At 43.4% G+C, this 64,663-nt stretch overlaps 1 protein-coding gene across 1 annotated transcript; it reads left to right on the plus strand.

Moving 5' to 3' along the window:
* Nucleotides 1–10,367: 10,367 nt before the first annotated feature.
* LOC120980617 (cathepsin E-A-like) lies at nucleotides 10,368–54,931 on the plus strand. Its single transcript, XM_040409813.1, has 10 exons — nucleotides 10,368–10,451; nucleotides 11,104–11,281; nucleotides 35,706–35,823; nucleotides 43,129–43,247; nucleotides 44,491–44,690; nucleotides 44,771–44,893; nucleotides 47,790–47,934; nucleotides 48,555–48,653; nucleotides 48,736–49,269; nucleotides 54,920–54,931. The coding sequence occupies exons 1-9, from the start codon at nucleotides 10,396–10,398 to the stop codon at nucleotides 48,946–48,948; spliced, it is 1,251 nt and encodes a 416-aa protein (XP_040265747.1). The 5' UTR covers nucleotides 10,368–10,395; the 3' UTR covers nucleotides 48,949–49,269; nucleotides 54,920–54,931.
* The last annotated feature ends 9,732 nt before the right edge of the window (nucleotides 54,932–64,663 follow it).

A 64,663-nucleotide genomic window follows, 5' to 3' on the forward strand; every position in this document is an offset into this window, starting at 1 on the left:
TGATGAGAGGCACTGGGGGCTGATGAGAGGCACTGTGGGCGGATGGAGAGGTGCTGGAGGCTGGTGAGAGGCACTGGGGGTTGATGGAGAGGCACTGGGGGCTGATGGGGCTGGGGCTGTTAGCTGAGGTCTGATTAACATTGGGGGTCTGGTTGGTGGTCTGACCTGAGGTGTAATGTTTTTTTTCGGAGCAGCTTGGAGAAAAAAGGCCTCACAGTCTCCCACACTCCTTCTGCCCGGCCAAGCCTGTTAGCACCCCTTAGGCGAAGCCAGCCAGCACCCCTGAGGCCAAGCCTGTCAGCACCCCTGAGTCTTCAGAACTGTAAGTAAATTATATATAAGGGGAGCTTATAATATGAAAAAGAGATGAATTATCTCAGAGCGGCTCTTCACCCACACGTGTATCAGCACTAGATATATACCCCTTACTCTCCCTAATACCCAAACTACACAAGATACATATCCCTACCTTCTGTCTAATACACATACACACCCCACGATATGTACTTTCACCTTCTTGTGTTATAGACCCCTGTACAATTTAATAATCTTCTTTAATACACAGACATTTAGATTCATACATTTCCTACACTGGCACAAATGCTTTGCCAGTGACCAACTATCTGTGCTCAGTCCTACGCGTAACCGTCGCAAGTGCATGAGGAGCTGCGGATGTGGCGGCGGGGTCCGAGAGGTATGTGGGGGTGGGAGATCCGGTAAGGGGTGGGCCCATAAATTTTTTTTGCTATGGGGCCCAGTCATTTCTAGCTACGCCCGTGGATAGGATATACAGGTTGCATCGGAGTCCCTCTTCCTTGTAATTTTTGGCAGCACTTGCACTTTATATACAAGTAAATATACAGGAAAGAATGTTTCCTATCAATTTTTCCTCTAAAATCGATTTTTTTCCTTCGGTTTGGTGCGTATTATTGTCAGTCTGTAAAAGTGGCGTACTATTCAGACAACATCGTTCCCAGCAGCGACCTGCGAGTCCAAGATACATCCAGACATCCACCCCATGCTGTTACAGAACCCTTTCGGTGGTGTTTCCATCAATTTCTGACCTTTTCCTATGAACCAAGCATCCTCCCCTCTTCAGAGCAGGGGGTACCTGGTTGAATGCTCGAGTTCTCCCATTGACTTACATTATACTATTGTGGCGAAACCAACCTCGCCACTGGGTTTTGGAGAGGCCTGTTTACCAGCCTCTTGCCCTACGACTATGGCCCCGGGACATATTACCCTTTAAGAACAGTGTAACAGAACTATGCCGCATGTCTGGACTGTTAATAGGACCGAACGCGGTCAGCGGTGTATACTAAAGATTCTGTGGAACTAAAATCGGATGTGCAAATACACGAACACCGCTGACCCTTACCTTCTTCCATACGGAACTTTCAGCTCCAGAGACTAGGTCCCGTTCGAAGATGGGACTTAGTAGTTTTTCTGCATGAAATTGACCGACCGCACAGCCCAAATCTATGGAACTGTTTTGGGCAGGAAATTGTGCTTGTGGTCGGTCATAAAGGACTTCTACTTAACTTTTGATCCGCTGGAGGGATTTGTGTGATTTTTGGAAGTGGTTATATTTGATGTATGCTTTGAGTTTAAATATGTAATTTTTATGGAGATGGAATGTATGGTTTTAAAGTTATAGAGTATGTTTAAAAACTGTATTTTTACTGTCTGTGATAGTTATGTTAATCCATAATTATATCACAGACAGAAGGGAGGATTTTGTGTGTTTGGGTGGGGCTTCCTGTCCTGTTGTTCCACATGTGTATTGGCGATTTCCCTTTGTCCTGAGAGATAATTGGATTACTCCCCGGTTGTCTCCAGGACAGAGAGGAGGAAACCATGATGCATTGTGGGGATGTGTTGTGTCTGTATCCTGAATTGCTACATATCTGTCCTGTGTCGCAGTCTCCCTTCTGGTCCCCTAGGGGCGTGAACGATTGGTTGCTGTACTTACATTGTATGTGTTGTAATATATTGATTGGTTGTATTTCAAAACCCTGTGGGCAGTACTATGTTTTTGGTTTGTGAATAAAAGAGGCTGTACGTGAAGTACAGTCAGTTCCTGTTTTATACCTTCATGAAGTCTTGGCTCATGTTTGGCTCATGGGATAACTACACTCTTAGGGATTGCTATATCATAATACTCCCCTGAGTATATGCTCTTGTAAGAGCTTGCTCCTGGTTCCTGTCTCTGGATTTAGGAGAGGTTCACCCACTGGAGCCTGGAGCCTTGTCGTAGGTCCAGGGTGGGTAGGAGACGGCGAGACCTCCACCAAGCTTTGGCGGTTCGTGGGGTCTGCAGTGCTGACGGTGTCGAGTGGAGTGCTTGGAGTCCTCTGGAAGCACTAGGAGCATCTATCGACGGAGGTACCCGGTCGGGGTGCTAGGCGTTCCGTTACAACTATTATCCTGATGTGTTCGGCCCGAGCCCCCGAGCACTACGGTGCTCGATCAACACTAGTTTTTTATTTTTTACTATTTTTACCAAGGATTTTTTTACTATTTTCAAGGATTTTTGAAAGAAAAAATCATATTTGTGCATCACTATCTTCTGAAAGCCATATTTATTTTTATTTTCTGATGATGGTCTTGCGTAAAGGCTTGTTTTTTGCTAGGTGAGGCGGTTTTCATTGATACTATTTTGGGGTAGATTCAACTTTTTGATCACTTGATTTTTGATTTTTAGTTGGCGAGGTGACCAAAAAATTGCTGTTAAGGTGCCGTTAGGTTAGATCATGTGATTTTTTTTTATAGAGCCGGTCGTTACGGATGCAGTAATGTGCAGTATGTCTAATAATATTTTTTCTTTAACTATGAATGGCTTGATGAGGAGAAAGGGGCATTTTGTTTATGATTTATTTATTTTTTTACTTTCATAAAACCCTTTTTTTTGTCCCAGTAGAGGATTTCAGCCTTTGAGAATCTGAACCCTTCTACAATACATTCCAATATATAGTGTATTGTAATGCCTTATGGCTGTTAGTATGACATTGTAACTGTCAGTATTACCTTTGCCTATGAAACACTAAAGGCCCCGAGGCCTTTGTAAACAGGATACATGGGGGGAGCCCCCTTCCACTATAAATCTCTTTGATGTGGCAGTCAGCATTGATTGTGGCATCTAAGGGGTTTATCCGCCAGCATCAGAGTTTTTACCAATGCCTGTGGTTACAATAGGGACCTGGTTGTCAGTAAAAGCTTTGACCCTGCCGCTGATCGGGCTCCTGTGCTTGCCCGATCAGTGTGCCGTATTGTTACAGTATGTGTCGGGAACTCCCTTCACAATCTGGGGTACATGTACAGCGCTCATTGGGAAACCATACCTTAATGCAAACATCTTTCACAAGGCCTCATAACACGTTATAGAGACACATCAACCTGGAAAAGGCTACAAAAGCATAGCTTGAGTGTACGGTACATCAATCCACCATTAGACAAAATATGTACCGATTGAGGAAATTCAGGACTGTTGCTACTGTCCTAAGAGTGTGCACCCTGTGCACCCATGAAGAGCACAATATTAAATCCTGAAGGAGGTGAGAAAGAACCGAAGAGTAACAGCAAAAGACCTTTAGAAGACTCTACAAACTGCAAAATCCTCTGTTAATGTTTTCCCCTATTAGAAAAACACTAAAGCGGCCTTCTTGCTGGATGGTATCCGCACACTATGTTTACTACATGTTAGACTTGTTTTAGTTTTGATTGCTTTCTTCATTCTGTGTCTGGTCAATTTTCATTTGGCTTTGACGACTTGTCAATCACTTTCTTGTGAGTTTCTTACCTGTTCTTTTATTGGTTTGAGTATTTTTTATATTTAATAAGAGACTGTAGGCCAGAAATATCATAGCCTGGCACCATATGCCAGTCTATGATAACCAAGTGCGCTACTGGATGCTGTGCCTAATTTATGACGAGTTGTACCCCTTCTCATAAATTAGGTGCAGCATCCAGCAGTCTGTGCGCATATACTGGCTGACATAAATTTCAGTGTTCTTTTTACACCAGAAAAAATGGTGTAAAAGATGACAAATGTGGTGGGGCCGCCCTTGCCACAAAACTTTTTCGGTAAAGTGAAGAGGCCAGCAGAGAAAGAGACATTTAAAAAGTTGCAAACGTGCAGTTTGTGACTTTTTCTTGCCACAAAAGTGTTGTAAATGTTATACATATGTGTGTTCCATTTCTTTGCAGGAGTTACTGTACACTTCTAAATATTTTACACATCTGAAGTACACTTATTGATGACTAGGTTTGTAGGTTTAATATTAACCAGAGAAATGAACCAAATGTCAATGCTATTTTTGGGGTGACAATAGCTATATCACCATTATATCTGCAGTACTACAGTACATTGGGGAAACAGGACAGCAAATTGTGCGGAGACGAGTCATGCCTGGAAGAAGCATTCATGGTGGTCTGGCCAGAATGAAAAGGATGGAGAAACAGAACATCTTAGAGAAGACATTGTCCATAAGTCACTGGATGTATTTTTTGTGTATTTTCCCAGTGACAACTTCTGATCAGTGGTGTACTTTCCTGTATGTTCTGTGGATCTTAATTTGAAAAATTTAATTTTAAAAAGCATTTTGAATGGAAAGCAATCCGTTCAGTATGCATCAGGATGTCTTCCGTTCCATCCCTTGTATGGTATTTGGCCGGAGAAAATACTGCAGCATGCTGCGGTATTTTCTCCGGCCAAAATTTCGGAACACCTGCCGGAAATGCCGGAAATGCCGGAATGCCGGATCCGGCATTAATTTCCATTGAAATGTATTAGTGCAATCTGGCATTAAAATTACTGCATTGACGGATCCGGTCTTCTGGGCTGCGCATGCGCAGACCTTTAAAAATGTGAAAAAAATTAATACCGGATCTGTTTTTCCGAATGACACCGGAGAGACGGATCCAGTATTTCAATGCATTTGTCAGACGTATCCGGATCCGTAAACAAATGCAATCCATTTGTATACGGATTTCTGGATTCGGCAGGCAATTCCGGCAACGGAACAGCCTGCCGGAATCCAACAACGCAAGTGTGAAAGGGGCCTAATGCATGTCAACCGTACCATGTAGTGATACATGGTACCTATTAAAGGGGTTCTCCGAGAATTAAGAAAATGAAAATACTTATTACTTTATACTTAACTTAACTTATACTTAACTTTATTATAAATATATTCCTAAATACCTTTCATTAGTTATAATGGCTAATTTTTTCTACGGAGTAATCATTAGGAAAGCTAAAATGTCCGCCGTCCTATTAGTACACACAAAACCTGTCCTAATCACTCAGCAGGACAAGTTACTTCACAACACTGAGCTTTAGTCCGTCTTTTCTGTACTTCATGTATCCTCATGAACTCCATTCCTACAGAGATTCAGCTAACGTTCTTATCATATGTATTCAGGATCATAATCACTGACAAGTAGGAAAGAGCTGTCTCAGCCTCCTCTATCTCAATGTTGTGAAGTAACTTGTCCTGCTGTGTGATTAGGACAGGTTTTGTGTATACTAATCGGACGGCATCCATTTTGTTTCTGCTAATGATTGCTCCCTAAACAAAAGAGCCATTAAAACTAATGAAACGTATTTGGGAATATATTTATAATAAAGTAATATTTAAGTATTTTAATTTAATAAATTCCTGGAGAACCCCTTTAAAATCATGGGTGGCCATGTGATACATGGCCATATCACATCCCTAAGAGTAAGGTGCTCTTTTGCAGCAGCTCTCTTGTGGTGGACAATCCCTTTAAGTAGTTCAGATATTTTAGAGTTCCCTGTTTACAGAATTTACATTTTTAGTATATTGCATAATAGAGATTTTACATGCATCATTGTTCTGTGACTATCTGTCCTAAAACAGAATATGGAGAACGAATGAATGAAACCACATAATTAATCATTATCAGAACTTGTGAAGGTCACGGTGCCCCTTGAATCATTCTGAATGGCAAGAGTACAAAAGAGATTGATAGCTGCAGAGGCGAGGGAACATGTTATGCTGTCTATTAAGCACATAGATAAAAAAAACTTTGTAACCTGCTGTTATTCACTATGGTAAGTATTTCATGGTAATTAAACCAGGATACAAATACATAGGTTTCCCCTTGGACCCAATGTGTGGAGCAATTTGTTTTCTACAAGAGGAATGATCGTCTGGTAAGAGGCGTACATTAATAGATATTTCTCACAAGAATCATTTTCTTTCTTAGACAATAAAAAAAGTTAATGCCTCTTTCACATCTGCATTAGAGCATTCCGGGAGGCTGTTCTAGCAGAGAACAGCCTTCCGGAGCTCTCTGGATCCAGCATAGCCAGATGTCACTGAGTGCCTTCCGGCCCCATTGAATATAATGGGATCAGGCAGAGATCCAGCCGCTACCCCGCAAATATGTGTGCAGTGTTTTTTGTTTGGCTTAGGCCTCATGCACATGGCCGTTGTTTTGGTCCGCATCCGAGCCGCCGTTTTGGCAGCTCGGATGCGGACCCATTCACTGCAATGGGGCCCCAAAAGATGCGGACAGCATTCCGTGTGCTGTCCACATCGATTGCTCCATTCCGTGGCCCCGCTAAAAAAATATAAACATGTCCTATTCTTGTCCGCGCTTTGCGGACAATAAAAGGCCTTTATATTAAAGGCTGTCCGTGCCGTTCCGCAAATTGCGGAACACGTAAGGACGCCATCCGTGTTTTGCGGATCCGCGATTTGCGGACCGCAAAACACATTACGGTTGTGTGCATGAGGCCTTAAAGGGAACCTGTCACCTCCAAAAACCATCCAAAGCCGCCAGCAGTACCTGACAGTAGCCAGCAGTGTGTTTCCGACGATAATTTTCTTCCTGAAGGCTGATGCGGCTACAGCTCAGAAAAAGCTCTTTTATCCCCTGCCGGCGCGCTTCTCTAGTCATGCTTAAAGTCAAGGGGGCAGCGGCCTCCTTGCTTCAAGTCAAGATAACCACACCCCCTTCCCTGCCCCTTTGCTGTTGGAGGTGACAGGTTCCCTTTAATCTCAGCATATTTGCTGGGTGGTGGCCAGATCTCTGCTGGATCCCATTATAGTCAATGGGGGCTGGCAGGCACGTGGTAGTGCAGACGTGACACTAGCCCTACTAATAACAACTGAGAAAACTCATTAAAAAGGTTGTCCCATCTTGCCATTTCCATGACCAGATGGTACTAAGCTCTGGCCCCAGGTGGCTAGGACCATATGGCACTATGGGGGCATCATATGTAGAGATGGCACTAAGGGGGCATTATATGTAGATATGGCGCTATGAGGGCATTATATGTAGAGAGGGCACTGGGGAACATATGATGCCCCCCATAGTGCTATATGGTCCTAGCCACCAGGGGCCAGAGCTTAGTACCATCTGGTCATGGAAATGGCGAGATGGGACAACTTTTTTAATGAGTTTTCTCAGTTGTTATTAGCTGGGTTAAGCTCTGGCCCCAGGTGGCTGGGACCATATGGCACTATGGGGGGCATCATATGTAGAGATGGCACTAAGGGGGCATTATATGTAGAGATGGCGCTATGAGGGCATTATATGTAGAGAGGGCACTGGGGAACATATGATGCCCCCCATAGTGCCATATGGTCCTAGCTACCTGGGGCCAGAGCTTAGTACCATCTGGTCATGGAAATGGCGAGATGGGACAACCTTTTTAATGAGTTTTCTCAGTTGTTATTAGTAGGGTTAGTGTCACGTCTGCACTACCCCTACTAATAACAACTGAGAAAACTCATTAAAAAGGTTGTCCCATCTCGCCATTTCCATAACCAGATGGTACTAAGCTCTGGCCCCAGGTGGCTAGGACCATATGGCACTATGGGGGGCATCATATGTAGAGATGGCACTAAGGGGGCATTATATGTAGAGATGGCGCTATGAGGGCATTATATGTAGATAGGGCACTGGGGCATATTATATGTAAAGAGGTTACTAAAGGGGGCATTATATGTAGAGAGGGCACTGGGGCATATTATATGTAAAGAGGTTACTAAAGGGGCATTATATGTAGAGAGGGCACTTCTCGGGGGTATTATGCACAGTTGAGTCACATAATTATGACTAGGGATGAGCGAATCGACTTTAGATGAAACATCCTAAGTCGATTCGCATAAAACTTCATTTCAATACTGTATGTACAGTATTATAATGTATTGGCTCCTATGAGCCGAAGATATTACTTTGTGAAGTCTCGCAAGATTTCGGGTAATAACTTCATAAATTGATTTCTACTGTAAAAAAACATTTCCCGAACTCGGGTTCGGTTTCAAGGTACCACTAGGTACCGTACAGTATTCAAATGAAGTTTTATGCGAATCGACTTCAGATGTTTCATCCAAAGTCGATTCACTCCTCCCTAATTATGACCACCAGCTAATATCCAGAGTAATCACCGTGTGCAGCATGGACAGCAGTTAGATGGGATGGAAGTGACTCAATACGGTCCTGGTAGGTTGTCACAGGTTTCTGGAGCCATGCTGACTGGAGTATATCCCACAGCTGCTGGAGGGTCCATGGGGGAGAATCTATAGAGCGATCAAGGTGGTTCCACAGATCTGGGGAATTAGGAGGCCAGAGTAGTACTTGGAACTTTTAGTCATGCTCTTCCAAGCAATGTCGGACATTTCTATATGTGTGACATGTCGCATTGTCTTGCTGGAAGAACCCATCCGCCCCAGAGAAGACAATCAGCATGTATGGGTATACGCGATCTGCAAGGATGAATTTATACCCAAATCAGTTTAGAGTGCCTTTGATATGGATGAGTGGTCCCAGAGAATAACACTACCACTATCAGCCTGTGTTCTTCCAGCAATGGCTGCAGGGTGTTTGTTCTCTGATGTTTGTTGCCTGACACTCCAACATCCATCTGTTCGATGAAGTAGAAAAAATGACTCTTCAGAGAAGACAATCCTTTGCCAATTCTAATACTGCCGCAAAACGTGAAGCCTTTTCTGCCGATGCATCTTCGTTTTGTCCACTCATGATACACTTTCACCACAGCAGCATGCGAACAGTTCACAAACTGCGCAGTTTCAGAAATACTGCCACCCTTGTCCCAAAAGCCAATAATTATCCCTTTTTGCTACTCTGATAAATCGTTCCTTTCACCCATGATGGCAATGAGGGATATGTGTGCAGACAGCCTATCGCACACCTTATATAGCCACCAAGCCAGCTCCCGACATGTGACTTCCTTCATGAGCTACATGTTCCCAACGTTGAAAATAGGAAATGGTCATAATAATGTGACTCGACTGTGTAAGTACAGAGGACACTCTGAGGGGCATTATATGTACAGATGGCACTACTGGGGGACATGATATGTACAAAGGGCACTAGTGGGGGCATTATATGTATATGGGGCACTACTGGGGGGTATTTAGGAACAGAGAGCACTACTGAGAGACATTATATATACAGATGGCACTATGGGGGCATTATATGTACAAAAGGCATTACTGGGGGCATTTTTGTACAGAGCAGAGGACACTACTGGAAGGCATTATATGTACAGATGGCACTATGGGGGCATTATATGTAATTATGTGTACAGAGGGCACTATGGGGCACGGTAATATATCTACTGGGGCTCTACAGGGGGACATTATAACTACTGGGATCTAAATAGAAATGGCTACTAAGTGGGATTAGGGCCTAAATTGGGATGATTACTGAGTGGAGACATAAGACGTTCTGTGTGTCGAATTATGCAGGAGTTGTGGTCAGGAGAAGTCATCACAGTGATCTGTGCAAGACTAAGAAAAAAAGGAAAGAGAGCGACTCCAGTCAGAGGAGGCATCACCTGTGAGTCACTGAGTGGGAACCTAAACGGGATTATTAATGATTGTGACCTAAATGGGCATGGTCATAGTTGAGAAGTATTATTTGGCCTTTATATAATGTTATTGTTGTTAATGTTACTCTTGGTATACTGTGGGGCATGGTTCTATATAAAAATGGGAGTATCCATAGGGTAGGGGGTGCAATACTTGGCTTGCCCTGGGTACGGGCAATTCACGCTAAGCCACTGGCCATAAATGTCTGCTAGGTGGGGTCCCCACATCTGTGGCAGCAGGAGAACAGGATTTCCTGACTCCATTTATAAATAAATCATAATAGGGGTAATATATAAGAAAACTTGTAGGGTGTTACTTACTGATCAATATGGGTATCTTGACTATAAATATATGTAGAGATGGAGCATTCTTAATACCTTGCATAAGCTTTGTATCAACACCTCCTATTCTCTGAATATTGCACAATCACTGAGCAGGTTAATGCCCTGCGGTCATTGATTGACCTGGGTAGAAGCACATAATATACAAGACACAAGGCAAACATTCCACTTATTAGTGATTAGCAATGAAGCTTGCAATTGTGCTCATAGTCTGTATTCATCTTAATACAGCCCTGCAGAGGTAAGAACACATCAGCTGCTTTGTATGTTGTATCCAGCTAGTGGCAGTAATGTATTCTATGGCATTCACAGAACATTGTGCTAAATTAAGGATAGGAGTATTTAGCAAACTGCTTAATGAAATGGTTAGAAATGGGCTGTGGACTTTATTGAATTCTAAGAGTTAAGGCTTGTGGGAGTAATAGAGAAAATATACCGTACTTAGTTCATGTCTGTATTACTATTATTGTAATGAGAAAAGGGTTCCCTGTGATGGGGCATTGTGGTTCTCTTAGCTTAACTCCAATGAGGCTATCAGTTTATGCCATAGTTAAGCATCTATATTGTGATTTATGCAATACAATGACTATACAGTATATTTATTTTCAATAAAGTGCAGTACATGGTTGGGAATGCATGGTTCATAGTTATTAACTCTTTTCTGTTGGGTAGGAAGTTTTATTGAATTAAAGATAAAAGTGGAGTTTTAATTCCAATTACTTAAAGGGAAAAATAAATTTGTCTATGTCCTTAACGATATTCAATAATTGGGAGCATATGGGTTGTGGAAGAACTGGGGCTGGTTTCCTCAGTCCACCTTTAACTTGGCCTTAAACTTGGTCTAGAAATGAAAAACAAAATACATTTAAACAATATTTGACTATTTCTTTCAGAATTCCTCTAGTAAAAGTCCAAACAATCCGTCAGCAGCTACGGCAAAAGAATGAGCTAGAGGAATTTTGGTTACATCACCAATCTCATGCCTTTGCCCAGAAGTATACTCAATGCTTCCCAGATTCCCTCTCATTTGCAGCTGGATCAACAGCAGAATATCTGTATGACTACATGAATGTAAGTGTTTCTCCAATAACCATAAAGATCCAGGTTGGTGACATCATGTATAAAACACTGGACCAGGGGCAGACTGGCCATATACCATACATTGAAATTTCCTGGTGGACCAATGCCTGGGGGGAGGGGTGCTGGATCCCTCCTTGCAGTTGCTGGACAGGTACATAATGATCTGTTGCTCTCAGTAGTAATTAATGCTAGGAGCATCATGTACTACCTGGCCACCAGTCCCATGTGCCCTCCTGAATTCAACTGTATCGCCATCCTGAGCATGGTTATAGTGCTGTTTTCTATGCTGCACTGTGGTATTTGGTCTTGCTTGGGCGGTATTTTGTGCTGTAGTACAATACTGCTGGACCGCCTACTTCTGCTCTCCATGCCTACTTGTGTTGCCCCACTTTCAGTTATTTTGGACTCTCCTACAAACTGGGGCCACTTTTAGTTTTTTTTCCAGGTTCTCAGTCTGCCCCTGCACTGGACCTTAGGAACTGACTGTACAAACAGTCTTTTGATATTAAAATGTATGTGAGTAAAATATTTTAATTGGATATATTTAGAAAAGGGAATTAAGGGTAATCGAACAATTGTTTGTTTTCAAAATTGAAAGCATAATTCTTTTAAGCCCATATAAAAAGTAACGGCTTATGCACACAGGCACACATTCTGTATGTCATGTACAGTACAGACCAAAAGTTTGGACACACCTTCTCATTCAAAGAGTTTTCTTTATTTTCATGACTATGAAAATTGTAGATTCACACTGAAGGCATCAAAACTATGAATTAACACATGTGGAATTATATACATAACAAACAAGTGTGAAACAACTGAAAATATGTCATATTCTAGGTTCTTCAAAGTAGCCACCTTTTGCTTTGAGAACTGCTTTGCACACTCTTGGCATTCTCTTGATGAGCTTCAAGAGGTAGTCCACTGAAATAGTTTTCACTTCACAGGTGTGCCCTGTCAGGTTTAATAAGTGGGATTTCTTGCCTTATAAATGGGGTTGGGACCATCAGTTGCGTTGAGGAGAAGTCAGGTGGATACACAGCTGATAGTCCTACTGAATAGACCGTTAGAATTTGTATTATGCCAAGAAAAAAGCAGCTAAGTAAAGAAAAACGAGTGGCCATCATTACATTAAGAAATGAAGGTCAGTCACTCAGCTGAAAAATTGGGAAAACTTTGAAAGTAAGGGCTATTTGACCATGAAGGAGAGTGATGGGGTGCTGCGCCAGATGACCTGGCCTTCACAGTCACCGGACCTGAACCCAATCGAGATGGTTTGGGGTGAGCTGGACCGTAGAGTGAAGGCAAAAGGGCCAACAAGTGCTAAGCATCTCTGGGAACTCCTTCAAGACTGTTGGAAGACCATTTCAGGGGACTACCTCTTGAAGCTCATCAAGAGAATACCAAGAGCGTGCAAAGCAGTAATCACAGCAAAAGGTGGCTACTTTGAAGAACCTAGAATATGACATATTTTCAGTTGTTTCACACTTGTTTGTTATGTATATAATTCCACATGTGTTAATTCATAGTTTTGATGTCTTCATAGTCATGAAAATAAAGAAAACTCTTTGAATGAGAAGGTGTGTCCAAACTTTTGGTCTGTACTGTATGTGTAAACCTGCTGAAACCCGGCTAACAATGGCTGCTTGGGACAGGATTGAGCTTAACCAAGGAGCGCACCGCGCATGCGCGAGACTTATGCGATCCTGGGCGCACTGCAGGCTGTCAATCTAACAAAAGAGGGGACATTAAGGAGTGTTCTTACCTTGACTTGAAGCAAGGAAGCCGCTGTCCCCTTGACTTTAAGCTGACCGGCAAGATAGTGCTGATGGCGCTTAAAACATCATTTTTTGAATCTATGGAGCATCAGACTACAGACTGGGGGCTACAGCTACTGGGGTAATGCTGGTGGTTTTATATGCGTTTTTGAGGTGACAGGTTCCCTTTAAATAAGTGTTAAAAACAGCCATTGAAAACTGCTGAATTTCATCCTAACCCCTATAATTCCCTTACAGTAAACATAATGCCCACCATAGTGCCCACTGGACATCGAATGGTCCCCATAGTGCCCCCCAATATGATTAATTCCCCCAATAGTGCCCCCAGTATGATTAATGTCTCCATTAATTCCCCCCAGTATGATTTATTCCCCCCATTAGAGTCCACAGTATGATTAATGCTCAGTTTGTGGCACTGGTATGATTAATGCCCCCATTAGTACCTCAAAGTATCATTAATGCTCGCTTTGTGCCCCCAGTATGATTATTGCCCCCATTAGTGCCCCCCAGTATGATTGATGCCCCTTTGTGCTCCCAGTATAATTAATGGCCCCTTCTGCACCCCAGTAGGAATAATGCCCCCCTTTGTGGCCCCCATTCTGCTTGCGCCAAAAATTCCTCTCCCCATCCACTTGCACAAGCATGGGCAATCGCTTCTCAGTGCAGGCAGCAAGACCTGACACTCCCAATGTGATCATGTGATGTCACCATGATGCGAGCACTTCATATGGGCTCATTCACACGAACGTGTGATGCCCGTTGCCGTATTGCGGAATACACGGGCATCGTTCCATGGCCATTCCGCATCACGGATGTGGACCCATTCATTTCAATGGGTCCGCAAATTCGGAGATGCGGAACGGAACACTATGGAGTGCTTCCTGGGGTTCCGTTTCGTGCTTCCGCACCGCAAAAAGATAGAACATGCTCTATCTTTTTGTGGAACAGAGGGATCGCGGACCCATTCAAGTGAATGGGTTCACGATCCCCATGCGGCAGCCCCATGGACGGTGCCCGTGCATTGCAGACCGCAACTGTAAGGCTGAGATTTACACATTTACACAGGAATGTCTTCCACCTATAGTTACCAGGGCATGCTGAGAGTTGTAGTTTTGCATCAGCTGGAGGGCCACAAGTTGGACATTCCTGTTGTAACATATATCGCCACTATTGTCCACGGCGCGTTGGTGTGGGTCAACCCCTTTCACAAGAATGGTGGCAAGCTGCAATACCAAACACAGCCCTTGGTCAAGAATGGTGTTGGAATAAAGCATCCATACTTTTCTAATCTTATAAAATGCAAAGTTCAGTATGAAGGCCTCTAATGAATGATCTTTCAGTTGCAAATTACATTGTGTTGGACTATTGGACTCCACCCACATCATGGTGTACTTGACAGAAGGAGCAGGATGTTGCATGAATATTTTGACATATTGTGAATAAGAGCATGCTCTGCTATGAGAAAATCCGGTGTTAAGGAGAGAAGATCAAAATGACGTACACTTGATATACACCTATGGGCAGGAATGTGCTATAACTGCTACTATAAACAGGAATCACTCAACATAAATATCTAATCATAGATGTGAATAAGGTACAGGGTGATGGAAGCCAGACTCTGTATTCTTCCATTCTGCCTGTTCTTCAGCAGGCTGTACATTCTCAAGCTTTGATACTTGATTTTCTTAAAGCCATTATATTTGTGCAGCGTTGGTGTCCTTTAATGTTGCACAGTATAAATCCTTTAAGTAAATCTATACCCAAACATAATGAGCACATCATCACATATTGGACAATATTGGAGTTACTTCTCAAAAAAAAAATGTACAAGTGGTGGGTATAATTCAATAGTTATGGTACCATATTAAAAACACAATGAGGAAAACGTTTGCTCTCAAATTTTGCACTGACCTTCTCTCTGAGATAACTTCTCAGTTTCTTAATATATCTAATGTAATTCACCGGATATACCAAAATGTCTTATAGGTGGGATCCCACCTTTGACACCTCCACCTATTGGGAAGTTGATGATCAACTGACTTTCATTCCACCAAGTGAAGTTGTGGATCTAGGTGAAGGTGATGGAGTAAGGCCTATTGCACACGACCGTATGGCTTTTTCAGTATTTTGCGGTCCGGAAAAAACGGATCCACAAAAAATACGGATGACGTCCGTGTACATTCCGTTTTTTGCGGAACAGAACAGCTGGCCCCTGATAGAACAGTCCTATCCCTGTCTGTTATGCGGACAATAATAGGACATGTTCTATCTTTGAAATACAGCAACGGAAGGCATACGGACCTTATACGGAACGCAAAAAACGGAACGGAAATGAAAAAAAAAATGCGCAAAAAGCCTAAATGGGACCCTTTTCAATATATTCAAAAAATTGACCATTGAGTCCATATGTTATACTTCTACCCTTTGATTCACAGTGATTTTTTTTTAACTGAACTGATGACACCAGAGAAGTGAAAAAAAAAAACCATTTAATCATCATATTCTATAAAATGAAATAAACGTGCACCTCTGTGGCTGAAATACAAAATCAGCACACACATTGAGACTGCAAATTTTACTAACATATATTCACTGCATACAAGAATATGAGGAACTTAGCAAATATTTTGCTCAAAATAAATGATCCCGTCCACTAAAAAAAAATTACCTCTTATAGATGGGACTTAACTCTAAATTGGCTCACATCTCCTTGGGCCAATAGGCCTCAAATTAATTCAGGGATAGTAGGACCTAGGGTATAGCTATAGTCTGTTCTAATTAACAATACCATTGGAAAGATGGTTGGCTAGAATGCAAGACAAAAATGGAGGCAGCCACACTTCCCTGTGTATTACTTAATGAGGGGACAAAAGGGGCATTATTGTTTCATAAAGGAGCACATGGAGTATTCCTTGGGCATTTCTTTTTAGGGGGTCACATGCGGCATTTGTTTAGGGGGCATTATTACTTTTAATGGATATGAGGGGGCATTATTCATTTTTATAGGGTGCTCAGTTTGAATTATTTTTTGGGGACATTCATTGCGGATTAATACTTTAAATGCATTCAGGGAGCAATATTACTGTCTAGGGCCAAAAAGGGAGCCCTATTAAATTCTAGGACGCACACATTACTTTCTAGAGGCTACTATAGGGTTATTATTACCGTTGCAGTGCACTTAGTAGTCATGAATACCACAAAAGGGGTACAATGCTGGGCATTATTACTTTTTTGACATTGAGTTGATCATTATAACACTGTGGGGTACAAAAACATGGCATTTTTACTGTGTGGCGCACTATAACTGTCCAGGGCACAACATGGGTAACACTTTTTGGGGAGCACTATGTATCTGGCACAATTGTGATGTCTATGTGGTACTGTTTTATGGGTTTACTATAGTTGTTACATCATTATATCTTATGTACAATACTTGTTGGCTCCGTGCCACACAGCAGGTACAGTAATAGAGCATATGAGGCAGCAACAGGCACAGGATTGAGGGTGTCAGCAGGAAAGAGGTTGTGTAGGTTTAAGAAAGCTAGAGTGGATGCTGGAAAAGTGAGGATCCAAAGATGTCTCTGTTGCAAATTCTGCAGACACAAGTCGAGGATGGCAGTCGTCATTGTAGTCTGGGCCATGTGGAAAGCTGGGACAAGTAAACTATTCCAGTCAGAGACTTCCACTGTAAATCACTGGATATAACCGCATTATAATCACTGATATGTTCTGCAGTACCAGTTTACAACTAATAACTACCATTGTATGGGAGTAATATTATTCTTTGGACAGCGTTTTTTGTTTAGTAACAGTATGGTGGTAATATTCAGTCACTATTTAGTGTGGCGTTACCAGGGTTGAGGGCCCACTCGTGCAATGGATGTATTTTTCAGCCCCTAGCTACACCTCTGCATACACCCTTAGATTGTTTTCATAACCTATTATAATAATTATTCCAGCAGCACCCACATTTTGTAGATATTTTCATGGTTTACCAAAATGTGGTATATTCTTAGTCTTCTTTTAAGGAGATAAGGGAAAGTGAGCGCTAGATCTGTAACCTTATACAGCACTGGAAGGTTTGTGTGCCCGCCCTGTAGCACAAGAGGCTGGCATGTCACATTCTATTTTAGTCATCTGAAACTGTTGCAAAATAGATACAGATCATGTGCTAGAAAAGACGCACTTCAAACTGTGAGAGATAATGCTTTAATTTTGGAACATATGGTTTATAGCAAGCTATGAAGGGCAGATGTGTTTCTTAAAAGGTTTGTTAGAGAAACATGGCTGCTTTCTCCAACAACGCCACATTTGTCCATGTACTGTGTCTAGTATTGCAGCCTGGCCCCCTTCACTTCAAAGATGCTGAGCAACAATACCACACAACTCATGGACAGATGTGATGCTGCTTCTGAAATAAAGCAGCCATGTTGTCCTAAATTTCCTTTTAATCAGGGCTGCCATCAGGAATATTAGGGCCCCATACAGGCAAGTTTTGTGGGGCCTCACACGTGTCTAACCCCTTCCCTGCACATCCCTATATGTATCTTCTAATGTAGACATTCTCTTTCCTCATCTGCTCTATTTGGACCAGACCGCCATGATGACTTCTTTCAGATATCACATCTCTGCAGAGTTTGTTACACAGACATTTTAGATTCTTCACCATCATCCTCCTCACCTTCTCAACACAGACTTCCCATCCTGGTGTCCTAACAGTGTCATCCCAGTGCCATCCCAACTCTGTGCCCGCTGTGCTCCACAATGGTCCCAAATACTATACTGTAGAAAAAATATCACCCTTAGTACTAATAATGCCCTCTATAATGCCCCTTAAATCACCCCATTAATAATAATGCCCCTTATGCCCCCAATTATAATGCCCCTATAGTGCCCCCAGTAATAATAATGCCCCCTATAATGCCATCACCAATAATAATGCTCCTTATTGCATATTGCCCTAAGTACTGCCCTGATGGTGGCCCTGCCTTTATAGAAATGAATTGTCTGAATTGTTAATCCTTTCTAGACATAATGCAAACGGCTGTGTGCGAATTTCAGCAAAATATGAATCCGCAAGATACACAAAGGATGACATTTATTAAGCATGTTGCACCAGAATTATGTCGGAAAATGCACCAAAAAGAAGAGTGTTTTGATTTGCTTCAAGTATATCAACTGTTTTGTCCAGAATTGGACTATCAAATTTGCTATCAAATTGGCGTATATTACGCCTCATTTATCATCCTCTTATCATCAGAAATGTCTCAAATTGTTGCAGACAAATAAGCCAGCTTATGTGGTGGTGTTTTGTGTAAAAAGTCGCATTTATGGCATAAAGATCTGACTTTTTGTCAAAAAGCCTCATTTATGAAAAGAAAACCAACTTGTCGTGGGAACAAGTGATACGTAAGGGTGGGTTCACATCAGCATTATGTATTCCGTTATGGCTTTCCGTTATAACATGGTTATAAAGGAAAATAACAAAATCCATAGGACGGAAGTCAAAATGGAAGACTTTAAGAGGCATTCCGTTTTGATCTGTCATAATAGAAGTCTAAGGGAATCATAACGCATCCGTCTGGTTCCCATTATGCAAGACGGAAAACAGTCCTGATGACAGGACTTTTTTGTCCGTTCTAAATAATGGGAACCAGACGGGTCTGTTATGGTTCCCATAGACTTCTATTATGACGGAAAGCAAAACGGAATGCCTTTTAACCACCTCCGGACCGCTGTACGTAGATTCGCGTTCCGGAGGTGGCAGCGCTGCGCGAGACGCGAGATTTCGCTCAAAGCCGGCCCGCGCATGCGCATCGCGGGCCGGCAAAATTCAAAGAACAAGTTCGTCACCAGCCTGCCAGCTACGATCATTGGCTGGCAGGCTGGCGATTTTCAAAAAATCCAATCAAAAGTCATATAACAGATCATATTAGTAAATATGATCTGTTATATGGCTTGTCTGCTCCTGTGCTGGTCCTTTTCGTCGGTTGGATCCAGCACAGGAGCAGACTGAACTGTGAGTACACCAAACACTACACCTTAGCCCCAGATCACCCCCCTGCACCCCAATTAACCCTTTGATCACCCCTTTGATCGCCCCTGTCAATCACTAGTTAAAGGAAAAAAAGTGATCAGTGTAAACTGTCACTTTTTTTTTTTCACTGGTATTGGCTGTTAGGTTTTAGGGATAGTTTAGGCCCCTTGGTTAGGTAGTTAGCGTCAGTTAGCGCCCACCCCACCGCACCGCAGTCACTTTTATTCGCTGAATAGCGTATCGCTAATCAGCATTTGTACTTTTATAGTATCTGTAAGTGATCAAAACTGATCACGGTCAGATCTATAATAGTATTAGTGTCACTTTAGTTCGCCCTCCACCCAAAATGCAGTGTTTGCCCGATCAGGCCTGATCGGTCGCCCACACGTGCGTTCACCCACGCCCGCCCCACCGCAGTGACAAAAAATATATATTTTTTGATCACTGCACATTCATTTTACACGCACTGCGGCGATAAAAAAATCAGTTTTGATATTTTTTATCAACCGCAGCGGCCTCTGGTACTTCGCTAGCCTCCCCTTTGTAAGACAGGCTTGCTTTTTTTCTTGGGTAGTCTCAGGGAATACCCCTAAATTTAGTAGTCCAAATGTCAAACAGGGGGTATTCTTCTGAAGAGGCCTACAGGATTCTGACCCAGTCGGATGAGGAGTGGGAACCCTCATCTGACGAATCTAGCGGGTCAGAATATGAACCTGTGGAAAGCAGTGGCTCTCTGACCCAAAGTTCGGACGAGGAGGTGGAGGTCCCTGGCAGCACCAGGCGTACCCGGCCCCGTGTCGCTAGACCACAGGTATGCAGGATCCGCTTCAAGAGCAGCAGAGTGGGGCTGTCGCTGCCGGATCACGTGGTGAGGCATACACCAGCAGCGCAGCCCTCCCTGGACCTAGTACCAGCACTGCCGTACAACATGGTGACGTGGCGAGCACCAGAAGGGCAGTTGAAGCTGGTACGGTGGCACGTGCACTAGTTACCCCATCGCAGCCACCGCACAGACAGGCCCGTAGAGCCCCTAGAATCCCTGAGGTGCTGGCAAACCCTGATTGGCAGTCACCAACTTCAGCCGCACCTGTAGTTCCCCCTTTCACCGCCCAGTCTGGAGTTCGGGTTGAGACAGCTCAAATCGGTTCGGCCCTGGGATTTTTTGAGCTGTTCTTGACTGCGGAGCTCTTGGACTTAGTCGTGGCAGAGACAAACCGGTATGCCACACAATTTATATCCGCCAACCCGGGAAGCTTTTATGCCCAGCCTTTCCGGTGGAAACCAGTCCAAGTTTCCGAACTTAAAATTTTTTTGGGCCTTCTCCTCAACATGGGCCTGACAAAAAAGCATGAATTGCGGTCATATTGGTCCACGCACCCGATTCATCACATGCCCATGTTCTCTGCTGCTATGTCCAGGGCACGATTTGAGGCCATCCTCCGTTTCCTGCATTTTAGCGACAACACCAGCTCCCGTCCCAGAGGCCACCCAGCTTTTGACCGGCTCCACAAAATTCGGCCCCTCATAGACCATTTCAACCAGAAATTTGCAGATTTGTATACCCCCGAGCAAAACATCTGCGTAGATGAGTCCCTAATACATTTTACCGGGCGCCTTGGCTTCAAACAGTACATCCCAAGCAAGCGTGCCCGGTATGGGGTCAAATTGTATAAGCTCTGTGAAAGGGCCACAGGCTATACCCACAAATTTCGGATCTATGAGGGAAAAGATCAGACCCTGGAGCCGGTCGGTTGCCCTGACTACCTGGGGAGCAGTGGGAAGACAGTCTGGGACTTGGTGTCACCCTTATTCGGCAAGGGGTACCATCTTTATGTGGACAATTTTTACACAAGTGTGGCCCTCTTTAGGCATTTGTTTCTAGAACGGATTTGCGCCTGTGGCACCGCGCGAACTAGTCGCGTGGGCTTCCCCCAACGGCTTGTAACCACCCGTCTTGCAAGGGGGGAGAGGGCTGCCTTGTGCAACGAAGAACTGCTCGCGGTGAAATGGAGAGACAAGCGTGACGTTTACATGCTCTCCTCCATTCACGCAGACACGACAATCCAAATTGAGCGAGCAACCCGTGTCATTGAAAAGCCCCTCTGTGTCCACGACTATAATGCGCTCATGGGAGGGGTGGACTTCAATGACCAGATGTTGTCTCCGTATTTAGTTTCCCGCAGAACCAGACGCTGGTATAAGAAGGTGTCTGTATATTTAATTCAATTGGCGCTGTACAATAGTTTTGTTCTCTACAGTAAGGCTGGGAGAACACGATCTTTCCTCAAATTCCAGGAAGAGATCATCGAGAACCTCCTTTACCCAGGAGGTTCCGTGGCCCCATCCACCAGTGTAGTTAGCCGTCTACACGAGCGACATTTCCCCAGTGTCGTTCCTGGTACCTCAACCCAACCGTCACCCCGAAAAAGATGTCGTGTCTGTAGCAGGAGTGGAATAAGGCGTGACACCCGCTATTTCTGTCCTGACTGTCCTGACCACCCTGCCCTATGCTTTGGTGAGTGTTTCCGGAAGTACCACACACAGGTACACCTAGCATAGGGATTGCATCTCACAGGACAGGCACACAGGGCTATTATGGCCCTTTTACTCTCAGCTGCTGCAAACCTCTCCTTTCACCTGGGATAAAGTGCATAACGTACTTCGCCACATCTTTGGGCGATTTGCGCTTTGCACATTGTCCCATGGGGAAGGAGAGGTTTGTTCTATAAAGGTAAAAAAAACTAAACAAAAAAAAAATTACCGGTAAGTAAAAAAGTTAAAAAAGTAAAAAAAAGTTAATATGTTCTGTTCTAAAGTTAATAAAGTTATTGCTTTGCGGCCTGGTTTTTTCTTTTTTGTTTTGTTTTTTTTACCTTCCAGGTGGACCAACCGATCGACCAGCTGCAGCACTGATGTGCATTCGGACAGAAGCATTGCGCTGCTGTCAGATTACACGCAAGTCGGTGTATGCGGCGCTGCAAGACGAGATTTCTCCTCTGCAGTAAAAGATATGTTTGCCGAGGCATATGAGCTGAGGAGGTGGCGGTGTTCATATACTTTGGCAAACACTTTGTATATATAAAAAAAAAAATCCCGGCAATGATTTATTCATCCACATCGATTGATGTGAATGGAGAAATCTGGTTTGCCAGGGCATACGAGCTGAAGTGGGTATGGATGTTGGGCGGAGCTCCTATGTCCTGGCAGACGCCTTTCCCCTCCTTTTTCTTTTTTTGGCAGAGATTTTTTCATCCACATTGATCGATGCGAATGAAGAAATCTGTGCCGTTCATTTTTTTCTTTCAGCCCAGAGGCTGAACGGGAAAAAAAAATCTCATTACCCGTATGCTCAATATAAGGAGAACAGCAGAAACTCCTAATGCTGGGCATACATGTAATGATTGCGGAGACCCTCAAATGCCAGGGCAGTACAAACACCCCACAAATAACACCATTTTGGAAAGAAGACACCCCAAGGTATTCGCTGAGGGGCATATTGAGTCCATGAAAGATTGAAATTTTTGTCCCAAGTTAGCGGAAAGGGAAACTTTGTGAGAACAAAATCAAAAAAATCAATTTCCGCTAACTTGTGCCAAAATTTTTTTTTTCAATGAACTCGCCATGCCCCTCATTGAATACCTTGGGGTGTCTTCTTTCCAAAATGGGGTCACATGTGGGGTATTTATACTGCCCTGGCATTTTAGGGGCCCCAAAGCGTGAGAAGAAGTCTGGTATCCAAATGTCTAAAAATGCCCTCCTAAAAGGAATTTGGGCACCTTTGCCCACCTAGGCTGCAAAAAAGTGTCACACATCTGGTATCTCTGTATTCAGGAGAAGTTGAGGAATGTGTTTTGTGGTATCTTTTTACATATACCCATGCTGGGTGAGATAAATATCTTGGTCAAATGCCAACTTTGTATAAAAAAAATGGGAAAAGTTGTCTTTTGCCAAGATATTTCTCTCACCCAGCATGGGTATATGTAAAATGACACCCCAAAACACATTCCCCACCTTCTCCTGAGTACGGAGATACCAGATGTGTGACACTTTTTTGCAGCCTAGGTGGGCAAAGGGGCCCACATTCCAAAGAGCACCTTTCGGATTTCACAGGTCATTAACCTACTTACCACACATTAGGGCCCCTGGAAAATGCCAGGGCAGTATAACTACCCCACAAGTGACCACATTTTGGAAAGAAGACACCCCAAGGTATTCCGTGAGGGGCATGGCGAGTTCCTAGAATTTTTTATTTTTTGTCACAAGTTAGTGGAAAATGATGATTTATTTTTTTTTTTCATACAAAGTCTCATATTCCACTAACTTGTGACAAAAAATAAAAACTTCCATGAACTCACTATGCCCATCAGCGAATACCTTGGGGTCTCTTCTTTCCAAAATGGGGTCACTTGTGGGGTAGTTATACTGCCCTGGCATTCTAGGGGCCCAAATGTGTGGTAAGGAGTTTGAAATCAAATTCTGTAAAAAATGACCTGTGAAATCCGAAAGGTGCTCTTTGGAATATGGGCCCCTTTGCCCACCTAGGCTGCAAAAAAGTGTCACACATCTGGTATCTCCGTACTCAGGAGAAGGTGGGGAATGTGTTTTGGGGTGTCATTTTACATATACCCATGCTGGGTGAGAGAAATATCTTGGCAAAAGACAACTTTTCCCATTTTTTTTATACAAAGTTGGCATTTGACCAAGATATTTATCTCACCCAGCATGGGTATATGTGAAAAGACACCCCAAAACACATTCCTCAACTTCTCCTGAATACAGAGATACCAGATGTGTGACACTTTTTTGCAGCCTAGGTGGGCAAAGGGGCCCATATTCCAAAGAGCACCTTTCGGATTTCACAGGTCATTTTTTACAGAATTTGATTTCAAACTCCTTACCACACATTTGGGCCCCTAGAATGCCAGGGCAGTATAACTACCCCACAAGTGACCCCATTTTGGAAAGAAGAGACCCCAAGGTATTCGCTGATGGGCATAGTGAGTTCATGGAAGTTTTTTTTTTTGTCACAAGTTAGTGGAATATGAGACTTTGTATGAAAAAAAAAAAATAATAAAAAATCATCATTTTCCACTAACTTGTGACAAAAAATAAAAAATTCTAGGAACTCGCCATGCCCCTCACGGAATACCTTGGGGTGTCTTCTTTCCAAAATATGGTCACTTGTGGGGTAGTTATACTGCCCTGGCATTTTCCAGGGGCCCTAATGTGTGGTAAGTAGGTTAATGACCTGTGAAATCCGAAAGGTGCTCTTTGGAATGTGGGCCCCTTTGCCCACCTAGGCTGCAAAAAAGTGTCACACATCTGGTATCTCCGTACTCAGGAGAAGGTGGGGAATGTGTTTTGGGGTGTCATTTTACATATACCCATGCTGGGTGAGAGAAATATCTTGGCAAAAGACAACTTTTCCCATTTTTATTATACAAAGTTGGCATTTGACGAAGATATTTATCTCACCCGGCGTGGGTATATGTAAAAAGACACCCCAAAACACATTCCTCAACTTCTCCTGAATACAGAGATACCAGATGTGTGACACTTTTTTGCAGCCTAGGTGGGCAAAGGTGCCCAAATTCCTTTTAGGAGGGCATTTTTAGACATTTGGATACCAGACTTCTTCTCACGCTTTGGGGCCCCTAAAATGCCAGGGCAGTATAAATACCCCACATGTGACCCCATTTTGGAAAGAAGAGGCCCCAAGGTATTCGCTGATGGGCAGAGTGAGTTCATGGAAGTTTTTATTTTTTGTCACAAGTTAGTGGAATATGAGACTTTGTATGAAAAAAAAAAAAAAATCATCATTTTCCACTAACTTGTGACAAAAAATAAAAAATTCTAGGAACTCGCCATGCCCCTCACGGAATACCTTGGGGTGTCTTCTTTCCAAAATGGGGTCACTTGTGGGGTAGTTATACTGCCCTGGCATTCTAGGGGCCCAAATGTGTGGTAAGGAGTTTGAAATCAAATTCTGTAAAAAATGACCTGTGAAATCCGAAAGGTGCTCTTTGGAATATGGGCCCCTTTGCCCACCTAGACTGCAAAAAAGTGTCACACATCTGGTATCTCCGTACTCAGGAGAAGGTGGGGAATGTGTTTTGGGGTGTCATTTTACATATACCCATGCTGGGTGAGAGAAATATCTTGGCAAAAGACAACTTTTCCCATTTTTTTTATACAAAGTTGGCATTTGACCAAGATATTTATCTCACCCAGCATGGGTATATGTAAAAAGACACCCCAAAACACATTCCTCAACTTCTCCTGAATACAGAGATACCAGATGTGTGACACTTTTTTGCAGCCTAGGTGGGCAAAGGGGCCCATATTCCAAAGAGCACCTTTCGGATTTCACTCGTCATTTTTTACAGAATTTGATTTCAAACTCCTTACCACACATTTGGGCCCCTAGAATGCCAGGGCAGTATAACTACCCCACAAGTGACCCCATTTTGGAAAGAAGAGACCCCAAGGTATTTCGTGATGGGCATAGTGAGTTCATAGAACTTTTTATTTTTTGTCACAAGTTAGTGGAAAATGAGACTTTGTAAGAAAAAAAAATCAAAAAAAAAAATCATAATTTTCCGCTAACTTGTGACAAAAAATAAAAAGTTCTATGAACTCACTATGCCCATCAGCGAATACCTTAGGGTGTGTACTTTCCGAAATGGGGTCATTTGTGGGGTGTTTGTACTGTCTGGGCATTGTAGAACCTCAGCAAACATGACAGGTGCTCAGAAAGTCAGAGCTGCTTCAAAAAGCGGAAATTCACATTTTTGTACCATAGTTTGTAAACGCTATAACTTTTACCGAAACCATTTTTTTTTACCCAAACATTTTTTTTTTTATCAAAGGCATGTAGAACAATAAATTTAGAGCAAAATTTATATATGGATCTCGTTTTTTCTGCAAAATTTGACAACTGAAAGTGAAAAATGTCATTTTTTTGCAAAAAAATCGTTAAATTTCGATTAATAACAAAAAAAGTAAAAATGTCAGCAGCAATGAAATACCACCAAATGAAAGCTCTATTAGTGAGAAGAAAAGGAGGTAAAATTCATTTGGGTGGTAAGTTGCATGACCGAGCAATAAACGGTGAAAGTAGTGTAGGTCAGAAGTGTAAAAAGTGGCCTGGTCTTTCAGGGTGTTTAAGCACTGGGGGCTGAGGTGGTTAAAGGCTTCCGTTTTGCATTCCGTCATAATACAAATCTATGGGCAGCATAACGGATCCGTCCTGGTTTCCGTTATGCAGGACTGGACTTCTGCATAATGGATCTGTTATGCTGCCCATAGACTTGTATTATGAAGGATCAAAACAGAATGCCTCTTAAAGGGAGTCTGTCACCACAATTTTCCCTTATAGACCACTTACATAGCACTGTAGCATAACTATAGATCAGTCAAATGGTACCTTTGTCTTTTTGTTTGGATGTTCACCAGGGGCAAAAACTGAGTTTTATTCATATATAAATGAGAGCTCGCAAGTGCCCAGGGGCGGCGTTCGGGCTGTAAGTGCCCAGGCCGCTCTTCCTTCTTCTCACATAACCCCTCCCCAGCCTGTTGCTTGGCCCGCCCTGTAAGCCTCTTACGTCATCCAGTGTACTGGCCGATATCCCGCCAGCGCATGCGCACTGTGATGACCATTGTGGGCAGCAGCATCATTCCATGCAGTGCGCGGGCGGGATATCGGCCAGTACACTGGATGATGTAAAAGGGTCTTGCCCCTGGTGAACATCCAAACAAAAAGACAAAGGTACCATTTGACTGATCTATAGTTATGCTATGTAAGTGGTCTATAAGGGCAAATTGTGGTGACAGACTCCCTTTAAAGGCTTCCGTTTTGACTTCCGTCTTATGGATTCCATTATTTTCTGTTATAACCATGTTAGAACAGAAAGCCATAACAAAATACATAACGCTGATGTGAACCCACCCTAGGTATTAAAACAGGATGCCTTTATATTTATCTAATAGAAATGAGCTAAACAGCAAGGTTGTCAGTAAAGTGACATTCAACAAAAAAAAACAATAACAAAAACGTCTTGAGTCTGAGACAAAAGTCGTAATTTACCACAGGAAATGTCGCAAATATGATTCAAAAGTCACAAATATGTTTCAAAAGTAGCAGGTGCGTTCTGGCAGGGTTGGCTGAAATGGTGCATTTCGATTTAAAAAAAGTCGTATTTTAGTACTATTGACGTTAAAATGTTGCAAATCTAGAGAAATAGCGGGATAATAAAGTCATATTTTAAAAGTGGCCTGCACATTTTAATATATGAGGTGAAACAAATCACCACTTTTGATTTGTAGTGTTAGTATTTTTTTGACGCAAATTATGCCATTATTGATAAATGTCCTCCATTGCTTTCATTTGCATTCCATATTTCTCACTGTCATCAACAGAGATGACTTTTCTCATCCACAAATATGGACAAGAAAAAGGCTTGCTCTATAGTTTGTTAAATGGCCACAAAGATGTGCCAAAAATATGGATGTGTGCATGGCCCTGTAGAAATAAAAGGGTCAGCGTGCTATTCGCAAAAAATTCACAACGCACACCAAAGAAAAATATGGTTGCGTGCAAAGAGCCCTGATTTAAATTCAGTTGAGCTTTAGGTCCATTTTAGAGTTGTCTAAGGAATGTTATAACTCGGAATTTCATGTTATAATAATCATCAAATCTCCACCACCCCACCCCAATGCATCAGAGACAGCAAAATGAAAAATACTCCAGGAGCTGTGAGAAGGCTAGGGTCACGCTTCGGTGTGGGAGGGAAACACCACATCGTGCATAAGAGGGAAGTGGGAATAGGGAATCAGGCCTGAGAAGTAGAGAAGGAAAATGGACACCTCCTTGTAAAACCCTAACCAAAATCCTGACTGCCAGTATGAACAGACCCAAGAGGTAGGTATGTTCATATGCAGGAATACCTAGAGTCCTATCTAGCCCTATAGGACCCTGGCACTAATGGCAGGGACGAGACTACCTGTTCCTCCAAAAGGAGGGGCGAACAGGAGTCTCCTTCAGGCCTAATACAAACAATAGGGAAATGCAACACACAGAACCCAAACAAAATACAAAAGGGAAAGGAAAGACTTAACCTCAAAGGGGCTATGGAAGCACCAGAAACTCCACCGAGATCCACACACCAGCAATTCACAGGCACAGAAGCTGAAGCTATAAACCGCACAGCATAGTGGGAAAAGCAACTATAAATAAGGAAGGTTAAATGACCACATAGCAACACCTGAGGCAAGGGGTGTGGCCATTACCAGAAACAACACAAACGCCTATAAATCCACAAGGCAAACCTGTCAGATCAAACCACGTGTTGCCAGTCTCACCGATATCCTGCCACCTGTCACGTGAATGTCCGATTCACGTCAGATGCCAGTACCCACATCTTCTCCTCTGGTCCATAACCCTTCTTGTGAACAAGATACTGAAGAGATCTACGGAGATCTGAAATTCCAAACTACCGTCCACCATGACAGAAGCGGGTGGCAAGGAAGACGACTCCAAAGGTTCATCATATCTCTTCAACAAAGATTTATGAAACACATTATGAATTTTCAGGGCCTGAGGAAGTTCAAGATGAAAAGCAACAGGATTAATAATGGCAGTGATTTTATATGGACCAATAAATCTTGGACCCAACTTCCAAGAAGGTACCTTCAACTTAATGTTTCTTGTGGACAGCCACAAAGAATCACCCACTCTTAGGTCCCGACCATTCATGCGTTTCCTGTCTGCCACACGTTTATACTTGTTGCCCATATTCATCAAGTTATTTTGAATTTTCCGCCATATAGATAATGATGACGAAAAACGTTCCTCCTCAGGGATACCAGAAGTATCAGAACCAGAAAATGTGCCAAACTGCGGGTGAAACCCATATGCCCCAAAAAACGGCGACTTACCAGTGGACTCCTGTCTACGATTGTTTATGGCAAACTCTTCCAAAGACAAAAACGAAGACCACTCCTCCTGGTTCTCAGAGATAAAACATCTCAAGTAAGTCTCCAGACTCTGATTAGTGCGCTCCGTCTGTCCGTTAGACTGAGGATGAAAAGCCGAAGAAAAGTACAGTTGTACCCCCAGTTGACTACAGAACGCCTTCCAGAATCTGAAAACAAACTGAGTCCCACGATCCAAGACCACATCAGAGGGAATGCCATGGAGTTTCACAATGTTGTCAACAAACCCTTGTGCAAGTGTTTTAGCATTAGGTAGGCCCGGCAACGCTATAAAGTGCACAATTTTACTAAAGCGATCAACTCCCACCAGAATAACTGTCTTTCCTGAAGAATTAGGTAGATCAGTGATAAAATCTATGGATAAGTGAGTCCATGGTCTGGATGAAAAGGGCAACGGAAGTAAAGATCCGGAAGGCTGAGTATGTGTCACCTTAGCACGTGCACATGTACTACAGGCTGACACATAGTCCTCAACACACTTACGCAACCCTGGCCACCAGAATCTACGAGAGATGAGGTCGGCAGTGGATCTACTCCCACCGTACAGTGATGTTCCTCAAACACCTTGTGACACAACTCCGATGGCACAAACAGTTTCCCAGAGGGACAAGAATCCGGTGCGTCTCCCTGGGCCTCTAACACCTTCACCTCTAGGTCAGGGTAAAGAGCGGATATCACCACCTCTTCTGACAGTATCAGACTCAGATTTTCAAAATCACCACCTACAGGAAAACTACGTGACAAGGCATCTGTCTTGACATTCTTAATCCCAGGATGATAGCTGACAATGAAAGTAAATCTGGTGAAAAACAAAGACCATCTGGCTTGTCTCGGGTTCAGTCGTTTAGCTGACTCCAGGTAAGCCAGGTTTTGTGATCTGTGAACACCATGATCTCATTAATAGCCCCTTCCAACCAATGACGCCATTCCTCAAAAGCCAACTTAATGGCCAGTAACTCTTTGTTACCCACATCATAATTTCTCTCTGCAGAAGAGAGGTTTTTTTTAGAGAAAAAGGCACATGGATGCCATTTACCAGGTGACCGGCCCTGCGATAAAACTGCTACTACCCGCACCTCGGACGCGTCGACTTCCACAATGAAAGATTGTGATACATCCGGCTGCACCAATATAGGGGCAGAAGAGAAGCATTCCTTAATTGCAGAAAAGGCTCGCAATGCCGAATCAGACCACACTGAGACATCTGTCCCTTTCTTAGTCATGTCAGTTAAGGGTTTTACTATTGTCAAATAATTCTGAATACATTTTCGGTAATAGTTGTTGAACCCCAAAAATGGCATAAAAGTCTTCATTTTTTCGGGTCGATCGCAGTCCAATACAGCATGGACTTCCTCTGGATCCATTCAAAAACCTGCAGATGACAGCAGGTAGCCAAAAAACTTCATCTCGTGTACAGCAAGAACACACTTCTCTAGTTTCGCGCACAATTTATTGTCCTTTAAAATCTGTTACACCTGTCCAATGTGATTCTGATGTGTTTTCGCGTCTGGAGAATAAATTAGAATGTCATCCAAATACACAACTACAAATCTCCCCACAAGGTGATGAAAAATGTCATTCACAAAATGCTGGAAAACCGCAGGAGCATTGGTCAACCCGAAAGGCATGACCAGGCTCTCAAAGTGCCCCTCGGGAGTATTAAAAGCAGTCTTCCATTCATCCCCTTCCTTGATCCTAACCAGATTATATCCCCCCCCCTCCCATAAATCCAACTTGGAGAACACCTTGGCACCAATAATCTGGTCAAACAAATCGGGAATCAAAGGAAGAAGGTAAGGATCACGGACAGTAATCTAATTGAGTTCACGGAAATCCAGACATGGCCGAAGACCTCCATCCTTTTTTTAACAAAAAAGAACCCTGCTGCCACTGGAGACTTGGAAGGTCTTATGTGTCCTTTAGCCAAACTCTTGGTAATACTCTCTCATGGCCAGTCTTTCAGGTCCAGAAAGGTTATACAACTTAGATTTAGGCAATTTAGCTCTGGAAATAAGATTAATAGGACAATCATATTCCCGATGCAGAGGTAAATCCTGGCAACCACTCTCAGAAAACAGGTAGGCAAAATCAGATATAAAAGAGGGTAATGTCTTAGTAGTTAAAACAGAAAAAGATGTATTCAGAGAATTGTCAATGCAATAATTACCCCAATCCAGAATCTGTCTAGCTTGCCAATCGATGGTTGGATTGTGCTTGCTTAACCACGGTAAACCCAGAACCACCGATGCAGGAAGACCCTCCAACACAAAACAAGAGATAAATTCTTGATGAAAGTCACCCACAAACAAACTGAGTCCCACGATCCAAGACCACATCAGAGGGAATGCCATGGAGTTTCACAATGTTGTCAACAAACCCTTGTGCAAGTGTTTTAGCATTAGGTAGGCCCGGCAACACTATAAAGTGCACAATTTTACTAAAGCGATCAAATCCCACCAGAATAACTGTCTTTCCTGAAGAATTAGGTAGATCAGTGATAAAATCTATGGATAAGTGAGTCCATGGTCTGGATGAAAAGGGGAACGGAAGTAGAGATCCGGAAGGCTGAGTATGTGTCACCTTAGCACGTGCACATGTACTACAGGCAGACACATAGTCCTCAAAACACTTTTGCAAACCCTGGCTACCAGAATCTACGAGAGATGAGGTCGGCAGTGGATCTACTCCCACCGTACAGTGATGTTCCTCAAACACCTTGTGACACAACTCCGATGGCACAAACAGTTTCCCAGAGGGACAAGAATCCGGTGCGTCTCCCTGGGCCTCTAACACCTTCACCTCTAGGTCAGGGTAAAGAGCGGATATCACCACCTCCTCCGACAGTATCAGACTCGGATTTTCAAAATCAACACCTACAAGAAAACTATGTGACAAGGCATCTGCCTTGACATTCTTAATCCCAGGACGATAGGTGTAAATGAAATTTAATCTGGTGAAAAACAAAGACCATCTGGCTTGTCTCGGGTTCAGTCGTTTAGCTGACTCCAGGTAAGCCAGGTTTTGTGATCTGTGAACACCATGATCTCATGAATAGCCCCTTCCAACCAATGACGCCATTCCTCAAAAGCCAACTTAATGGCCGGTAACTCTATGTTACCCACATCATAATTTCTCTCTGCCGAAGAGAGGTTTTTTTTAGAGAAAAAGGCACATGGATGCCATTTACCAGATGACTGGCCCTGCGATAAAACTGCTACTACCCCCACCTCGGACACGTTGACTTCCACAATGAAAGATTGTGATACATCTGGCTGCACCAATATAGGGGCAGAAGAGAAGCATTCTTTAATCGCAGAAAAGGCTCGCAATGCTGAATCAGACCACACTGAGACATCTGTCCCTTTCTTAGTCATGTCAGTTAAGGGTTTTACTATTGTCGAAAAATTCTGAATACATTTTTGGTAATAGTTGGTGAACCCCAAAAACGGCATTAAAGCCTTCAGATTTTCGTGTCGATCCCAGTCCAATGCAACACAGACTTCCTCTGGATCCATTCAAAAACCTGCAGATGACAGCAGGTAGCCCAAAAACTGCACCTTGTGTACAGCAAGAACACACTTCTCTAATTTTGCGTACAAAAGGATCACAGACAGTAATCCAATTGAGTTCACGGAAATCCAGACATGGCCGAAGACCTCCGTCCTTTTTTTAACAAAAAATAACCCTGCTGCCACTGGAGACTTGGAAGGTCTTATATGTCCTTTAGCCAAACTCTTGGTAATATACTCTCTCATGGCCAGTCTTTCAGGTCCAGAAAGGTTATACAACCAAATCAATAGCAAAAACAGATTTTTTTTTTTTCCAATGCACTCGGTGACAACCCGTGCATACAGACGAACTGAGCATCAATCAGGTTCACCCCGGCCCCGGTGTCGATAAACACCTCAATCCTCACAGTTTTTTTCTCAGCAGCCAGGAGAAATTGGGTACTACCAGTAAAAGACAAATGCACATTGTCTGACTTTCCTATCACCCCTCCAAGAGTCAGATGGGAATTAAATGTCCCTCTTTTTTTTGCCATTAAATGCATGGACATACTCTGATAAAATGTCCCTTTTTTCTGCAGAAAAGACACACTCCCTTCCTATTGCCAGTATGCTTAAAAACGGATCCAGGAGTAGCTCCCCCTAATTGCATGGGTTTGTCCCCAGACATAAACCCAGGAGTAGCTTCACCCAAAGTATCAGAGGAGGACGATACATCATGTGATAGTACGTCCACAGAGTGGGGGCCCCTAGATCTCTCTCTCAGGCATCTATTCATGCGTATAGCCAGAGACATATCAGCCTCCAGAGACACTGGGGTTTCATGAAAGGGCAAGGCGTCCTTCAGCCGCTCTGATAACCCTTGACAAAACTGGCTACGGAGGGCAGGATCGTTCTACTCCGTATCCGTAGCCCACCTCCTAAATTCAGAGCAATAAATCTCAGCGGAACGATTACCCTGACGAAGGCCGCGCAGCTTGTTTCGGCTAGAGAGGTCCGATCCGGATCATCATAGATAAGGCCCAAAGCTTCGAAAAATTCATCTACCAACCAGAGAGACTGCGATCTGGTCGGCAGAGAAAAAGCCCATGACTGGGTATCCCCCTTAAGTAAGGAAATAACCACACCGACTCACTGTTTCGCATCCCCAGATGAGTGTGGACATAGCCTAAAATACAGTTTGCACGCCTCCCTAAACAAAATGAAATTATCAAGTCCCCCAGAGAATTTGTCTGGGAGTGCAACTTGAGGTTCAAGACAGGCCTGGTAACCACCACCCCCACTAGTATTAACCACCTGTGGTCTCTGCATCTGCGAGACGGTCGTGCGGAGGTCAGCTACCTCCAAAGACAGCCCTTGCAGCGGACCTGCCAGTGCAGCAATAGGATCCATGGCTGCACAAAAACAAAAAAAATTACGGTTTTGGCGGTTTATAATGTCACACCGAGCATAAGAGGGAAGGGGGAATAGGGAATCAGGCCTGAGAACTAGGCAAGGAAGATGGACACCTCCTAGTAAATCCCTAACCAAAATCCTGACTACCAGTATGAACAGACCCCAAAGGTAGGTATGTTCATGTGCAGGAATACCTAGAGTCCTATCTAGCCCCATAGGACCCCGGTACTAATTGCAGGGACGAGACTACCTGTTCCTCCAAAAGGATGGACGAACAGGAGTCTCCTTCAGGTCTAATACAAACAATAGGGAAATGCAATACACAGAAGCCAAACAAAATACAAAAGGGAAAGGAAAGACTTAACTTTAAAGGGGCTATGGAAGCACCAGAAACTCCACCGAGATCCACACAGCAGCAATACACTGGCACAGAAGCTGAAGCTATAAACCGCACAGCATAGTGGGAAAAGCAACTATAAATAAGGAAGGTTAAATGACCACATAGCAACACCTGAGGCAACACAAATGCCTATTGATCCACAAGGAAAACCTGTCAGATAAAACCACCTATTGCCAGTCTCACCGATCTCCTGCCACCTGTCACGTGAACGTCCGTGACAGCTAGACAGTACAGTAGATGTGCGACCTCTACATGGTGACAGATCTTTAGGCATTGGCAGTCCATTTGAATGTCCTTGCTTGTAAAGAGCATGATTCCAGCAGTAATTTTATCCCAGGTAATTGTTGGCTAAGAGGACATGTCATCATTCCTGGCCTGTCTGTTTTACGAAATCGTTTTAACTCCCATGCAATAATTATTCTAGAGCAACTTTTCTTAGAACTCTGTGTTGGTCTGTTCCTCACTTATTACTACTAGAATTTTTTTTAATGAATCTGCAACTGTTACCAATTGGGGGGGGAAGGGGGGGTCCCTACACAGCCTGACACTGGCAGCACTGATTGAACATTGGCAGAGTGTGCTGGAACCCACTCCAACTACCCTATCCACAGGATAGGTGATAAGGATCTGATCAATGGATCCCCACTGATCACAGGAATGAGGTGCCAGATCCCCTGGAGTGAATGGAGTGGTGGTCACATATGTGCAACTTCATTCAACTTTCTAGGACTGCGAAAAGTAAATCGAGTTTTGGCTATCTGTGGCAGTCCTATAAAGCTGAATGCAGGCATGGGATTCAACCAGTTCTCTCCAGTTCTCCAGATCTGGTTGTTAAAATTACAACTGGATCGGAGAACCGTGTTACCGACTGAGTCCCGATCCGGTGCTCTGGCGGCAGCAGGGCAGCTAGAGATTGTTCACTTCCATTGCTTTGCGCACCGCTGATAGTTTAGCTCCTTAGTTGGGTGGTATGTGTGTGTAGTGTATATATGGTGTATTTACGGTATGTATGTGTACCATGTATATGGTGTATTTATGTGTATGTGTGTTGCATATATATGGTGTATGTACATGTAAACAGACATGTTAGAAGTGGTGAAAGGTCCTCTTTAGCTAACAATTCCCTGGTATATTATATATAATGGGGATAGGGGATACATTCTTATGATGCAATTCTTTTTTGCTGGAGTGCTCCATTAAGAATACAGCAATAGTGATGACTGGTTCTCATTATTACTCATTAGTGCTGTTCTAGAGAATGTCTATAGTTATATACTGGCCAACTATAGTTTTTCTACTTTTGCAGGCTCAATACTATGGGCAAATTAGTCTTGGGACTCCTCCACAGAACTTCAATGTGGTTTTTGACACTGGATCTTCCAACTTGTGGATCCCATCCTCTTTCTGCATCAGTGAAGCATGCAGTAAGTTGTACAATATATACAAAAATAATTTTGATATAGCTAAAATATAACTAAAAACATTAATTTTGCAGCCTTTCCATAACAATCCTTTTTATATATAAGATGTATAGGTTATGGTACCTGAGGGGGGAGGGGGGGGGGGATACAAGCTGAGGTGCAGCCTGTGGTGGAGTTTTTTTAAATTATTTGAACAATAACTGGTAAAATGATGGATAGGCACACTACATCTGAAGTCATAGACCTGAATATCCTTAAATCATTTATTAAAATTATATGAAAATATCCCTAAAACAATGTTATTCCAGTTGCATGCAATCTATATAAAACCAAACATAAAATACAACTAAACATAAAATACTGGATGTTTGTCTTTCAATCAATGTGCAATTTGACTATATATACGTCTGCACAAATGTGCACTATGGTATTACTACTGTCTTGATGGTTGCTATTAGTTACTCTAGCTCAATATGTAGCATAGCCATTGAACATACAGGTCCTTCTCAAAAAATTAGCATATTGTGATAAAGTTTATTATTTTCTGTAATGTACTGATAAACATTAGACTTTCATATATTTTTGATTCATTACACACAACTGAAGTAGTTCAAGCCTTTTCTTGTTTTAATATTGATGATTTTGGCATACAGCTCATGAAAACCCAAAATTCCTATCTCCAAAAATTAGCATATCATGAAAAGGTTCTCTAAACGAGCTATTAACCTAATTATCTGAATCAACTAATTAACTCTAAACACCTGCAAAAGATTCCTGAGGCTTTTAAAAACTCCCAGCCTGGTTCATTACTCAAAACCACAATCATGGGTAAGACTGCCGACCTGACTGCTGTCCAGAAGGCCATCATTGACACCCTCAAGCAAGAGGGTAAGACACAGAAAGAAATTTCTGAACGAATAGGCTGTTCCCAGAGTGCTGTATCAAGGCACCTCAGTGGGAAGTCTGTGGGAAGGAAAAAGTGTGGCAGAAAACGCTGCACAACGAGAAGAGGTGACCGGACCCTGAGGAAGATTGTGGAGAAGGACCGATTCCAGACCTTGGGGGACCTGCGGAAGCAGTGGACTGAGTCTGGAGGATGACTGGGGAGAGGGAAATGCCAAAATGCCTGAAGTCCAGTGTCAAGTACCCACAGTCAGTGATGGTCTGGGGTGCCATGTCAGCTGCTGGTGTTGGTCCACTGTGTTTTATCAAGGGCAGGGACAATGCAGCTAGCTATCAGGAGATTTTGGAGCACTTCATGCTTCCATCTGCTGAAAAGCTTTATGGAGATGAAGATTTCATTTTTCAGCACGACCTGGCACCTGCTCACAGTGCCAAAACCACTGGTATTACTGTGCTCAATTGGCCTGCCAACTCTCCTGACCTGAACCCCATAGAGAATCTGTGGGATATTGGGAAGAGAAAGTTGAGAGACGCAAGACCCAACACTCTGGATGAGCTTAAGGCCGCTATCGAAGCATCCTGGGCCTCCATAACACCTCAGCAGTGCCACATGCTGATTGCCTCCATGCCACGCCGCATTGAAGCAGTCATTTCTGCAAAAGGATTCCCGACCAAGTATTGAGTGCATAACTGAACTTAATTATTTGAAGGTTGACTTTTTTTGTATTAAAAACACTTTTCTTTTATTGGTCGGATGAAATATGCAAATTTTTGGAGATAGGAATTTTGGGTTTTCATGAGCTGTATGCCAAAATCATCAATATTAAAACAAGAAAAGGCTTGAACTACTTCAGTTGTGTGTAATGAATCTAAAATATATGAAAGTCTAATGTTTATCAGTACATTACAGAAAATAATGAACTTTATCACAATATGCTAATTTTTTTTAGAAGGACCTGTATATGGTCCTCAAACATCCACACGATGTATGGTAGATGATATTATCACACAATATGTAATATTAGTTGATAGACGGTATATATAATTTATTTAAATAGTTTCATTTATACTCCACACAGTCCAGCTCTATAAGTATATCACCATATCTTGGTAGGATTTTGATAACTCTTAATGCCATTTGTATTTGGTCCGCAGTCACTTTCAAATTACTGACATTCTTCCTTTGATAATACAGACATTAATCCTTTGATATGTTTGCTATTAGCAACATTCATGTACTCACTCGTTGGTGGATAGTGGTGCATCAGCTGTGGCATCCCACGTGGTCTTGCTGCTGGTTACCACCTACCTCCACCTCTCTGAATTACCTGTGGAAAATACGTCAAGAACTGGAGAAATAAAAGCAAAAAGTGTAGCGCTCCCTTGATCATTTGCTCAGAGCTATATGAACTCTGTAATCCTTTGAACAAGTGATTGTGATTCCCTTTAGGCCGAATGCACACGGCCGTGTTCCGCGGCCGAGAGCGGTCCATGGTATGTATGCAGGGCTGGATTCCTGTTCAGAGCAGGAGCGCACGGCGTCATTGGTTGCTATGACGCCGTGCACTTCATGCCGCCGGCATACCACGGACCACTCTCGGCCGCGGAACACAGCGCTGTGCTTTCGGCCTTACCACGTGGGATGCTAAGATTCAGCCGCAGCAACTGATTTTGAAATCCGGACAGTGAGATCACTCACAGGTAATTCAGAGAGGTGGAGGTAAGTGGTAACCAGCAGCAAGACCACGTGGGATGCCACAGCTGATACACCACTATCCACCAACGAGTGAGTACATGAATGTTGCTAATAGCAAACATATCAAAGGATTAATGTCTGTATTATCAAAGGAAGAATGTCAGTAATTGAAAAAAGTGACTGCGGACCAAATACAAATGGCATTAAGAGTTATTAAAATCCTAACAAGATATGGTGATATACTTATAGAGCTGGACTGTTTGGATTTTTAGAGTGTAAATGACATTATTTAAATAAATGATATATACCGTCTATCAACTAATATTACATATTGTGTGATAATATCATCTTCCATACATCGTGTGGATGTTTGAGGACCATATATGTTCAATGGCAATGCTACATATTGAGCTAGAGCAACTAATAGCAACCATCAAGACAGTAGTAATACCATAGTGCACATTTGTGCAGACGTATATATAGTCAAATTGCACATTGATGGAAAGACAAACATCCAGTATTTTATGTTTAGTTGTATTTTATGTTTAGTTTTATGTAGATTGCATGCAACTGGAATAACATTGTTTTAGGGATATTTTTATATAATTTTAATAAATGATTTAAGGATATTCCGGCCTTTGACTTCAGATGTAGTGTTCAGAACAAAAGAGAAATTGGAGCTCAAAAAGCCTAAATTGTAAATATTATAAATATTTTATTGTATCATATAGAAACATCAAAATTACATACAAAAAATGCAGTGGGACAGGGAACAAAAAAGGAACAGGGAAAAGAGAAAATGGCGCCACCCTGGAAGGGGAACTCCGGTCATAGATGATGGTGTGTGTAGTCAGCGGGATAAATGCATAATAATGAAAGAATATAATAGCACCGCGGATACACAGTAAATGTAATGGCAAAGGTGAGTCCCAGGTAAGGAAAGATAGAATGCCCACACAAACAAGGGCATACGCATCCGGCTTGCAGGTGAAGACCTAGCAGGAAAATAACAATCCAAATGGAGCAAAGCCGGGATGTGAAAAAGTAAGATGAGACTCATCAAGGTATCAGACCAGGAGGAGACCAACCAGGATGGCGCTACCCCAACGCGCGTTTCGGCGTGCCTTCGTCAGGGGGTGTTCCTTTTTTGTTCCCTATCCCACTGCATTTTTTGTATGTAATTTTGATGTTTCTATATGATACAATAAAATATTTATAATATTTACAATTTTGGCTTTTTGAGCTCCAATTTCTCTTTTGTTCTGATTTGTGCTCGGGAGCTTTAGCTGAGTTATCTTCATAGGGGTGTCTTTTTGGGTACATTGGGTGAGCACAGGCTCCCCTTGATTCTTCTTTGCCCTTCCTTGACGCCCCTAGGGTCATCCCCCCTTCCCTTCTGTTCAGATGTAGTGTGCCTATCCATCATTTTAACAGTTATTGTTAATTTTTTTGTGTGGCGGGGTGAAGTCACAGTGATAGAGCACCTTAATCCAGGGTAACCGGAGGGTGAGACGCTTTTCAATAATATTGTTTTTAAATTATTTACTTTTTTTTTTCTTTATTGTTTTATTGTACTGTTTGTGCCCCCCATAAGGTCATACAAAACCTTTAGGGGACATTTAACAGTACATTTTTTAAATGTATTACTAATTGCTGACATAGTAGTTCCAGTTACAGACAGTGGCGTGCTAGGAGGGGTGATCCGCCCCGGGTGCCAGCTGTCAGGGGGGTGCTAGAGTTGCCAGAAGCATTGAGCGCTTCCATCAATACAGATGGAACCGCTCATTGCTGGAGCACTGGGAGCTGCAGTCCTGTCACTCACTGACCGCTCAGCTCGCTCCTCCCCTCCTTCAAGCCAGCAGCTCACAGAATGGTGAAATAGGGAGACTTCTCTCTGCTCCACCATTTAAGCCTGCATGCACAGATCGCGCTGCCAGCTTGTATGGGAGGATTCTGCAGCCTGGGAATCTGCCTAAGCTCCTCCTACACAGTGCTGCAGAGAGATCTGTGTCTGCAGGGGAGAGCTGGATGTGAGCTTCAGGAACGGGGCAAGGTGAGTAGGTACTGTTTTTTTTTTTTTTAACACAGAGGGGGGACAGAGAGGGCATTACTACCATAAAGGAGGCACAGTGGGCATTACTACCATAAGGAGGGCAGAGAGGGCATTACTACTACAAAGGGGGCACAGAGGACATTACTGCTACAAAGGGGACACAGAGGGCATTACTACCATAAAGGGGGCATGGAAGGCATTACTACTACAAAGGGGGCACAGAGGGCATTACTACAAAAAAGGGGTCACAGAGGGCTTTACTACTGTGAAGGGGGCACAGTGGGCATTACTACTGTGATGGGGCATAACTGTTATGAGGGACAGAGTGGGCATTACTACTGTGAAGAGGGCACAATGGGCATTACTACTGTGAAAGGGCCCAGAGTCCATTACTAATGTGAAGGGGGCACAGAGAGGGCATAACTACTGTGAGGGGGCACAAAGAGGGTATTACCACTGTAAAGGGGGCACAGATAGGCAGGGCCGGCGCCACCCATAAGCAGAGTAGGCCACCGCGTAGAGCGCACTCTTGCTGGGGGCACCGGCGCTCTGGAGTCTGGCCACCAGTGGCGTTGCGAGGTGGGTGCGGCGGGTGCGGGCCGCATCGGGTAACACCAGTCTGATGGGGTGTCACCCGCCGGACCCAAGTTCCCAACACCACTAGCACCCCCCCCTTGTACATGTGTCGCTAATCTGATCCTGTACTTGCCGGCTGCCCGGGCATGAGTTCAGTCACTTCGGCGCACAATCCCGCGAGACCCGTGACCTCCCGAGGTTAGTCTCACGGGATCACGCATCGCAGGACGGGATTGCGCGCCGAAGACACTGAACTTAACTGAACTCATGCTCGCGCAGCTGGCAAGTACAGACTGTACAGGATCAGCGACACAAGTACGGGGGAGGGGCAATCTACATAATGGAGGGCAGTCTGGGGGCAAAATTAACTTGTGTGGGGGCAAAATTAACTTGTGTGGGGGCAAAATTACTTAGTGGGGGCAAAATTACTTAGTGTGGGCGCAAATTATTTAGTGGGGGGCAAATTACATAATGGAGGGCAGTGTGGGGGCAAACAACATAATGTGTGGCAGTGTGGGGGGCAAATTAATCTGAGGCAGTGTGGGGGAAAATTACATAATGTGGGGCAGTGTAGGGGTAAATTACTTAATGTGGGGCAGTGTGGGGGCAAATCACATAATGTGGGGCAGTGTGGGGGCAAATTACATAATGTGGGGCAGTGTGGGGGGCAAATTACATAATATGAGGCAGTGTGGGGGGGAAATTACTTAATGTAGGGCAGTATGAGGGCAAATTACTTAATGTGGGGCAGTGTAGGGGCAAATTGCATAATGTGGGGCAGTGTGGGGGGCATATTACTTAATGTGGGGCAGTGTGGGGGGCAAATTACTTAATGTGGGGAAGTGTAGGGGGCAGTATTACTAATGAGGGCATTCTAGAAGGGAATTACTATTGGTGGGACTATGAGGAGCACTATTACTATGGGGGCACTATTATTTCTTCAGGAAATGGTATTGGAGCCGGGGCACAGCGAGCAGCAGGATAACACTGTGGGGACTCCAGGTTGGGGGATGATGATAGAAAAGTGAGCACACTAAGATGTCTGTGTGTCACACTCTGCAGAGACGAGGCGGCTGAGAGAAGTGTCCGGACCGAATGGAGAAGATGATGACAGAGAAGATCTACATTGGAGAAGACGTCACCTCGAGGCCCTGGATGTGAGAGGTATGTGCTGCTGTATATGTGCAATGCTGCTATTTTATGTTTTGTATATGAGAAAATGTTTACAATTAAAATGTTTAAATTAAATGTTCTATTTTACTATTTTTATTATTTGGTCGAAAGGCTGATTGGGGGAGGGGGGATTGTAACGGGACTGCTGTAGAATATCTAAAATTACCTTGTCAAGTAAAATGTTGCATGCAACAATCATTAAATAGGTGGCAGACAAAAAGGGGCAGGTCAAATGGTATGGTCAATGGGCGGAGTCAAGGGGGGCGTTAAAATTAGCTTTTGCCTAGGGTGGCAAAAATCCTTGCACCAGCCCTGCAGATAGGGTATTACTTCTGTGAAAGGGGCACAATGAAGGAATAAGCACTGTTATGGGGGCACAATGTGGATTTTATTAGGGGGCACATATCTAGATATAACTATTGTTAAGGTTGTACAATGAGGGCAATGCTATTGTGAGGTGGCACAATTTTTTAAGTATTGGGGAGGGGGGGGGGGGGCGCCCCTGTTGCCAAACACCCTAGACACGCCACTGGTTACAGAAGGGAATACAGCCCTCAGGGAGGTTGTCCAGGGCCCCAGCAATAACAAGACGACTGGGACCGCAGCAGGAAGTGGTATTGCCACTTCCCAATCTCTATACAAAGCTCTCATTGAGAGATGGGGAAGGCACGGACAGTGAAAAGCTGTCCCTGCTTCCCCTATGGGGAGCCCTGCTGTCATTAACAGCAGGCTCCCTGCCCTCGCAGCTGCACGTTTAGAGAGCAGTTGCGGTCTCTGCACTGACATTTTAAAATTTCCATGATGCAGAGATATGTGCTGACCGCTAAGACGTAGTCAATGGGCGGTTGGCAAGTGGTTAAGTAAATAAAGACAAGAATCAGATTAATGTGTCATCATTTATTCTCAGGTGCGCATGCAAAATTCCAATCTTTTCTATCCACTTCCTATCAGCATGGTGGGAGAACCTTCTCAATCCATTATGGCACTGGACAACTTGTTGGTATAACTGGTAAAGATACACTCCGGGTAAGAATTTTTTTTTGCCTTGAGAGCTATACACTGCATAGATACTGTATGGATCTGTGCCACAAAGCATTAACACATGTTTTGAGGATCCTTTTAGATTCAATGTAACATATGGTGCCTATGGTAAAAGAAATACGTGTGGCTAGACCATAATCAGATGCCTTAGGTACTAGTTTAAGATGTCCTATATAGGTCAGTGTCATGTAAACCTCTTCTAATGTCACTATAAAAAAGCATAACCTCGCCCCCTACTGTTCTGTATTTGGCAGTTCTACTATTTTCTCTTTTTCATGTTTAAAACTTGAACAGAATAAAATTTTTTTTTTTTTTACAAAAAAGAAGCATAATTCAGAGGGAGGAGGGCATGAGATGTATGCCAGGAGGACATAATCTGTGTCTACCCAGCATTACTAGCCAGTAGATACTATTATGTGCAATCTGCGCTTGCAGGGCAATACAGTTTTTCATAATGTACACCACAATGATGTCCTTGTGGTACTCCGCTGATATGTAGTACTTGGAGTAGGGTTCCCATCCCTTACTTAAAGTAAATGAATATACTCCAGCAAAAGTGCTGGAGTTTTTTCATTTACCTTAAAGGGGCTGTTCCACTTCAGCAAATAGCATTTATTGTGTAAAAGAAGTTAATACAAGTCACTTACTAATGTATTGTGATTGTCCATATTGCCTTCTTTGCTGGCTGGATTCATTTTTCCATCACATTACACACTGCAGGTTTCCATGGTTATGACCATTCTGTAATCCATCAGCGGTGGCTGTGCTTGCACACTATAGGAAAAAGCACTAGCCTATGTGCGCTCCCTTGGTCCTGGCCACCAGAAAGGCAAGAACTTTTTCCTACAGTGTGCAAGCACGACCACCGCCGATGGATTACAAGCTGGTCGTAACCATGGAAACGAGCGGTGTATAATATGATAAAAATATTACTCTAGCCAGCAAAGGAGGCACCATGGATAAATACAATACATTAGTAAGTGCCTTGTATTAACTTTGTCTACATGATAAATGCCACTTGCTGAAGTGAGACAGCTCATTTACAGCACATTCCTAAATTGAATTTTAGGAAAAACGTAGGTCCTGGCCCATTCTTGTCATTGTACTTTCAAACAATCAACCTCTAACCAGGATTGTCATAACTAGCCCAATTTTACTGATGCTCCACCATGGTTTTACATTTATATCTATGATTTGTGCTATCTATGTGTTGTCTGTTCCCATGCAGATCAGTAACCTGACAATTGATGGGCAGGATTTTGGGCAGTCAGTCATGGAGCCAGGCAGGACTTTTTTACTGGCACAGTTTGATGGAGTGTTGGGTCTTGGATACCCTTCACTTGCTGTTGCTAATGCAGTCCCAGTGTTTGACCAGATAATGGAGAAAAATCTAGTGGATAAGCCAATATTTTCCTTCCATTTGAATAAGTAGGTATAAAACAATAACATCTAAAAACATACTGCAACGTTTATTCTGTATTTTCAACTCACTGTCAATTGTTTCACAGAGATAACAATTTTGAATATGGAGGAGAACTCATATTAGGGGGGATAGATCATTCTCTGTACAAAGGCCCAATTCACTGGATTCCCCTTACGAATAAGGGCTACTGGCAAATACGACTTGATAGGTAGGTATTCGTACAAGTGCACAATTAGTGCTCATTCAGACAAGCATTTTTCACTTCCAGATAGCACCAGGACTAAACAGTGACCCATGACAGTCAATAGGCCAAAATACATGTTAGATCATCCGTCTGTTAAGAAAAAATAGCAGCAGGAACCACCTTCTTTCATGCTTGACTGGTGCCCTTCAAGTCAATGGGTCAGTGAAAAAAACAACAAAAAAAAAACTGTTGGCACAATAATGCCATCTGTTACTCATTGATGGTTGCTAGAAGGTGTCGTGAAAAACTGACAACTTATTCCATACAAATGCAGCAGTCTGAGACAGTCCTGATTCAATACGGATGGAAAATAGAGAGATAAAACTATAATGGCCGCGTTTTACATTGTTAGGCCTAGTTCACACAAACGTTTTTTTTTTGCGAGTGTACGGGCCGTTTTTTTGTGTTCCGTATACGGTCCGTATACGGAACCATTCATTTCAATGGTTCCGCAAAAAAAACGGAATGTGTTCCGTATGCATTCCGTTTCCGTATTTCAGTTTTTCCGTTTCGTTGAAAGATAGAAGATGTCCTATATTTGGCCACAAATCACGTTCCGTGGCTCCATTAAAGTCAATGGGTCCGCAAAAAAAACTGAACACATACGGAAATGCATCCGTATGTCTTCCGTATCTGTTCCGTTTTTGCTGAACCATCTATTGAAAATGTTATGCCCAGCCCAATTTTTTCTATGTAATTACTGTATACTGTATATGCCATACGGAAAAACGGAACAGAAACGGAAGCACAACGAAACTCAAAAACGGAACAACGGATCCGTGAAAAAAGGACCACAAAAAACTATAAAAGCCATACGTTCGTGTGAACTAGGCCTTAGGGTTCGTTCACACGACCGTTGCTGTCCCGTGCCCGTGGGGCAGGCACATGGGGATCGCAGACCTATTCACTTGAATGGGTCCGCGATCCCTCCGTTCCGCAAAAAGATAGAGCATGTTCTATCTTTTTGCGGTGCGGAGGCATGAAACGGAACCCCAGAAAGCACTCCGTAGTGCGTCCGTATTGTTCTGTTCCATGCTTCCGTTCCACACCGTTCCGCATCTCCAAATTTGCAGACCCATTCAAATGAATGGGTCCCCATCCGTGATGCGGAATGACAATGGAACGGTTCCCGTGTATTGCGGATTCGCAAATGCGGTCCGCAATACGGGAACGGGGCGGGACACTAACGGTCGTGTGAACGAGCCCTTAGTCTGAAGAAACCCTTAGAATGTTAGAATTCACAATGATTTGGGTAACATTCCTGTAAAGATAATACAAAATGTCTAAGGCCTCTTTCAGACAGGCGTTGCGGGAAAATGTGCGAGTGCAAATCATTGTAATGCGTTTTGCACTCGCGTGAGAAAAATCGCGCGTGTTTGGTACCCAAACCCGAACTTCTTCACAGAAGTTCGGGCTTGGGATCGGTGTTCTGTAGATTGTATTTTTTTCCCTTATAACATGCTTATAAGGGAAAATAATAGCATTCTGAATACAGAATGCATAGTAAAATAGCGCTGGAGGGGTTAAAAAAAATAAAATAAAAAATTTAACTCACCTTAGTCCACTTGATCGTGCTGCCGGCATCTCCTTCTGTCTCCTTCTTTGCTGATTGTATGAACAGGACCTGTGGTGACGTCACTCCGGTCATCACATGATCCATCACCATGGTAAAAGATCATGTGATGGATCATGTGATGACCGGAGTGATGTCACCACAGGTCCTGTTCCTACCAGCAAAGAAGGAGACAGAAGGAGATGCCGGCAGCGCGATCAAGTGGACTAAGGTGAGTTAAATTATATTTTTTTTTTTTAACCCCTCCAGCGCTATTGTACTATGCATTCTGTATTCAGAATACTATTATTTTCCCTTATAACCATGTTATAAGGGAAAATAATAAAGATCGGGTCCCCATCCCGATCGTCTCCTAGCAACCGTGCGTGAAAATCGCACCGCATCCGCACTTGCTTGTGGATGCTTGCGATTTTCATGCAACCCCATTCATTTCTATGGGGCCTGCGTTACGTGAAAAACGCACAAAGAGGAGCATACTGAGATTTTCACGCAATGCACAAGTGATGCGTGAAAATCACCGCTCGTGTGCACAGCCCCATAGCAATGAATGGGTCAGGATTCAGTGTGGGTGCAATGCGCTCAACTCACGCATCGCATCCGCGCGGAATACTCGCCCGTGTGAAAGGGGCCTAATAGTGGTACATTACCTAGACTTGGACAGAATTTTTTAGCATATTTTATTATTCAAAAATTCTTCCATCCTGAATAAGGACGTTGAACTGAGAAGAAGCCTCTGTGATAAAAGGGGGTAAAACATCTTCAAGATTTTTAAACACGTCTGGTTGATTTTGGTTTACCACGGCTACATGTACGCACAAGTAGAACCTATATAAATATACTACAAAATGTTATAAAAACTTTGGGGGTCATTTATGAGCAGATATACACCACTTTTGTGGCGTATATCTGTTGCAGATTCTGTTTCAGCAGAATCTGCGACTTCTTCCCAGCTCACGCCAGTTCCAAAAAAGAGAGCATGGCAGGGAAGGGGACCGGTCGGTAGGCCCGTCTCATTCATCATTTTCAACACCCGTTTTAGGTGTAGAAAATGGTCTAAATGTAAGACAGTAAGGAAGCTGTCTTACATTTACAATCGGCAGTGGATGCGGCAAAGTTATCCACCACCAGCACAGGATCCACCTCCACCAGCACAGGGGCTTATTAAGACTAAATCTAAAACGCTAATCTTAATAAGTGTGCCCCTATATTTTTTTATTTGATTCTAGACATACTTTTGGATTACCATCATTCTAACGGTTTTATCGCGTGTATTTTGTTTTCGTGCAGTATCAAAGTTCATGAAAAAGGAGTACTTTGTCCTAATGGATGTGAGGCTATAGTTGATTCAGGCACTTCCCTCATTACCGGGCCTAGTGCTGATGTAAAAAAAATGCAGAAATTCATTGGAGCTACACCCTTGTTATATGGAGAGGTAAAAACTTGACTTTTTGAAATGTCATTGTCATTATGAGGTTAATGTCATTGAACTGTTTTACATCCCAATGTGCCTATATGGCTTTTGTCTCAAAACACACTGGTAAGTGGTCAAGATGCCTACCTCAAGAATCCCACCTTCCAATATTGCCACTTACCTTAAAAGACATGGCATTGTGGGTCACATGCCCAGGGGTGGAATTTCAATTAATGATGGGAGCATCAGGTACTTATGCACCTGGCCGGTGGCCGCAGGTGCACTCCTAAATTCAACAATATTGTGGTCCTTTAATGAGTGCCATGTTTCTGCAGAGTTTCCTACTGCAATCCAAAGTACATGAATTTTGCTGTGGAATCCACATTGAAAGCCACATAAGTTTTCCATTGTATGAACATACCTTATGGCTATGTCCCTAGGTAATGGAAATGCTGTTTTTTCCCCCCTCCAGATTCAATGTAAAATTTGTAGATTTTGCAGCAGATTCACCATGGAATTTACGGCAAATCCTGCAATGGTTTTTCCACCCATGTGGACTTTCACTACTATTGTTGAACTCTTATGACTACAATCATAGTGATCTGTCTCTTCAATACTCATGTATGTATTGTATTTTATAGTACTTTGTAGACTGTAGTCATATATCCAGTCTTCCAACTGTGACATTCACCATTGATAAGAGAGACTACACCATATCTCCTGAGCAGTATGTAATGAAGGTATGTACACTGACAATATTATATGCTGTAGGCACCAGGTAGCACACAGTATGGCGCCATAATACTTTCTTAATGCTTTCAGGAGCACGCAGGAAATTCACCTCGGTGCTTGACTGGCTTCCAGCCCATGGACTTGTCTTCAAAATCTGGACAACTATGGATCCTGGGAGATATTTTTATGTCAAAGTTTTATAGCATATTTGACCGTGAAAATGACAGGGTAGGTCTGGCGAAATCCCGCAAAAAGAAACATAGACTTAGTAATACGGAAACCACAGGATCCTTCAATTTGTAAATGTTCCAGCTACAATTCCTAGATGTTATATCATGAAGGAAAACTATCACATTCATTTTATCATGTGAGCTTCACTGTTCTTTACAGATGCAACATATTATAGCAATACATCTGTATATTAGCTTATTCCCTGAGTCATGGAATTAGATTTTTTATATACATACATACGTTGCAGGAAATATATTAACACTTATGCTAGTGAAATGGGGAGGGGGGGGGCAGTTGCTTATAGCAACTAATGACTTTACTCCTTTCATCCTCTAAAACAGGGGTCAGCAACTTCCGCCACTCCAGCTGTGGTAAAACTACAACTCCCAACATGTGCGTGCTGGGAATTGTAGTTTCACTGCAGCTGGAGTCCGTAGAGCTTTTCGATCCCCACTCGAAAAGCTCTTTTAAAAATGAGAAATTTTGAGCAAAGGCTTCACTTATCATTAGATATGTCAAACCATGGAAATAAACTCTGTACCTTATTTGCCTATATTGTGCACCTATCTTAGAGAAATACATTTTAAATGACACTAAAGTGAAGTGAGTGAACAAGATTATATGTAACATAAGACATGCAGTGGCATATTTTGGTGGTTTAAAATGGTTCATATTATAAAGAAGTAAGAAATGTCGTATTTTAAGTGGATACTCAAATAAGTAATGCTAGAACTTTATTGTATGCATCAGATTTATAGGTGTAATATAATAAAACATTATATATATATATATATATATATATATAAACATTATAATTAGAGATGAGCTAAATTTGACAAAAAAATTCGCTTGGTGACGAATTACTTCGTCACGAAGCACATTTTTTTGTAAGTAGCGAGTGCATATAGTGCTATAGTGCTGCCCCCGTCATTGTACCCCTTAGATGCCGCGTTCATACATGATCGTGTAAAAACAGTGTAAAATTAACAATAATAAAAAATTAAATCAAACTTACCGCCTCCATTTGCTCGCAACGGGCCGGACACAGGATTTCGGCCGAGATCTTCAATCAAGATGGAAGCTGGTGGCCCGTCGCGAGCAAATGGAAAATGTAAGTTTGATTTTATTTTTTACACTATTTCAGGTTAAATCGATTCGCTGACACGAAGCGCGAAGAAATTCGGCTTCGAGTCAAATCAAATTTATCCTGAAATTCGTGGGATTCGATTCGCTCATCTCTAATTATAATATATAATAATACTGAAGGAATTATTAAAAGATCTTGACATAGTACCAAGTATAACTATGTAAGTTCACCTATTTTATCTTTCCAATTTTTTACATTATAATTGAAACGACACTACCATACCAAATGGCATCACTTTCTAAAACCACTAGACTTCTCTATCACTATATTTTACTCATATTAGACATGATTTTCTCATGATTTGTTTTGTATTTTCATCTGTAAGATCCTCTTTACAATATTTCTTTAAAGGGAACCTGTCATGTGGATATTTGATTATAATCGAACTAATTATATACAATCATTAACTACTAAAAAGTACCTTAGATGTATTCACTTACTGGTGTGACAGATGGTTACCCCATAATATACACACAAAGATGCCACATGCTAATGAGCTGATTGGAGTCCGACGTGATGTCATTGAGTCCAGCGTATATTTAATTCAGAGCTATAGCCACTCCCCTGCCCACCTGCTGCTGATTCATATGGAAAATAACTGTCAATCAGCAGCAGGTAGGCGGGGAGAGTCAGGAGCTCATGAATATTCAGGACTCATCATTATCAGCTGGAGCTTTTCAATACAAGATGTTGGCAGATTGACTGGGTCAATTAAAGAAAGTGACCCAGCATTGTGCTAAGAGAATCAGTCACTTATTTATGTTGCCCTTAGTTAGGACACCATAAAACTGGTGACAGGTTCCCTTTAAATACATTTCTACGTGTTGTGTCTTAACATTGGATTCACGCCCCTGACAAATCTCCAAGGTGCAAATGACACCCAGCATATCAAATATTAAGCCGCATAAACTTAACCAAATTGGAGAATTTGCATTAACACATTCATTTTGGACTGCAAAATAATTTTCCACAGGCTGCATATATTTTTTTTTATTCTTCTTTATGTCTGTTCAGTAATCCAGAATACTTGATTATGCAACAATCACTGTGTCCTATAGAGGTACAAAGCTATAGACATTAGATGGAAATCTACCTGCTGATGCAATCTGTCATATGATTGCAGTTATGACTGATACCACTATCAAATTCTTCTTGAAGGCAGGAGAACAAGTGGCAAAAGCATCATCTACTATAACTTTCAGTCGACTGCAATCAAGCAACATTCCCTATTACAACCAGTTAAAGGGTAAAAAAACACAGTAGATTACAAAGCTACCAGCTTGGCCAAGAGTTATGTCTTATGTCACATTTAGATCAATGAAATTAATTCTCTATAATTAGTTTTCTGGACTTTACAGGGATACTAGGGATTCATATCAGATTTCTGTGCCATTTCTACAACAGTAATTGCTTTTGTATATTCAAACCGTCATAACAAAAGACAAATATCACATCTCATATGGCAGGTAACATACGTGCGGCGCATGGGGGAGTTAAGGAGGGTACCCTTTCACTAGGGAGAGGGAGTGGTGACCCCTAACTAACCTACAGTAGCACTGGCACCTGGCTGCCCTGACGTCCCTAGACGTTCTGCTAACCCATACACCGATCATGTGCCTTGTCCCTGGCCTATCCTGAAATAAGCCCTAGGTAGTGAGTAGGGCGGTTGGACCACTAGTCCTCACCACTGACACCTAGGGTAACAACAGGTAAAGGACAAACAACACAAACACAATCAGTTCTAACAGCTCCACAGCAACAGTTGTCCCAACTCCATCTGAGGCCAGAATAGAAGATCTGAAAGGAAGGTCTATATCTGGCAACAAAGAAAGCAGAAAGGGAAAATATATACTAGCTGGAAGTGGCAGACAGAGAACAGCTGAAAGTAAAAGCTACAGATTCCTAAATGGGACAAAAAGGATCGCAAATCTAAGCAGGAAAACCTGGACCAGAATCTATTCCCACCACTTGGTCATGGAACGATCTCTTGAGAAACCGAGCGAGTAGCCACCCCAGGCACAACAGGGTCAGCGATAGGTCGTGACATCCTCTTGACAACAGAGCAAAGTAATCTGCCATGTACATATGGAGAAGTGTATGGATGGGGGGCACTCGACTATCTTGAACCAATGGATGATCGATGCGGTGTTATAATTGTGTTAAAATTGTATTCAATCAACATATTAAATCACATTAATAATGAAAAGGCGCCATATAAAAATAATTGCATAAAACCATATACATAATAAAATATTAAATCAAATCATGCATATTACAAACTTCCTGATGTTTGCAGACATAAACGGCTTCTCGGCAAACTCCAGGTAATTATAGTACCACTGGTACCTCAATAATAGGTAAAATGGAAATCACTTTAGTTCGCCTCACACTTTACTGTAAATTGGATGAATGGAAGTCAGTCCACAATATCGACTAGGGGACCGGCACCGCTATGTGGCTATAGGATATTGTTGTTCACCACAGGTGCATAGTTTAGCTTGCTGCTCAATGTGTTGGTGCAGCGTGCTGCCAGATATATCTAGACTCCGTATGGTATAGTCAAACTATAGTGTCCGGTTAGGGCATCAAGAGATGAATATGCACAAATATTTAGTACATTACCCCTCCAGACGACTTAGCTGAGTAATAATGAAGTAGGCGCGCACCTTACTATTATAAAAGCTACAAGCTGACTAAGCCTCCGTTACAGTCTCCGACACCGCCCCCTACCGGATCACGTGGACAAATTCAGATCACGTGACCGGAGATCACGGAAACAAGCAGGAAGGTCCTACAAAACTATCCTGGCGTCTTGACCGCATGGAGACTTGATTTGCCTCAAGAGGATTGAATCACAACACAAGTCGTCTGGAGGGGTAATGTACTAAATATTTGTGCATATTCATCTGTTGATGCCCTAACCGGACACTATAGTTTGACTATACCATGCGGAGTCTAGATATATCTGGCAGCACGCTGCACCAACACATTGAGCAGCAAGCTAAACTATGCACCTGTGGTGAACAACAATATCCTATAGCCACATAGCGGTGCCGGTCCCCCCCTTTTCGGACTGTGTGGACCATCATTGTGGATTCATATCCACCTATCCATTCTAGTCGATATTGTGGACTGACTTCCATTCATCTAATTTACAGTAAAGTGTGAGGCGAACTAAAGTGATTTCCATTTTACCTATTATTGAGGTACCAGTGGTACTATAATTACCTGGAGTTTGCCGAGAAGCCGTTTATGTCTGCAAACATCAGGAAGTTTGTAATATGCATGATTTGATTTAATGTTTTATTATGTATATTGTTTTATGCAATTATTTTTATATGGCGCCTTTTCATTATTAATGTGATTTAATATGTTGATTGATTAAATACAATTTTAACACAATTATAACACTGCATCGATCATCCATTGGTTCTAGATAGTCGAGTGCCCCCCATCCATACACTTCTCTTTTTCTCCTACTGTGACCAGGGGTAGGCCGCAAGGGGTGTGCACCATATCCAGGTGATACACAAGGTTTGAGCCACTGTACCATATATTTTTCCCCATGTACATATGGAACCTTGTGTATTAGTCATGGTCGGCCGCCTGGTTAAAGTCAGCAGCATCTTCAAGATCCATGTTGGATTTGCCAAGTGCAAAACCTACATGTGAACATAATTAAAAAAAAGAATGCATGTGTTGATGCAAATTTAGAGGGGGGGGGGGGGGCAGGGGTTGGCAATAGGGGCAGTCACTCCCCCTAGATCATCCGCAGCATTAAATCCTGATGCCATCACTCAAGCGCTTTGATGAAACCAACCAATGTGAATGCCTAAACTAGTCTACAGCAACTGTGGGTCAAACCTGACACATCAAGTGTGAACAGTACCTAAGGGTTACATAGTGGCACGGAGTGTGTGTGTGTGTGCTGTGTGAGGAAGGCACACGTGACGGGAGCTCATCCAAAGAGTAACAGGAAGAGCACAAGGGTAATATTGTCCTGAGTACAGCCAAGCTGTAATAATAATAAAACATGAGCCACAGGGAGCAGCAAGTAAGGAGGTGTGCTGAGGTGGAGACCAGTGATCTGCCCCATTCCAGGATAGGATACAAGTGCAATGCTGGGACTGTAAAGCACGCACACCACACCAGAATCGCAATCAAGGGGACTACTCGCAAGAAGAAACGCATCCAGTGAGAGCTTGATATTATTCCTATGTTAAAGTATATAGCTTTGTATTGAGACTCTTATTTTACAGACATACGGTATGTTACTGTAGATACACTCTATGGACAAAAGTATTGGGACACACCTTAAAGGGAGTCTGTCACCTCCATTTGGCCATATACAGTGCTTACATTGCCCTATAGCACACCTATACATGAATGTTATGGTACCTTTGTCTTTGTCTTTACACTTGCAGAAGCTGGAAAAACGAACTTTGATTGATATGCAAATGAAAACTCACAAGTGCCCAGGGGCGGTGTTCACTGTGTTGGTGCCCAGACTGCCCCGCCTTTTTTCATTGTTCCCCCGCCCCAGCCTCTGCTTATGCCCGCCCTCCTATTCCCTTGCGTCATCCTAAGGTCCAGCCGAGATCCCTCGACTGTGCACTGCCTCGCCGAAGAATGCGCACTGCTATGCCCATTGTTGGCACGGCATCGCTTTAACTACTGCGCATGCTTCGGCGAACGGCGCAAAACCAGCGGCGTTCGTTTTTCCAGCTTCTGCAAGTCTAAAGACAAAGGTACCATTACATTCATGTATAGGTGTGCTATAGGGCAATGTAAGCGCTGTATATGGCCATATGGAGGTGACAGGTGTATATAAGCATGCACGTCAGACATTTGAGACTGGTGTGAAGGTTCACCCTGTAGCAGGACAATGACCCTTAGGGTCCATTCACACGTCCGCAACAGTTTTGCAGTCTGCAAATTGCGGATCCGCAAAACACGGACACCGGCCATGTGTGTTACGCTAAAGCAACACTGGAGTGGCTTAAAGGGGTTGTCTCACTTCAGCGAGTGGCATTTATCATGTAGAGAAAGTTAATACAAGCCACTTACTAATGTATTGTGATTGTCCATATTGCCTCCTTTGATGGCTAGATTTATTATTCCATCACATTATACACTGCTAGTTTCCAAAATTATGACCACTCTGCAATCCAGCAGCAATGGCCGTGCTTGCATAATATAGGAAAACGTTCTGGCCTCTCTGGTGGCTGGGACTGTAGGAGCTCACATAGGCAGGTGCTTTTTTCTATAGTGTGAAAGCACGACCACCACTGTTGGATTGCAGGGGGGTCGTAACCATGGAAACGAGAAGTGTACAATGTGATGGAAAAATGAATCCAGCCAGCAAAGGAGGCAATATGGACAATCACAATACATTAGTAAGTGCCTTGTAGTAACTTTCTCTACATGATAAATGCTATTTGCTGAAGTGGCACAAACCCTTTAAGATGTCTTTACATGGGACGAAACAGCAGGCGATTGTCGGGAAGGAAGCGTTCCACAGTATGAGGAGCAGTGATCTCTAATGCCATCGCTCTTCCCATACTGACTATTTTTTGGCCGACAGCAGATGCTGTTTAGATAGCACAATCTGCTGCCAGCAAACAATAATGTTTGTGACCGCATGAATGATCTTTTACCCAATGAACGTTTTGCTCATTCATCAGGTAATTTTCGGCACATTTACACTGCCAGATAATCGCTAACGAGCATTCCTATGAATGCTTGTTGGTGATTATCTGCGGGATTCTCGCCCTGTGTAAAGGGCCCTTTAAGGGGAAACATTGAAATGACTTGGAATAGACCTAGTCAAAGCCCAGACCTCAATCTCCTTAAGAATCTGTGGCATGACTTGAAGAGTGCTGTATACAAACACAACCGATATAACTTGAAAGAGTTTGGAGCAGTTCTGCCTGGAAGATTGGGAAAAAATCTCAGTGTCTAGATGTTCCAGGCTAATAGAGACATACCCCAAGAGACCTGCATCTGTAATTGCAGAGAAAGGTGACCACAAAGTATGGAATTTCAGGGGGTGAATACTTATGCACTTTAACGTTCTATGTTTTTTGTCTTAATTACTGTGTCACATTAAAATATTTTGCACCTTCAAAGTGGTAGACATGATGTGTAAATCAAATGGTATTAACATCCAAAAAGTTCATTATAATTGAAGGTTGTAATGCAACAAAACAGGAAAAAAAAACTAAAGGGTGAATGTTTTTGCAAAGCACTGTATATATAGTACTATATGTGTGTAATATAAAGGTCTCGTAATGAACAGTAGGGGAATCACTACATGCGTAATATAGACTATATGGACAAAATTAATAGGACATCTACACATTACACCTATAGGATCTTTTATGACATCCCATTCTAAATCCATAGGCATTATTATGGAGTTGGTCCTCCCATTGCAGCTAAAACAGCTTCCTCTCTTCTGTAACGAACCTGGGATTTTTTATCCCATTCATCCAGAGGAAAATTTGTGAGATTTATGAGGTCAACGCTGAAGTTGGATCAAAGCGCCTGGCCTTGGAATCTCGATTCTAGTTCATCCAAAGATGTCTGATGGGGTTGACTTAAGGGCTCTGTGTGGGCCTGTCAAGTTCTTCCACGTCAAGGTCACCTAACTATTGCCTTTTTGGATGTTTCTTTGTTCATTGGGGCACAGTAATGCTGGAACAGAAATGTGCTTTCCCCAAAATTGTCCCAAATGTGTTGGTATACTGAAGCATTAACATTTCTCTTCATTAGAACTTAGAGGCCTAGTCGAAGCCCTGTAAAACAAGTGCAGTACGCAGCCCTGCAGGGTGAGCGAGTGTGAGGTCACGGTTAATAGGCAGAACGAGGGTTGCTCTTGGTTACTCACAGTTTATAGAAGACCCTGGGCAGGCATACAGCAGTGATGGAGAGGCTGGCACTTGAATCCTCTGGGGCACTCTCTGTATATAGGGACCAGGACAGGTGGTAGGTGAGGTGCCCTAGGTGTTGTAGGTTTAATGTGCCTGTGGCAAGATCCCTTAAAGTTCGTGACGCCAGTGCCGGGAATGGTGGCACACCGATTTATTGTGGTAATAAGTGAGGAACACAAGTTGCAGTGAACCAAAACTTTTGTTTACTGAAACAGTTAACTATTTACAGTTTTTTGTTCAGTTCCACATGTACAAGAAGGTAACAGGCAGGCTTTACATCCAATGGCAGGCACAATGTTCTTGCAAGATACTCAGAGGGTTAAACACTTACAGATCAGGCTGTACTTTGCCTCAGAATCCTGTCTGTCTTTATCCCAAGGCCCGTATGCCCTATTGCTGGCTTTATCCTTGGTTAGGGAAACTTCCTCAGGTATATATCTCCTTGCTTTGCACATATATCCTTCTACCCTTCAGCTCTCTGTTTGGCTGGAACAATAGCTCTGCTCTGTACTGTGCTCAGGAACCTCAGGCAGGCTAGACTGCACTCACTAGCCTCCTGGACTACTTTGCCTTCCCCCTTTCTGTCTGGGCTTAAATATATATACTAGGGGTTCCCTAGCTCCCTCTACTGTCTAGGAGGAGGAACTACCCCTAACAGGCCTGATACAGGAAATAAACAGGAAAATCACATAAAACATCATATAAAATTCAATGGCCATATTCCACAGGAGGTAGAGAATAACATGGCCATATTGACCCTTGTGTAGTGCCCACATTTACCTAGTGGGACACTACATACCCCGTTGCTTTGACGTTGCCCGTCCTTGGCGCAACACAAGGGGCCCTCCCAGCTGGACACTGCGACCTGAAAGACAAAAATAAAAATGCAAAGCAGGCACACACATCTACATTTGCAATACAAATATCAGCCAGCTCCGCTGGCAAAGGAACAAGTGCGGTGAAAAGGGGCGTCGTTCTCTTCACTCAGGATAGTATAGGGAACAGGGGTGCTGACCTGGTACAGCGTATTAGGAATAACCAGGATAGTCCATAATGATAACGACAAAAATGTAAGTATAATATGAGTTCATGGAGGCTCAAAAGGGAAAAATGAGTCCGTACCCGGGTCTTGTAGACAGTTAAACAGGGGTTTCCCGGGAGGAGTTAGGCTACTTTCACACTTGCGTTCGGGGTTCCGCTTGTGAGCTCCGTTTGAAGGCTCTCACAAGCGGCCCCGAACGCATCCGTCCAGCCCCAATGCATTCTGAGTGGATGCGGATCCGCAAAGAATGCCTCAGTCTTGGCCTCCGTTCCGCTCAGCAGGCGGACACCCGAACGCAGCTTGCAGCGTTCGGGTGTCCGCCTGGCCGCGCGGAGCCAAACGGATCCGTCCAGACTTACAATGTAAGTCAATGGGGACGGATCCGTTTGAAGTTGACACAATATGGTGCAATTTTCAAACGGATCCGTCCCCCATTGACTTTCAATGCAAAGTTTGGACTGATCCGTCTGACTAACTTTCACACTTAGATTTTTTTTGTGAAATATAATGCAGACGGATCCATTCTGAACGGATACCATTGTTTGCATTATAGGAGCGGATCCGTCTGTGCAGACACCAGACGGATCCGCTCCGAACCCAAGTGTGAAAGTAGCCTTACTCTGGTCAACAATGTAGTCTCCAAATCTCACAGGTGGGTGCCCCTTAGTAGGCCGCGTGGACCTTCTCACTGGCAGAGGCTCTTCCTGTCTGGATTCAGGAGGGCCAGAGGAATCCCCAGGCTCTGGAACTCCTTCAGGTATACTCTGGGACAGGTCAGCCTGGGGTTGAAGACTAGCAAGAATTGGAGCCGGTACCACCAAGTTCAACCAAGGTGTGAGGAACCAATGAAGTGGCTCTTTGTCATGTATCGGGTTCTCAACAGCCTGCATAGGATCAGCAGGTTGGGCTGGCAACTCAGGCTCAGGAGACTCCGGCTCAATATCCTCTGCTGCAATTTCTCCTTCTATGCAGGGTTTTAAACGATTCCTGTATACAATTTGGGAGCCTTTATCTTCTCTGGAAATTTGATAAATGTGGGCCTTAGAGATAGCAGAAATGACGTAGGGAGTCCTTTCCCACTTACTGTCCAGTTTACTGGTTCGGTGGTTATTTTTCAGCCACACCATGTAAACATAGAAACATAGAATGTGTCGGCAGATAAGAACCATTTGGCCCATCTAGTCTGCCCAATATACTAAATACTATGGATAGCCCCTGGCCCTATCTTATATGAAGGATGGCCTTATGCCTATCCCATGCATGCTTAAACTCCTCCACTGTATTTGCAGCTTCCACTTCTGCAGGAAGGCTATTCCATGCATCCACTACTCTCTCAGTAAAGTAATACTTCCTGATATTACTTTTAAACCTTTGCCCCTCTAATTTAAAACTATGTCCTCTTGTAGCAGTTTTTCTTCTTTTAAATATTCTCTCCTCTTTTACCTTGTTGATTCCCTTTATGTATTTAAAAGTTTCTATCATATCCCCTCTGTCTCGTCTTTCTTCCAAGCTATACATATTAAGGTCCTTTAACCTTTCCTGGTAAGTTTTATCCTGCAATCTATGTACCAGTTTAGTAGCTCTTCTCTGAACTCTCTCCAAAGTATCAATATCCTTCTGGAGATATGGTCTCCAGTACTGAGCACAATACTCCAAATGAGGTCTCACCAGTGCTCTGTAGAGCGGCATGAGCACCTCCCTCTTTCTACTGGTAATTCCTCTCCCTATACACCCAAGCATTCTGCTAGCATTTCCTGCTGCTCTATGACATTGTCTGCCTACCTTTAAGTCTTCTGAAATAATGACCCCTAAATCCCTTTCCGCAGATACTGAGGTTAGGACTGTATCACTGATTTTATATTCTGCTCTTGGGTTTTTACGTCCCAGGTGCATTATCTTGCACTTATCAACATTAAATTTTAGTTGCCAGATTTTTGACCATTCCTCTAGTTTTCCTAAGTCCTTTTCCATTTGGTGTATCCCTCCAGGAACATCAACCCTGTTACAAATCTTTGTGTCATCAGCAAAAAGACACACCTTACCATCGAGGCCTTCTGCAATTTCACTGATAAAGATATTAAACAATATGGGTCCCAGAACAGATCCCTGAGGTACCCCACTGGTAACAAGACCTTGGTCTGAATATACTTCATTGACTACAACCCTCTGTTGCCTGTCCCTCAGCCACTGCCTAATCCATTCAACAATATGGTCCAAGCCCAAAGACTGCACTTTATTGATAAGCCTTCTATGTGGGACAGTATCAAAAGCCTTACTAAAGTCTAGATAAGCGATGTCTACTGCACCTCCTCCATCTATTATTTTAGTCACCCAATCAAAAAAATAAATAAGATTAGTTTGACAAGATCTCCCTGAAGTAAACCCATGCTGTTTTTCATCTTTCAATGCATGGGATTTTAGATGTTCCACAATTATCTCCTTAAGTATGGTTTCCATTAATTTCCCCACTATTGATGTCAGGCTTACTGGCCTATAGTTGCCCGATTCCTCCCTACTATCTTTCTTGTGAATGGGCACAACATTTGCTAATTTCCAATCTTCTGGGACGACTCCTGTTGCCAGTGATTGGTTAAATAAATCTGTTAATGGATTTGCTAGTTCACCGCTGAGCTCTTTTAATAGCTTTGGGTGTATCCCATCAGGCCCCTGTGACTTATTTGTATTAATTTTAGACAGCTGACTTAGAACCTCTTCCTCTGTAAAGACACATGCATCAAAAGATTCATTAGTCTTCTTTCCTAACTGAGGTCCTTCTCCTTCATTTTCCTTTGTAAAAACTGAACAGAAGTATTCATTGAGGCAGTCAGCTAGTTCTTTATCTTCTTCCATATACCTTCCTTCTTTTGTTTTTAATTTGGCAATTCCTTCTTTTAGTTTCCTTTTTTCATTTATGTATCCTAAAGCTAGAGGTTCCACCTGAGCAGCCAGGTCATAGTCTCTCTGCTGTCGCTCTCTGGCACTTTCCATGCGCTCTTGAACAATCTCCTTAGCATTAAGGAGACGTCTTTGATGCTCCACCACCCAATCAGTCCATGGTAGTGGATTGATGACATCAGGCACCTGTACATCCAGGGAGTGGTCAGCAGGCAGCCTCCCTTGACGGCCGAACATCAGATAGAAGGGCGTGTACCCGGTGGAGCAGTGAATTGTATTGTTATATGTATACATGAGTTGTGGCAGCAGAGTAGGCCAATTACCCCTTGTCTCAGGGGGCACTGCTCTCAACATTTCAATGAGAGTTTGATTCATCTTTTCGCAGAGTCCGTTACCTTGCAGATGATAGGCCGTGGTCCGGACCTTCTGGCAATTATGTAGCAGGCACATCTCTTGGAACAACTGTGATTCAAACGCAGACCCCTGGTCGGTGAGGATCCTCTCTGGGCAGCCGTAGGGCAGGAGGAAATGCTTCCAGAAGGCCTCCGCCGCAGTCTTGGCTGTCAGGTCTTTCACAGGCACTGCTACGACAAACTTAGTGAAGTGATCAATAATGGTCATGGCATAAGTATACCCTGAGCGACTTGGCTCCAACTTCACATGATCAATGGCAACAAGTTCTAAGGGAGTTTTACTCACGATAGGATGGAGAGGCGCTCTCTGGTCATGGCGTTCACTTCTCCCGACGGCACAGGCAGTACATTCCCGGAACCATTTTTCAATGTCTTCTCTCATCCCGATCCAATAGAACCTCCTGCGAATGGTGGCCTCAGTTTTCTGCACGCCGAAGTGTCCGGACTGGTTATGATACATCTCTAACACCAGACTGGCGCCTCAACGTGGTATGAGGATCTGGTACACCCTATCGCAGGACACTGGATCCAGGCTCCTTCTAAGCAACAGGCCTTTTTGAAGGAAGAGTTGGTGGCAATGTCTCCACAGTCTTAATAGTTCTAGGTCTGCACTCTTCCTGCGGACTCTCTCAGGAGTTCTCCCACTAGTAAGGAAGTCGAGCAGTTCACCGAGGACTCTACTTTCTGACTGGAGCTTAATCCACCTTTCTTGTTCGCCCCTGGACTCAGGAATATTTGATGAAGAGGGATCAGCAGCTGAGTGATTTTCAGTGCAAACATTATCTTGCTGAGCAAATTTGTTGTAAAACGCCGGCATCTCCACTTCTTCCCAGGCATCCTTTGGTTCATCTGGTGCTTCGGTAGTGGGGAGCCGAGACAGGGCATCAGCATTATCATTGGAGCGGCCTGCCCGCTATTTCACAGTGAAGTCATAGTTGGCAAGGCGGGAGGCCCATGTTTGCTCCAGCGCCCCTAACTTGGCTGTATTCAGATGCGCCAGGGGGTTGTTGTCCGTGAAGGCGACAAACGGAGTGGCAGCAAGATAGTCTTTGAATTTTTCAGTCACAGCCAACACTAAAGCAAGGAACTCCAGCTTGAAGGAACTATAATTCCCCTCAGGGACCTGCTGGCATAGGCAATCACCCTCTCTTTGTTGTCTTGCACCTGAGCCAGCACGGCTCCCAGGCCTTTTTTACTGGCATCCGTATAGAGGTGAAACGGCTTCTGATAATCTGGGTAACCCAGGACAGGGAGTTCAGTCAGCTTTTTCTTTAAGAGCTGGAAGGCAATTTCCCGTTCTTCATTCCATTCAACAGGGATAGGAGTCTTTGGACTCTTTTTGGGATGCCCCCTTAGTAGTTCCTGGATCGGATCCGCAATATGTGCAAAATGCGGGATGAAGCGCCTGTAATATCCTGCAAAGCTGAGGAAACTTCTCACCTCTTTCACGGTGGTGGGAGCAGGCCAATTACGGACAGCAGCAAGTTTATCAGGGTCAGGCTGGACTCCTTCGGCACTAACAACGTGCCCTAGGTACTTTACTGCTGGTTTCAGCAGGTGGCACTTGGACGGCTTGATTTTAAGGCCATATTTAGCAAGGACTTGAAACACTTCAGCCAGGTGTTTTAAATCATCCTCATACGTCTTGGAGTAGATAATGACATCATCCAATTATAGCAGTACAGTCTCAAAGTTCTTATGGCCTAAACAACGCTCCATCAACCGCTGGAACATCCCTGGAGCGGTCTTCTCCTGATCTTCTTGGGCCATAGGTACCTGTCAGTACCCACTGGTTAAGTCCAGAGTGGAGAAGTAGGCTGATGACCCCAGGGCAGTTAAGGACTCTTCAATGCGTGGCAACGGATAAGCGTCTTTATGGGTGATTTGATTAATTTTTCTATAGTCCACGCAGAACCTAATGCTGCCATCTTTTTTTCGAACATGGTATGGGTCTGTATCTCTCCTTAATAGGAGGATGAGAGCCAGTGGGTATGGTGTGTTTGATTACACTGACCTCTCCGTAGTCCGTGGAGTGCTTGCTAAAGGCCTTGTGGTGTTCTTTCATCAGATTCAGGACTCCCTCCATTTGCTCCTTCGGGGTGGATTCGTTCCCCACATGAAGTTCCTCCCACCAGGATACTGAAGAGGCGCTGGTAGGTGCGCTGCTGCTCTGTGCGGTCTGGAACGTCTCCGTGGCAGGCAGACGGATAACATCCTGGAAGGATACCTGGAAAAGCTGAGCAACGGGGCAGTGCTTAGAGAGAGTAACAGGGTAATCACCAAAATTTATCAAACGGACAGGCACTTTACCTTGAGATACGGTCACCAGGCTCTTGGCTGCTCGCACGAAGGGATGATTCTCAATTTGGATAGGCTCCACTAGGGCTTGATAGTCCAAGCCCTGGATCCCTAGCACAGCGCGGCACCATAGGATGATCTGGGAATTCGGTGGCAGGATTACCGGCCGGTTATCCCGGATCTGGGCAGTACAGATTTTCCATTTGCGAATCTTTGCTGAGCACACAGCACACTGATAGTCTTTTGAATGACTCTTAGAAGCAGGTGAAGCTGAAGGTATGGATTGCTTCAATGCCTCAAGCACCTCGGTGTAACAATTTTTAAAGACATTAGTCCCTAGGATCACGGGGTCTCCCCCTTTATCTCCGGCTTGCACCACAATCACACCTTGCTGTGGTAAGGTGGCTTCTCCCACCTGAAGGGTAGGTTCCCAGTACCCATGGACTTTCACCGGCTTGCCGTTGCTAGCAATGATATCCAGCCAGTATTCTGGTGGCTGGGTGAGGACACTTGAATCCCAGAATTTGTCAAAGGCGGGTCGTTGGATGGTGGTGACCTGAGACCCAGTATCCAGCAGGGCTTCAAAAGGTATCCCGTTGATGCTTATGTTAATTTTTGGACGAGATCCTACATATCTAGGCATCCAACTTGGATCCTTTGGACCTACTGTTCTACCTCCCGAGGGGCGGTCCTCAGCCTCGGGGGTGGCCCGTTTAACTGCCAACACGTTAATTCAGTATGTCCATATTTTTTACAATAGTGGCAGACAGGCTGCTTGCGATTCTTAGACCGGTAACTCGGTCGTCCATCCGGTTCTTTGGGGTATACCTCTTTATATGCAGGTGGGAGGAGCCTTTGAGGTAGTGGGCTCTCGTCCTCCAATAACAATGGTCTTTCCCATTCCTCAATTTTCCTGCACACTTTTTCTAGGCTCTTAGTGAGATGGTTAACTTGCTCCATTAATGCCGCCACCACATCTGTTACTGGAGCCTGGGTGGCTTGACTGGCTCCGGACGGCCGCACATTTGTTTTTGACTGGCAGGCCTGAGGTTCAAGGGAG

The sequence above is a fragment of the Bufo bufo genome, chromosome 1 (assembly GCF_905171765.1).
Source record: "Bufo bufo chromosome 1, aBufBuf1.1, whole genome shotgun sequence".
NCBI lineage: Eukaryota > Metazoa > Chordata > Amphibia > Anura > Bufonidae > Bufo > Bufo bufo.

Excerpts from the sequence above, each read along its gene's own strand:
- LOC120980617 (XM_040409813.1), top strand. The coding sequence starts at position 10,396 with ATGAAGCTTGCAATTGTGCTCATAGTCTGTATTCATCTTAATACAGCC. Across the intron at positions 10,452-11,103 it reads CTTAATACAGCCCTGCAGAG|AATTCCTCTAGTAAAAGTCC; the intron begins GTAAGAACACAT and ends TATTTCTTTCAG. Across the intron at positions 44,691-44,770 it reads TTTTCCTTCCATTTGAATAA|AGATAACAATTTTGAATATG; the intron begins GTAGGTATAAAA and ends ATTGTTTCACAG.